Source organism: Colias croceus, chromosome 25 (genome assembly GCF_905220415.1).
Source record: "Colias croceus chromosome 25, ilColCroc2.1".
NCBI lineage: Eukaryota > Metazoa > Arthropoda > Insecta > Lepidoptera > Pieridae > Colias > Colias croceus.
The window spans coordinates 366912-439000 of NC_059561.1; the positions used below are offsets into that span (position 1 = coordinate 366912).

The window sequence follows — 72089 nt, forward strand, 5'->3', positions numbered from 1 at the left end:
TTTTTTACCACGTATTCTAATCTTCTAATACAGGTCATTTTTAATTGTTTTTGTTATGAAATCTTGTTTTAATATTACATTTGATGATTTGAATACTAACCTAATTATACTTTTTAGTTGAAAGTTGAACCATATAATTTAACTGACCCGTCAAGGCATGATTAACTTAAATAAATCCTTCCTGTACAGACAGACAGACGGAAGTTCATTGTGTGTATTGATGTCCTTTATAACATAAGACGAGACGGGTTTAAAAGTTAGTATTTAACCGACTTTGAAAAAGAAGGCCATATGTTTTCGACGGGTACCTAAGTGTGTCGGTAATTAAATAGCAGTTAAGTTGTGTCTATAACAGACGAAAGATTTATGAGTTGCACACAGCTAAACAGCCGTTAAATTAAGAGCCTAGCCTATTTATTAAAAGTCGTCGTTTAGTCGAATGTATGTGGTATTTTTGTATAATTCATCGAGCACGTAAATGATTAGGTTAAATTAATAAAGTTAAATACGTTGAAGGCAAAATGTTATAATTACTATAAAAATTAAACTTAGGTATATTTACGTTTATGTAGAAGGAAAACATTTAACAAAAATCTATTTTTATTTTAGCATACTTACATGTTATAATTTATGACTTATTGTTCCGTTTGTTATTTTATTATTGACTATCTAGATACCTGTATGAATAAGTGTATTATTTGCTTTGACTCAAAGAAAAAAATAAAATCTCTAACAAGAAACTTTAAAAAAAAAGATAATACAAATAATACCTATTTATACTTACCGCCGGTTTCTAAATGGCATTTTGAACCTGTCGTTTTACTTTATCTCATACTAAAAAACTAAAGTATTTTTCAGAGAATTGCACAAACAAACACACGAACTAGATATAGCAGGAATATGTTTGCTTGCTAATAAGATGAACTAATATTGTATGAAAGCCATTATTTAACATAACACAATATGGTGACGGACTCAGAAATCCATGTGGGTGATTCTTGAACTACTTAATTTTTTCAAAATTTAATTCATAAAGGTATTAATGTACTTTTCTAGGGTAATATTCAATGTTTAATCCTAACAATTGATTTGGTTGATTCACAATCGATAAATTAAAACACGATTCTATCAACAATAATAACTTTTTTAATCTCTATATTTAATCATTTGAGGATTGAAAATTGCGAATAGAAATAGCGTCATGAAGGTGTTTAAACTTTTTTATTATTTTTTATTAGTGCTTAAATCTTTAACAACTTACATGATTGAATTGTAAAATTATTTCAAATTTCTTACTTTTCCGCACCCATTAATTATTATGAAAAACTCAATGGAATACATAGGTACCTGAACAAATATTTTGACATCTTTGCATGATAATGAAATATTACAGAATTGTCCACATCCGCAAGGTCGAGGCATTCAGTGATGAGTCTCCGCACAATTAGTGCTGATAACGTGCTGATAACGCGCTGATAACAATCTCTTAGTAGACACGTAACATTTCTCAAAAGTACTAGTGAAAAAAATTGACAATTCTATACAAAAAAATCGAAAAAAGATCAAAAAAAAATCTAAAAAATCGAGCCAAAATTCGACATAAAAACTGTAATATGGAATGCAGATTGTGACGTTGCTAATTTTATTTTAAAAATAAGTGAAAATGGAAGAAAAACTAATAAAGGATATTGAATACGACCAATTAAACCAACTTTATGATGAATGTTTGGAATATCTTAATAAATACAGTGATTGCGACGAAGATCCCGGATACGAAACTGTACAAAATAATTCCAAATTAAATAATGATGAACCAAATATTGATTTTAAAGTTGTTAATGAAAAATCTGATGGAAGTTTAAATTCATTACCGGGAGAAACGAAATCTGAAAGACTGCGTCGATTATCGAAGCAATTGCCTAAAATTATTATTACTCAGAGTAATTCTAGTTTGGAAAAGAGAAACGATGAAGTTAAGGAGAATCATTTTGTGCCGGTTATGCGGAATAAGAAGAAATCTAATGAAGATAGAAGGTATGTTTAATTAAATAAAATTTGATTGCAGATATTAAGTTAAGTATATTCGAATTATTTGTTTAAAATTTTAGAGACAGAGCACTAGATGGCAAATGATTATTAATTTGTGTCTTAAAAAAATTAAAATAAGGAAGAATCCTTAAATATCAAAACAGAACTAAGATTTTTTTTTTATAATATATCCTCTTATTTATGTCATAATTATACAATGAATACATAGGTAATCCTAAAATATCCAAGCAGTTATTATAATTTTTTTAAGTGAATCCTCTTAGTTATATTAAAATATAAAATAGTTTAGTTATAAATCACAAATCATAATCATCGTAAATTTTCTAATCTAACTTTAACGGGAGATACGTGAAGTATAAGATATAGGTATATAATAGAACCGCCATCCTGTTACAAATGACCCGAAATTTTGTGGGTCATTTGTAACAGGATGGCGGTTCTACAGGGGTCTGAGTACGCAATGACAAAAAGAAAAATGATGGTCAGAACGCTGATACCGGATACCTTAAGATACTATAACGTTTTATATTAGAGAATCTTAACATAAAATATTATAGTATCTTCACCGCGTGTGACGCGCTTTAAGAGTCAAGTTGTTTGTAAAATATAAGTTATTAAAAAGTAGTAAGTCTAATTAATTCGAATAAGTCCTGAAATTACCGCGAATTATCAAACAATCTAAATCTAATCGTAAAAAAACTTCAGCATTATATTAATAGTAGGTACAGCTATGATATATAAAAGAGCTAGATACGTTACCCGCTCTCTATTTTGGCAAGAAAAAACTCAGCTAAGTGCCCGAGTTTCACTTAGTCACGCACCATTCAGCGTCGTGGCTGGACGTTCTTTTTGTATTTTAATCGGCAGTTGTTATTACGAAGTACATGAGTGAGACATGTATTATGTCTCGTGCGTGAGAGTGAAAGAGAGAACAACTGTATTGGTGATAATGCGTTAGTAGGTAGGTATGTATTAATTACGCTGTTTTTTAGTGCAATGATGTTGGCGTATGCCGCGTCTACTAGTATAATAGGTCATTGAGGTACAGTATAAATATTAAAAATATGACATAATATTATAAAATAACTAAATTACGAAACGCCATGCTATTTTTGAACACAGAAATAAGTAGTTTCCCTTATCTAGATAGTAGATATTTATTTTATACCCGACTCCCGACAAACACTGTTATCTTGGATTATGCAGTTGATGCTGTGTACAAAACTTGGCAGATGGTGTGAATGTTGTAAACCTTTAAGAATATGTAAATATATGCTGATAGTACTACCTGTAATATTACTGCATTCTGAATTAAACAGAAGGAAAGTTAAAGTAAATATCGGCGTTAAAAAACGTATCTACTACATATTTTATAAAACTCTCCAAATTTATTCCTACATAAATTAATTGTAAATACATATTTATAATTTTTTTGGTAAATTTGTTATTTATTTTTTTATTGCTGTTTTATCTCAATTAAATAATTGAGTTTAAATAAAGAACCGAAAGAATGGAAAATCGACTGATTTATACTATACTAAAGCTGGTCACTCACGCAACCTGCCGCAGGGGCAATATTGGAACAATCCGGCGGTCGGAGCAATTTCAGTTGTTCTCTAAATTGCCCCTGCTTGCATCACATAAATTGCCCTTGCTGCAGGTACGTGAGTACCCGGTTTTAGTCGATAAATATTTTAACTTTAACTCGGTTTCCTTCTTACATATAGTAATATTGTTGTAGGTAGGTACATTTAACAAAACTCCATCTATACATATAATAAACTAGCGGTCCGCCCCGGCTTCGCCCGTGGTACATATTAACGTTTTCTCTACATAAGAACCATCCTCGTACTTCAAGGAATATAATAAAAAAAGAATTACTTATCGAAATCGGTTCAGCCGTTCTCGAGTTATGGAATTACAACGAAAAGTGGCATTGATTTTTATATATTAGATCTGTAGAAGGGTCAATTCTGTACATTGAAAATATTGAAAAAATAAATACCAGGGGGTGTTACTGGATCGATACCAAACCCAAATATGTGATTAAAAAAATTTTTGTCTGTCTGCCTGTCTGTCTGTCTGTCTGTCTGTCTGTCTGTCTGTCTGTCTGTCTGTATGTGAAGGCATCACGTGAAAACTAACGGTTCGATTTCGATGAAACTTGGTATAATTATACCTTATTATCCTGGGCGTAAAATAGGATACTTTTTATCCTGGAAAAATACGTAGAAAAAAATTTATCTTAATTTTTCAGTTTTATCCATAGACGTTGTTCTGTAGAACCGCGAACACATGTTGCGTATTATTATAAGCCTAGCCGTATTTGGGTCCAATAGATATTTATAAGATGTCATTGTCAGAGTTAGGTACTCAAAATGGAGAAATTAACCATCCACGCGAAGACCGACATCCGCGCGGACGGAGTCGCGAGCGGAAGCTAGTGTATAATAAATGTAAATAATTTTTTTTAATGATTATATAAAATTCGATCACGAGGCGGAATTCGAACCCGCGTCCACCGCGTATTTATAATAAGCATTTGAATGCCATAAAACGAAAATATCAAATCCATGTAACGTAATAAGTAATATATTGATTTTCAGAGTACAGCCTCTCAGAAAGCGACACTGCGATTTTCCGAAACGACTCGTATCAAAAACCGGAGTCGAGAATGTAGCTTTGATATCAAATGTTCCTTTTGAGAAGATACGACTGCTCAATGATACTTTTCATACTTTGGTAAGGAATTAAATATTATTGTAATGTAATACTTACGTTTTCGGGTTACCATAATAAAATATATGTGCTTATTCTAACTTTTATTCAGATCTGATTTAGTTTTTTTTTAATTTAACAAACATCCGTTATGTCACAGAATAATAACTAATGTCTTGATAACTCTCTAACGTATGACCGATTGGCTCAGTTGGTACTGACCCTGCCTTCCAAGCCAGAGGTCGTGGGTTCGATTCCCACCCGGGGCAAATATTTGTGTAACGAACACGCGATGGTAGTGGTTTCCATAACACAAGCGAAAGCTTAGTATGGGATCAGATGGGGCCGTGTGTGAAAATTGTCCTGAAGGCTGAAATATTTATTTGTCCTGAAACTTTCACGTTTATAGTATATAAAGGTAAACGTTTTATTCATGTAATTATTTACAGGTGTTTATAATAAATTGTGAACTAGAAAATTTATAAATTTCTACAGATTGAAACTTGTTGCTTTTCTTGAACTATCTCATAGATACGTTCGATAGTTAAATAGATTTTGAAAAATAACATGGTGTCTTAGCTCAGTATTATTTTTATATACTTCGGGAAAAGGCGCTGAACCTATATAGTCTATACTGTCCATTTTCTATACTGCACTGCTGCTTCAAAATTGTGGGTACCATTTTAAAGCAGTATTATTTCTAGTATCCCTGAAATAACATAGCTTTTTCCCCACGTAATTTAATATATATATTTAATATATATTCAGATAAACCTTCGCTGGCGTTGGATAGTAATGGGCACGGTATTCCTCCATTTTGCGATCTGGCTGGTATTCGCTGTCTTCTGGTACATAACTGCGCTCGCGCATTATGACTTCGAGCCGGAGCCGCCGCAGCGCCTCTGTGTGACTGGGGGGAAGGATTTTGTCACTATATTCCTGGCTTCTGTTGAGGCACAGGTAGGTTTTCTTTGTAATAATTATAATTAGTGAAAGAGCACTAAATCAGATTTACGAGTGCCTTAACTATCTGTAGAACACGTAAACGTATTGGTTGTCATATAAGCCGATTAGATCGGTATAAACACGAAAATATCTAAGGTAGTTATTATGTATCGTTTCTTTTAATATATGAGTTAATAATGAAGTATAAGAATATAAGCATTTATGTTTAAATATCAAATTAAATATTAATAAAAGTCTCTTGAAATTTTCAGTGTATTACCTACTTTAATCGCTGCCATAAATAAAGATAATATTGAGATATAATAATATATAATATTTTACATTATAATATTTATTTTCTCACATAATATTTTACCTTTACCATACGGTTGATTAATGAAACCTATTATTTTTCCAAAACTATCATAACTATAATATTTCATTTACCATCTAACTAGATGAGAAGATATAACTCTATCTTCTCATTTGTAATCCAATTCAATCAAAAGTCGGCTCACATCAAAGCTTCAACAAAATTTGAACTTCATAACGACAAAATTAGTCAATCCTGTAATTTACTTGAATTTGTGAATTACCAATAATGCTTTAATAAGGAACTATCTATTTACAGACAACGATTGGTTTCGGCGATAGAGCGATTGACGAAGAATGCCCGGAATCCATCTTTCTTTTTGTGATGCAGGTAATTTAAAAAAATATGTTTAATTTAGCACCTGTTATTATAGTTTATTTTAATTAGATTATGTTTCAGTAATATAAAGTGTGTAAATAGAGTGTGAATCTAAATGTTATATATTATTAAAATATCTGTTAAAGTTTAATTGGTTAGTGATCTGAATAATATAGAGTTATCTGAAATTAACTATTGATTTTTATTACTGAAATAATATTTTCAAAATTAAAACTTGTTTACCCTTATGGTTACAAAATATGCATATTCTTAAATGATTTATTAAACATGATTACACACCATTTTAATAACTACCTGTTATCGTTAAAATATCTCCTAATTTATTTACATATACTTATTTATTTTCAGCTAATCCTGGGCACAGGTTTATCAGGCGTCCTGACATGTGTGGTTTACGCAAAACTAACTCGACCAGAAAAACTGTCAAGAGATGGCGTTGGTTTTAGTAAAAAAGCTGTGGTAAGTAAGTACATACAGTTTGTATGTAATTTTTATCCGTTTGGCTGTCTGTGATCTATGTAAATAATTATGACAACTGATTTCTCTTATTGATTTTCCATTTAATTTTCTTTGTCATAAAGTAACACTCATTAGGTACAAGCAATAATTACTACTAGAAAATGGTGTATAGGTAATAAAATAAGTTATAACATATTTTAATAACAAAGATTTTGTAATCTCTAGCCTTATTTCTTCGTAATTTGCAATTAATAAAGAAACACAATATACCTACCCACTACACTTCCAAACTACCAAAGATATATTGACATTTTTGTTGCTACCCTCAAAATTACCAAAAATAAAAATCAAAAATCATTCCGTTACAGATCAGCATGCGAGACGGACGTCTCTGCCTCATGTTCCGCGCCTGGGACCTCAACTACGACCATATTATATGTTCTGAATTTAAAGCGCATTATATACAAACACGCAAGTAATAAAATATTTATTTATCTTTATTTAACAGTAACATAATTAAATTAGGCTTTTGATTATAGTTAGGTTGATAGGGAGCAGTTAATTTTATAAAACAAACTTTAATTTACAAGAGTGCTATCATAGCTATAATATCGATATCATAGCCATGTGCTGTGCTATGATGTCTCTGATCAGCCTTTTTCCGTCCACTGTTGGATAGGCCTCTCGGCACGCCATAGAGCTCGGTCTTCAGCTTTTCGCCGCCATTGAGTTATGCTTGATATGAGATATCCATTATCCATACTATTACATAATATGCATACTATTATATCTGTACCTATACTTGTGATGTTTTTATGGTTTAAACACAGGACTAGAAATAGTGTAAATGAAAATAGTTAAAGACCAAAAGGCCAATACATAATACTTTTCTTTTATAAAATACGCAAAAAATGGGGGATAAAGATTTTGACGAAGTATTTACTACCTTCTAAAATAGCGAAGCATACCTAGTGAATAATATAATAAAACATATAGTGTCTACAAAACTCTAGGCTAGATAATTCAGATGTTCATTATTATTCACTAGCTGCACCCCGCGGTTTCACCCGCATTGCTCCGCTCCTGTTGGTCTTAGCGTGATGATATAAAGCCTATAGCCATCCTCGATAAATAAGCTATCTAACACCGAAATAATTTTTCAAATCGGACCATTAGTTCCTGAGATTAGCGCGTTCAAACAAACAAACTCTTCAGCTTTATAATATTAAGTATAGACAGTAATTCCTGAGATTAGCGCGTCCAAACAAACAAACTCTTCAGCTTTATAATATAAAGAATAGATTATAGACCAATAAATTCCATTTTTCCAGAACAAAAGAAGGCGAGGTGATCCGCTACTACGCTCACTCGTTGCGCCTGCAGCAACGCCAGTTTCTCTTGTGGCCGGTCACGTTGCTCCACGTGATCGATGCTGACAGTCCCCTGTATCGCTTCACGCCGCAGCACTTGGCTGATAATAGGTGTAGTATATAGAAACAAATGAAGAGTGATTTGACGTAATTATTATCCCGCGGGAAGGTATTAGATGGTACCTACGTTCAGAGTTCACGTTCAGAGACGCGTGGCAAGCAGCCTGGCAAGCAGCCCGTGCGCTTACGATACAAACAAAGAAACACGGACGCATGTACAAACAACATTTTACATGCTTGTGCCCGTGTTAGTGTTCGTTGAATGTCACTTTGAACGCAAGCGTCTGAACCCGCCATTACGTATCCTGTAAAAGTACGTCACATTCAAAAATTATACATTCATTGCAAATATGTATTATTGCATTCATACATTCGTAAAACATCCACATCTCCAAATGAAAAAAATAAATAAAATGTCTGATGAAACTACTTGATGAAAACCAAATCAAACTTAGTTAGTTAATATTATGAAAATTATGAATATTTTGAAGCTCTTGCTAGTTTTAAGTTATTTCTAAATTTAGATGATATAGACAACATATTATACTTACAGTAAAGTGGTACAGAAAAGTCTCAATCTGGTAATATCAATTATAAAAGATTCTTATGAATATCTTCCTCTTCCAGTTACGAAATAACAGTAAGTCTAAAAGGAGCCTCAGCATCGATGGGCACCTTCACACAGAGCCAGACTTCATACCTTCCAAGAGAGGTGGTGTGGGGACACAGGTTCCCTTCTGTTGTGAGGTAAAACTATTATTGTTTTGTATTTTTATTGGACATAATACTAGAAATAACAAAATAGTTTCATTAATAATTTTCAAAACGTTCTTGAGCTTTTGGTATATTAAAAATAGATATGGTATCTGTAAATAAGTTTGTAAATTTTAAAGACTATAAAAATCAATCTAGGCGATGAAAACACTAACAACAATAATTTTGAAGGCAAACATAGAAGCAAATTGCAGTTTCTGTTTAAATTTTAGAAAAACATTTATATATAAATGTTATTCGTATATATATACGAATTTGATAGTGACTTTTGATTTGATAATATTATCTTTTTTAATAAATGAATAATTAATAAAATCTTTATACTTTAAAATATATGATCAAAAAGTTAACTACGTTCAAAAATTTTACGCTTCCATCATTTCTAACATAATATATATTTTATGTCAATAGATACGACACAAACAAACAAAAATACGTGATAGACCACCACAAGCTGGACACCACAGAGCCTGTAGATACTCCATACTGCAGCGCTTATCAATTGGAGAGGTATGTATTTTAAAAATTAATCACATAAAAACCACTCGGCAGATTTTGACGAAAGTATATTTGGTGATATTATATCAATGTAAAATGCAACTAATAATACGCTACATTTTATTTGAAAAAAAATTTTAGCGTGGCTCTTTGGTCACTCAAGTAGCCGTGCGTTAAAAAATAAAGTAAATGTCTATTTATAATCTCTAAATGCGTTTCTTGGTCAAATAGTTGACGAGATCTACGTTTAGTAGTCGTATAAAAAAGAACTCTACCAATGCTAAAATACCTACACGAAGTAAATTACACGCGAATGAAGTAGATAGATACACATGTTTTCACACAATTTATAATCTGTAAGCACACCCTGTATAGTTATACAGGGTGTGCCACTGAGTTGGTATACTAAGCTCAAAGGAGGTTATAGTTTTGCATACGCTGAGTGCGTAAAAAATACTTATAAAATTCCAGACGCAGTTTTTTTTCAAATAGATGAATTCTTAAAACTCTATGTCAAGCAACCCGCCCAGCTTTGCCACCAGCACGTGACCTATCGTTTAAGATTAGGTTTTCATAGACAAAAGGCTCACATTAGCGAAGTGGTATATTATGCCGGCTGCGCGAAACTAGAGAAGAAAACATGGATTTTCAAGAAAAATTTAGCAGTTTACCGTTGGTATTGTTTACGTGATCAGTGTATGCAAAAGTACAAGTCCCTTCGCGCTTAGTATACCAATAGTGGGACACCCTCTATATATGATTGTGTAAACATACTAAAATTAAAAATTTACTTAAATTACTAATAATTATATTATTTTTCAGTGGATCAAAATGTTCAGACAAATCAGATAGGCCCGGCACTCCGGGCAGCTTCAGTGAGAAAGTGTCAACCTTCCATCTTCAGAGGACGTCGTCTTTTAAGAGGAAACATAATAGAATTGATATTGCTAATAACATTAATAAGTAAAAATTTACTTTGTAGTATATACTAGTGAAATTAGCAAAAAAAGTTATATGGTTAAGAATATGGACCAAATTTATACTAATATTATAAAGCTGAAGAGTTTGTTTGTTTGTTTGAACGCGGTAATCTCGGGAACTACTCGTCCGATTTGAAAAATTATTTCGGTGTTAGATAGCCCATTTATCGAGGAAGACTAGGCTATATTATATCATCACGCTAAGACCAACAGGAGCGGAGCAATGCGAGTGAAACCGCGGGACCCAGCTAGTGAATTATATTAGGCATATTTCTGCATCTACTACATGTACTACCTACTAAACATTTTTTATAAAACAGTTTTTTAAGTCAAACTACTAGTGTTATTAAACTATGTCAGTAATATTTTATATTCCTTCGTTTAACTAAAATATATAAACTGGACTAGACAAATAAATAGGTGTGTCGGAAAATAACGTTAAAAGCATTAAAATTATTACGAGAATTATAATAAAGATTTGATATGGCATTTATCTGGTTTTACTTCTTATCATTATTTCGTATTAAAGTTGAACACTGTTACAGATAATAAATGCATAAATATCAAATATAGGTAATAAATATTCAAATATTTCTCTACCATCTTCTTGCGTGAGATAGGTTTTTTCAGTCTACCGTGACCAAGGCCCAAGGGAAATATGGATTCATTTTTAGATATAGAGATAATACGCACTTATCAGTTTCCTTTAAAAAGTTTTAATTGGTTAAAAGCAACTCAAACTCAAACTCAAACATTCATTTATTCAACTAGTAGTTATTTGATATTTATCTGGAACTGATTGTAAACAGTTTCATATTATCAATCACAATTAAAATACTTGATAAACGCCTGCTGAAATGTACAAGTACAAACTACCTATATTATTATCTTTTCAGCTTTAGATAGGGGCAAAGAAATTATGTTCGTTCATATCAACTACATTAGGTACCTATTAGGTAAAATATTTAAATAAAATTTAGTTTTGGAGCTCTAAATTCAAAGCAATTTAAGGCCACAAATAAAATGAAAATGTTAGGATTTAAAATAAATCTAGAAACTTATCTAGAAATATCTATACAGGGTTAGTTTTCAATGACCAGCCAAAATTTAAAATTAAGATCTAGATGTTAAACCAAAGGTACATTTGAAATATTATTGTCGAATAAAAAATATACATATATGTAATAGCATTCATTTGAAAATGTCTTAAAAATTTCCAAAATCGTAAACACCGCCAGAATCAATTACTTGTGTGCGTGCGCGCATCGCCAAATTTATGTGTGTGCTAACTTCTACCTATCTAGGTTGTTGAACTGAATTGTGCTTTTGTAATGTCCACACGTTCGCTTTTTAGTGGCGGACAGGAATGAAATCTAATAAAAAAAAAGTTTTTTTTTTTTCATTAGATCTAAAATGTTATCGATTCTGAACCATTCCAGAAAATTTTACTGGTCATTGAAAACTAACCCTGTATATGTAGCTAACTATTTTATTGAGGTACGTTTTATGTAGCTTATTTGTATTGGCTATAATTAAGTAGGTATTCCCCTGCATTAAGGATGCATGTCTTTTGCATAGCTATAACGGAACTCAATTTCTGAGATTCTGTGTACATACCGATGCGTGCGAATTTCTGTGATCTGTGCTCGACCCTCTTGTAATTGTTAGTAACCTGTTGCTGTTATTATTATAAATCATTGCACTTTTCAAAGGCTTGTGATAAGTAGGAAAAAATAAAACAATACCTAACATTAATATACACCTTGAAGGTCTAATGTAAATTAAATGCCGTAGGCCATACCTAAAAAAAAAGAAGTAGGTACGTAATATTATTTAAGGTTCTATCACAATAACTGATTCGTATCAGTTACGTACCTATATCGACTGCATATCAAAATATTATCTAAACAATGTATCTTTGAAAATAAAAGAACGAGCTACGAGATAACTCTACTTTTTAATAGATACTTTATAAGTATTTCATAATTTCCCTGTTCATAAATTATTTTTTAGTTGTATAATTTTCCGCCATTTCGCGAGCCTTGAAGTTAAACAAATAAATGTGAACGCACGACCTATATTCCGAGCCTGTGTTATTGTTGTAAATATATCTAATACTGATATAGGTATTCCTTATCTCTAAGGTGCGACATATTATCTTGACATGAGATAAAAACCAGTATTCGAAAATATACTGAGAATATATTGTGAAAATTAACGTCGAACTAAAAAGAAGTGATAATAATTTGTAAATAGTTTAATAATAGTAGAATTAGATTAATTTATTGCAAAATAATGTAGTGTTTTAAATGTTTAATTAAATAGTGAAATAAAATGGCAAATAACAACTATGAAAGTGAGAGACGCGGTAGCAGAAACAGGGCGCTAGAAAGATCGCTAAGCTACTCCGAAGCTATAGGTAATGGATCTGGTCGTTCATCCATAGAAATACCAAGAATGGCTCACACAGAAGTTTACACTAATGAAGAAATGAAGAAACAATTCAGAATATCGCAGACATACGTAGAAGGGAAAGAAATAGCTTTTCCTAATGTAACAACTAACGTTGATACAAAAGTACCGATAAATTTTGATGGCGGACACATATATAGTTCTCAGTCTAGCGAGGATGAACATACTGACGATGGTATTATAATGACGATTGATGTTGATACAGAAAGTCCGAAATCGTCTGAAAAGAGGAACATTTCTGATGCATCAACGCAGCCTTTGGTTGGGTCTAATTCACCCAATGATACCTTTGATAGTATAGAACGAGCAGACACGTTTAATGATAGCACCTACAATGAACCGACGACTTTTGGATATGCTACACCGTATACTAGTCGAAAGAAAACGGGAAAGAAACGGAGGTAGGTTATATATTCGACTAATTAAAAAAGGGGCTATAAAATTAACTGTGTCGTTTGTTTTGAACGTCGGTTAATATAAAATTGGAGTGGTTGTAACGAGTTTTTATAAACCGTAATAATTGATAACTGTGTAAAAATACTAGATTATTATTTTTTTTTTGTATGTGTGGTTGTTGAGGCTTGATAATACATATATGAAACGAATTTGAGCCTTAAACTGTTGCTTACTATATTATGTAGAAATTTAAATTATAAAACTAAATGAATTTATTCAACTAATAAAGAAAATATAAACGTAACTAATAACTTAAAGTTAAAACCTTTAAAATTAATTTTGTTATTGTAAATTGAACTTTAAGTCCTATAATATAGTAGTGATTATACAATGACTACTTAATAAACACGTGAGTAACATGTATAGATATCTATTTAATAAATACAAAAAAATCTCACAGAAATTCGATACCCTTCAGATATTGAATCATAATGTTTATCAGCTGATAAGATATCGAATAACGTTTTTTTGCGAAGTAGATGAGGTTTCCAAATGTTTTATGTTTCTTAAAATAATTGATGCGTACAATTTGTTTCCCTAAGAGCCGATTTTTCAATCCTTGGTTAAAATTTATCCGTCCAAAGTATTCCACGAACATTTTGAAATGTCACCTGTAATCTCTCAAATACGGACAATTATAGTCGAGCCAATTTAATAGGCAACATTTGACGTCTATCAATTTTATCTTCGAAGAGATGTAACTTGTATAAAAACATCGATTAAACTGAATTAATCGATACGGATTTGAAACATTTGTCAATCGAATTTATTAATTTATGATGATTTTTATTCACAAGTAATCAATGCATTCGATTCTAGATGTCAGATTTAGATTTTTAGAGTAACATCTCTGGTATTTAAAAAGAAAAAAAGTTTATTGACACAAAATTGTAGCGACGTCAGTTCTTCACTTCAGAAATTGTTTATTATGTTTAGAATGGTTTATCAGTAAAATGAAATCTTAAAATTACTTGTATTGGTCATTATTATTATAAATATGTAATCATAATTTAAAAAAGTTAAGCAAATGTGCAGTTCTAACAAAACGAAATATCATGTTATTCTATGTCGTCGTTACTAGGTTACGTTGTTGAATTTTGTTGAACTGTCAAATGTTGCCTATTAAAATGGCTTTTTTTTTTTTTTTTTTTTTTTTTTTGTTAACGGGGAGGAAATCTTCTAAAGATACTCTCTTTTGGGGAAAAAGAGAGCATGTGGGATTCTTACCCACTAAAACCTCCTCGATGGCCAAACCCAAAGCATGGTAGCGGGGACTCCGGGATCTCTCGTAGAACGCACCAGAGCTCCCGCAGCTATATGCCAGACTATGTGGCTTCCCTGCCTCATTATCAACTACCCAGAGTGGGTAGGACAGTCACAGGACCGGGAAGATGTTATAGGCGGCTCAATACCCCCTTGAACCGCCCTCGGTCCTAAACTACCAGTGTAGTTAAGTGTATAGCGCAAAATCGGAGAAGGAAAGCACCTTTTCCGGTTATTCAATCCAAACTTATCAACGATAGTGGTCGTGATATATCACCTGGAACGGCGTCCAGCATTAGCTCGTTCTCTAGCTCTCTCCGCTGACTCTTTTTGAAGCATAATGCATTCACAAAAATTTTGAACGCTTTGCCATGCAGATCTACTGCTTAGCATAGCATTAATTACTGCTGACAAAGATAGATCAGATCCAATTTCTTGGATTAGTACCATTCTTTGCATATCCCAAGCAGGACATACCTCGAGTGTATGTTGAGCCGAGTCACAGATCGCATCGCAATGATGACAATTTTCCTGCGAAGACCGTCCAATTCTATGTAAATATTCACCAAAACATCCATGTCCTGTGAATATTTGGGTCATCCTAAAAGTAATTGTCCCCCAGCGTCTTTTAATCCATAAATGGAAATTCGGTAAGATTGCCGCCACCACCCGCTGTCTAGCGCTTTTTGGCTGTGTAAGGCGGTAGTGCCAGGTCTCTAACGCATCAGCATGAGCCTGTCTTCGAAGATCCGTTATATCAACAGAAATGTTGGAGTCAGATCTAATCTCACAGAAGATTCTTGCGTCCATTAATGCTAGGATATCCAGTGGAGGATATCGAGCAAGAAGCGTAGATGCATCATAAGAGATTGTACGGTAGCCCCTTACTACTCTTATGGAGATTATGCGCTGTACACTATAGACTTTTCGCCTTATACGTTGTAGCAAAAGTCTGTTCGCCCAAACAGGTGCACCGTAGAGGGCCATTGACCTGATAATACCTGCATAGAGGCGACGAACTTCCTCGCTAGGCCCCCCTAAGTTAGGCAGCAACCTTTGCAAGTAGCCTGCAAATCTTTTTAATTTTGGGACCAGTCTATTAAAATGTTCCCCGAAGTCCCAGCGCCCGTCTAGAGTGAGACCGAGATATTTGACAAATAGGCCTATATTAACGTTGGCATTACCCACTCTAAGACTTGAACTTGGAGGCTCTATTCTTCTCGGTAACTTATGGAACCACAGCGCCTCAGTTTTATGAGGTGCTATTTTAAGGCCAAGATCTTGAATTTTGTTTACAACCCGTGAAATACCAAGTTCTGCAAAATTAGTGGCTTCTCGGTAACTTTCACCATCAGCAATGAGCAAAGTGTCGTCTGCATAACAAATTACAGAGACGCTTCTCGGCAGATCCACTCGTAATACAGCATCATACGCAAAGTTCCACAACATTGGGCCCAGTACCGACCCTTGAGGAACCCCGCAGCTTGTTCTTCTTCTGTGATTCTGTCCGCCTCTCGTCACGTAGCTGATAAACCGGTCCTGAAGATAAGCGTCAACAATTCTACGTAGATAAATGGGCACGTTATGGTGTGCAAGGCCGTCCTTTATCGTATCCCAGGGGAGCGAGTTAAAAGCATTTACAATATCTAGGCTTACAGCCAAAGCAACTCTCCCACTGTTAGTTGCGCGTTCTGCGATGCTGCGTACGTGTAAAATTGCATCTACAGTTGAGCGTCGTCTGCGGAAACCAAATTGTTTATCCGAAATATCAGGGCCAGAGCCGCATAAATGTTCATAGAGACGGGCGGCAATTATTCTTTCAAACAATTTACCTACTTCGTCTAACAAACATATAGGACGGTATGCAGAGGGGGAATCCTCAGGCCTATCAGGTTTTTTAATAAGAACCAATTTAGATTCCTTCCAACTCAATGGAAAAATACCAGCTTTAAGACATTTACTAAAGAAATTCCTTAATCTATGTTTTAGTTCCGGCACCGTTAATGCTAGAGCCCAAGCTCGACCAGGAATTCCATCAGGCCCTGGTACACAATTCCTGGCACTTAGTCGTCTAATCGCCATGTCCATCTCGCTTTCTGTTACATCCAATTCATGTGTCCATGGTACGTCGTTTTGGTCTGGGATAGACATTAAGTTTATTGAATTATGGTTATCTGGAAAAAGAACATCAACTACATTTCTAGTGAACTCAGGACGTAAAGTTTCCGTAAGTGGGGGAACCCAAGGCCTTAGTTTCCCCAGGACCATTTTGTAAGGACGGCCCCATGGATTCTGGTTCAGTCCATCTAGAAGTTCATTCCAAGCTTTTTCCTTAGCTTCTGCAATAGCAGATTGAAGATTCATTGTGGCAGTTCTATAAGAAGCGTACGCTGATGCTAATTCTTCAGCCGTTGCTCGTCTGCGTCTACGTGTCCTTGTATACTGACGCCGGAATCTTAAACAAACTTCGCGCTTCTTCGCTATATCTTCACTCCACCAATACACACTTCGATTGATGATTTTTTTGGCTCTGGGCATTGACATATCACAGATCTTCGTCATAACGTTTTTCCAGTTCATTGCTTCTTCGTCAGGGTTATCATTCTCTTGCCAGTCAGACCAACATATAATATTGGCTGCTGCGACGAGAAGATCACGGTTTAGTCGCTTAAGAGACCAACGTGCTGGAGATTGCTCTCTATGCCTGTGATCAGCCTGTTTGGTGATCTCAATGAAAATGTGTCTGTGGTCAGATAGCGAGACCACTTCCTCAGCCACACGCCATCCCGAAATCAGCGGTGCTGCTGGATAAGAGGCCCACGAGAGATCCACAATTGATTCACCTTGCCATCGCACGCAGGTGCTTACAGATCCTCTGTTAAGCAATTGCAGATTTAGCTCAGCAGCCCACGATTCCACCGCTGCTCCCCTCAGATTGTCAACTGTATCACCCCACGAACGAGAACGAGCGTTAAAATCACCTAAAATCAGAATGGGGCGATTGGGATATCTGCGAATGCTGATAGCAAGTTCACCTAGGTAAACCTCATAATCTGCAAGGCTGCAGTTCGGGGACACATAACATCCTATGATTACAAACGAATCCCATTCAACTGTTATGAAGCCTCGGCCCCTCTCCAAGCATGAGCACACAGAATTGACTGAGGTAGTATTCCAGTATACAGCTACAGTATTAGTTGTATCTCCAAACCACCGAGGGTCGTTTGGAATATTGTATGGCTCTGCTATTATTGCCAACGATATGGACCACTCCGCAACTGACTGTAAAAATAAGTCTTGTGCCCTTCGACAATGGTTCAGATTAGTTTGAAGAATTTTTTCTTTGTAATCCATTGTTAATTCTCCATACAATCAACTCCGTCAATTTTCTCGGCGTCACGCAGATTTAAATTTTCTGGTGCCGTTTCACAGTTAGCTAATCCATTAGTTGGAGGCTTATATACAACCTTCCTGGATTGGTCCTTCCTTGGCGGAGAGCATTTTTTACTCCCCAGTCTATGATTTGCAGGGAGACCAGCGTCAGCGCACACTGGGCACCTTGGTGAATCTGCAGTGCATTGGACTGCCTTATGACCGTCTTCCCCACAATTAAAACAGCACGAGCTTCTGTCTACTAAGTTCGGGCAATTTGGTCGTGCATGACCTCTTTCGAGGCAACGAAAACATTGCAGAGGGCGTGCAGGTAAAACACTTATTCTTGCCGAAATCCATCCAATTTGTAGCCTCTTTGTGGCTGCTATAGCCCTAACTGCCGATAGGGGACATTTAACCCAAACTGTACCAAGCTTTTTTTGGTCTGCTTGAATTCTTCCTACCTTGACGTCTTCAACTTTACAACTGCCAGCTATAGCCACGGCAGCTGCCACATCACGTTGAGATACGGAATCATCAAGATCCATGATCCTTAACTCTCCACATTTAACGGGACGACCTATGTGAACACCTAAATCCCCAACAGCTTCACGCATCTTATTAGCAAGAGTGTCTGCCTTTTGTACATTATCATCTCCAGAGATTTCCAGCACTAAACCTCCAGTTACAGCCTTTCGCTGGCGTAGAGCTGTAATTCCACACTCACTTAATTTAATCTTTTCCTTGGCAGTAGCCATAACTGTTGCATAATTAGCAGTTGAACCTTCAGGAATTGTAATCGTGACTGCCGCTGTTTTTGGCAATTGAGCTACTTTTACCGGTTTTGGTCCTCGTACGGTTTGGCTTTCAGCCTTCTTTCGAGCTTTCCTACCAACCACCGTAGACCACGTCTCATTCCTGGGCTCCTCTACAGCTTGGATAGGAGGTGCAGGAATATGTGTAGAATCAGATACGACCATCGCATTATCACGGTTTTTCTGCCTTTTCTTCTTATTCCCTCTTTTTTCTTGAAATGGAGAGGATACTTCTGCCGCAGCCTTTCCTTTTCCTTCATCCACATTAGCACGGGGTTGGGAAGACGCATCACCCGGCTTCTTTCCTTTCCCCAAAGGCGGCCGACCCAAGATTTTATCAGGGAATATTGAGGCTTTGAAATCATCCAATTTGCTATCTATGAGCGCTGCAATCTTATTCATATCGATGGAATCATGATTGCTAACGTTCCTTCGGCCACCCATATTCTGATTGTTGTTCGATGATGCCTTACTCAGACGGGCAATTTCACCAGTTAGTTCCTTCATGCTATCTTCTAAAGACGCAATCTTTGCGTGAAGGTTGGTGTTCTCACGCTTAAGGCGCTGCACCTCTTTATCTGCCAAGTGTTGCTGTGTCCGTGAGGTCAGTTCAGAAGCTGAGGCTTGCACAATACGCGCTGCTGCTCTAAGCTTCCTTACGAAATCAGCTTTTAAATTCTTCGAGGAATTAGCGACGAATTCAATCTCTTTCACCGCTGATGTGACGCATGCTTCAATGTCAGGAATAGGTTGATTCCGGAATTTATCCATCAAGTCTTCAATATTTGGAAGTGTCTTCTGAGATTTGGACGAGACTGAAGTTGCCGATAAAGACTCATTGTCATCCGATGTTAAATGTTTATCGGCAATATTCAGGTCCGATGGAACAGAACTTTGGATTCGATTAGACTGTCGAGTCATAGGCCGATTACGGCATCCTCTACGTATGCTTGGCATCTTAGGAACATTTGGTCCCTCAGTTGATGCACTATCATCTGAGACGTAGCGGTTTTCAACCCGTCGCTTACGTCTAATCTTGCTTGGAGCGCCGCTAGGCTGCGCTTCATTGTCATTTGTTGTAAGCATATCTATACTCGCATCAGCATTAGGGCCTGATGCCTGACCCGTGTGGTGGCCAGTGCCCCCTCCAGAATACGATGGGGCTGACGGTACTGTCCTGTCGGGACAGTCCCGTGAGGGATTCTCCACACTCGAAGCGAGGTGGTACCCTCCTGGAGTAGTTTCTGTTTTATTGACCTCCATTTTTTGCTTTTTTGTTAACCAGGGGGCGCTCCCCTGAGACATCTCTATCTGCCGGATTCCCACCGACCATTCATCCTCTCGCCGAGTGTCACTAACTTAGGATTGGGGTAATTTTTATAGGGGTTGTCTTCCCCGCAGTCCCGAAGAACTCCCGGCCCTGTCAATTCAAGGTTACGGGTGCAGCCATCGGTAGGCCTAAGCCGAAGCCAATCCGCCGTCTGCAAAAAAGATTTCGCAAACCTTGAAGGTCTGCCATCCTGCGAGCAAAAGCTCCGCTGGCCCCTTTGAGCCACAGACACGCGCCAAAGCGCCATGCGTCTCCTGTCTACTCTTCTAATAAGAGAGGTACTGAGAGCAACCAGCTCGGTCCATATTCGCTTCACTCAAGGTGCTGGCTTGCACCCCAAGCTACTGAGCCCCTCCGCCGCGACAAGGCTTGGACCACGGGGGGGATTAAAATGGCTCTACTATAGAATACATTTATGAAATGGTAGTTAATCGATGAATAAGTTTTAACCAAGTATTGAAAAATCAGCCCTAACTCTTATTATATAAAACTCAAAGGTGACTGATATAGTGATCTATCAACGCACAGGCACAGCCCAAACCACTGGACGTATCGGGCTAAAATTTGGCATGCAGGTAGATGTCCTAACGTAGGCGTCCACTAAGAAAGGATTTTCCGAAATTCTTGCGGGAACGGGGAAAAACGGGGATGCACGTACAAATCGTGGGCGGAAGCTAGTCGGTTTATAAAAGTCCATTAATGTTATTTGAGAAGAACTTACTCTATGACGTAACGGTTTTGTTGTGGTATTGTCATGATGCGACGTTCGAATTTGGAAAGAAATTTCACTTCAAAAATAGGTTTTTAGTCGTTTTAGATTTTACTATGATATTGTTATGTTATTATTTTCAGACGTCAACACGGCATTGGGAGACAGATTCGTTCTAGAAGGGTTGTATACAAGGGTGGGGAGGAAAATGTTCCCATTAGAAGCAATATACCCGCAAAGTCGATGAAATATTTTAGAGATATTGTGAATACAGTCGTAAGTAAATTATTTGTTCATACACTTGTCTTAGCGCCGTAATTCGCGTAATTCGATCCTGTATGAAAATCTATGATAAAATGGCCTTTTGGTATAACATAATTTAGCTGTTCTGATTAATTAAAAAAATATTACGCAATGGTTACACAAATAAAAATCTTATTTATATTTCCATTACTACATGAACCCCTATGTACAAATAAACGTATACGTAGCTTAAATTTCTAATCTATTATAGATAAAACAAAATATATTAAAACTGGCTTACCACCCGCGGCTTCACCCACTTTGTCTAAAACCTAATAAATTATATACTAAAGCCTCTCTCTTGACACTCTATCTATTAAAAAAACCGCATCAAAATCCGTTGCGTAGTTTTAAAAATTTATTTATTTATTTATACAATACAATAATACAATTCATTATAAATATAAGTTAAACTGGCGCAAACATAATCTCTTTAGAGATTTACCGCGCGCCAGCGCCGTCGACATACAAAATAAAGATACGATAATATTGACAAACAATAATACAACATTATTACATACATTCATTCACAGAACTAATAAAGAATTTAAGCATACAAAGGGACATAGGGACAGAGAAAGTGACTTTGTTTTATACACTTTATACTATGTAGTGATAAACAAACCAGAGGTTTCTAAAATGTATGAATCACATAAATTACTACATCATTCTATTCACAACTTTACTATTTAAATCACTTAACAGACATACAATCACACACAATAATACGAAAATCCTTCCAACTCAATTTTAAATACATTTTAGATAAACAGTAAATGGCGATACCTCATACTCCTAATGGTGTGTGCCCACTTCTTATTCTGGATGTTCTTCGCCAGCATTTGGTATGTGGTATCAGCATCATATCAGGAGGATATTGGTGATGGAAAGGAGCACTGTGTGACCGGTACTTCATCCTTTGCGGGTATGCTTATGATGGCTGTAGAGACTCAGGTAATTTTTTCGCGTCTGTAGTAGAATGTTGCCAATTTTTTATTAGAAAAAAAAGTTTTTTTTCTTTAGTTAATTAATACGATTTTTTTATGTCAAATAAATTAAACTCTGTTTTGAACACCAATTTTTAATTTTAAATAAGCAATGGTGTAGAATTTAATACAATGTAGAAACAAAGAGTTTGCATTTTTAAACAGTCCCTAATTTTTGGCGAGTCCTATATCTATTTTAGAATAATTAAATAAATAAAAATTTTCATTTACAAGCCAATATGATTAACATAGCTATTATTTCAAACTACAAAACTTTTATTAATTTTTCTTATAGATGACAATCGGGTATGGAGTTCGGTTTCCCAACGAAGAATGTCCTGAAGCGATCATAGTCATGGTTCTAGAGGTGAGAATTTATTTATTTAATTATAATTTTAAATTATTTATAACATGACAAATAACAGCGAAATAAAGATTAAAAAATTATGACCATAAACGTGAAATTGTCTTTAATAGACCATCAAAAACAAAAGATTTAAAAAAAATTATAGTATTCCACATTCAAATTTGAAATCATCTACACAACTTTTTTCGTTTATAATACCCGTTAGTTTCAAGTTCACATCCATATATTTTGTGAGTGTTAATAATTCAATCTATAGCAGAAATAACATTTTAAAGTAAAAACAACATATATTTTGTAAAAAGGATTTGACGTCCAATCGTGTGTGCGTTAATGTGCCGTTTTTAACATCGAATGTTCTTTTAGTAAAATATCTACACTTGTTACAAGTGTAGATACAAGTGACTTGTAGGATGCTTTTCCACCAATAATGTGCGAGGATTTGTAGGATTTGAGGAATGTGTTTATAAATAACCAATCAAACCGCTTCATTTAGTTTGACGTTTGAACAGCGTTTAGCGCAAAGAGTAGGTATAATGTTTAATAGGGTTTAGCATTTGATGCGATACTATTGCTTAGGTACGTTCAAACACATTCCTTGCTACTCATTCTCGCACATTATCGATGGAAAAGCACCCTTATACTTAAAATATCGTTGTTTCATGCTTGCAAACATGCGTATTTCGTGGATTATAAATATAATTATTATCTATTATATGCAGATTGTGGCAGGAACAGCACTATCCGGAGGATTAACTAGTTTATTGTTTACGAAACTCGTACGGCCAAATAAACATGTGTCTTCTGTTGGGTTTAGTAAGAAGGCTACGGTAAGTTTGTATTTTATATTTATATTATACTAGCGGTCCGCCCCGGCTTCGCCCGTGGTACATATTTCGCAATAAACAGTAGCCTATGCTCTTTCTCTGGTCTAAAGATTGTCTGTCCCAAATTTCATCAACAACGGTTGAGAGGATTAAGCGGGAAAACGTAACAGACAGACAGAGTTACTTTCGCATTTATAATGTTACTAGAAGCGATTATCTGTACATACTTTCGTCTGCCGTCAAATGGAATATTTTTCTCGCTTTTGGAATATTTTTCATAGCTACCCCGCTAGTTTTCGTAGCGGACTATCTAACATCAAAATATATTTTCAAAGATGTTCAATTCAAAATAGTAGTTACTGAGATAAGGTCGTACATCGAAACAAACAAATTTTACTGCTGTATGTTGAAATTATCTAAATACTATCAATAATAATTTTATTGTTTTACATGATATTTGATTTTTTTAACAATTTGTAATGTTCTGACTAACGAAAAAAACTTATTTAATCATCAATAACTTTCTTATATACCAAAATGTTACTAATTTTAATATATTTTATTTGTAGGTTTGTCTTCGAGACGGGAAAATGTGTTTACAGTTTCGTGTCTGGGATCTGATGAATGTGCATTTAATTGGCAGCTCCATCACCGCTTATTTATTGAAACCTATTAGGTGAGAATATATAAGTTATATAATGTATATGTTGAAATAAAGAAACTTTGAATATGTGTCACTAATTAGTAATTACATACCTACGATCAATTAGAGCTAGCGCGCACGAGCAACTTTGTCTCCGCAACTATTTTGTCTCTCGCATCAATTTGTTTGGGGAGTTGCGTCGCTACGTGCGCGAACTTTCATACTAGCCCATGGGTGGGAGAGACAAAATAGTTGCGGAGACAAAATAGTTGCGGAGACAAAATAGTTGGGCTAGTAAGAAAGTGCGCGCACGTAGCGACGCAACTCCCCATAGAGTTGATGGGAGAGACAAAATAGTTGCGGAGACAAAAGTTACTCTTGCGCGCTAGCTCTAAAGTGTTTTTACTGCGTCAGTCTGTCATTTCGCGATAAACTCAGAAATTAGTGCATCGTTGCTGTAGTGCTTTGTTCTATTATATTTTCAGCAATGGAGGGAGTGATTCTCGGAGAAAGATTTTTAGTTTATAAGCATATAAATGACATTTCGTTTCTTTGATTTGTGACTTGTTGGTCGAATGTGATTCATCACGATATATGAAGAACCAATAATGTTATTGTCTAGTATTATTACATTACTAGACTAAAAGAACAGGAGCTTCAATCTTCAGTTAATTCACCTTAAATATTAATATAAATTAATAATATTTATCTCTTATTTCATTTCAGAACACTAGAAGGGGAACTAGTACCAAACTACATTCACCAGTTGAAACTAAAAGAAGCGACGTCCTTCCTCCTCTGGCCAATCGTAGTTGTTCATGAGATAGACCATGAGAGTCCCTTGTATGATCTGTCGGCTCAAGATATGATGGATTATAGGTATATTACTAACTTTTTATCAATGTATTAATGGTAAAACTATTCAAAAATGCAGCTAAACTGTACATTATTGGGCGTGGAATTTGTAATCACGCTAAGCAGGTACTGTGTGTCAGGTTGACATTGTCAAAACGATAAATATATGCGTAACAAAAATTAAAAAATGTGTGCGTGTACACACGTAAGAAGTGAAACTTCTTTATGACCTTATTTTTCAAAAAATAATGATGCAACTTAACAGAAATACGTCGAATCACGCGTGGTAGGGATAAGAAAGAGATGACGCGTAACGGAAAAGTGTCACGCGTAACGAAAAAATGTTACACTAAATTTTTTTCCAACCCCGATAAAGAAGTGTCACTTCAAAAAATTTACGACTCTCAACTCGACAACTTATAAAGTACAGTTTTACCAAAAATGCTTCTAAAAGATGTAGAATTAAATAAATAAATGATGGTAAAACTATGACTACATATTCAAGTGTAGGTACACAATAAGTCCATTAAACCAATAAATATTGGTTTCAATTTCCTATGAGAATTAATAATGTCAAGCTGGACACGTAACCGTAAGCCTGATCAACTTATTCCGTTAAGAAAAGGTTGTTTATCGATTTTTTTTGTTTTTTCGATGACTTTTAGGGCATGATTTTTTTTTTCCTTTATTTTGTCAAAGAATTTATTTCTTTTTCCATGAATTTAATTCTAATAAATATAATATTTGTGTAATAGGTTCGAGATTGTTGTATGTTTGACTGGATCGTCAAAAAGCATGGGAACAGTCACGCAAAGCCGAACGTCGTACTTGTCAAAGGAAATCATTTGGGGATATCGCTTTAAAAATATTTTGAAGTAAGTAAAAATTTAAATAGAAAAAAGAAAATTAGTTAAATCCATCTCACTGTTGATATTATGACAGTTATACAATTAACTATTTTACTCAGTTATGAACCTAATTTAAATTCTACTGTTTTTAGTTTGACATGTTAGGCAGCGCCATCTTGTCTTAAGTTAAGAAAAATATGCACTATAAAAATATGACAACTGATAAACGTTTACATACAATTTTAACTATTTATTCCCTTTAGGACTGATTTTTCAATCCTTGGTTTAAACTTATTCGTCGAATAATGCATAAAACTACCATTTTAAAAACGTATTCTAATCGCCCGTATTACAGTTTACGTGACATTTTAATATTATCGTGTAATACTTTATTGGACGGATAATTAGTTTTATCCAAGCATTGAAAAATCGGCCCTTAGTCGTAGGTAACTCTATTCGTAACTATTTCAACAATTCTCTTTATTCGAATCAAAATCTCGTTAAACAGCCCCAAACTTTTCAGTTATTACATAGTAAAAAAAACAATTTCAGATACTCAAAAAAAGACGAAGCGTACATCATCGACACAGAAAACCTGAACACAGTAGAGCAAGTAGAAACGCCTCTCTGCAGCGCGAGTAGACTAAAAGAATTCGAAGAAGACATGAAGTCAGAACAAATTCTGTCGACTCCAGACCTTTCTGTGTCCCCGACGATAATATCATTGAATAGAGAAGATTCTATTCTGTCAAAAACTGGGGAATCTGTGACGTCAAGCCCTTCGTTAAATAGAACTGGCACACAGAGGAGTTATGGGTGGAATTTTAAACGGTTCTATCCAAAAAGACAGGACAGGAGTGGGGTGGAGTCGTGATTTTTTTTGTATTATTTTATGACAATTATGAAATTTTTAATTATTTATTTAATTTTATTACAGACACAATTTATAAAACAACTTTATTGTCCATTTTAATTGTGACCTTCGCTTTGACAAACGTAAAATATTATATAGTTAAGCTTGTATATTATATACCCACACAAAAAGGCGGTAGTTTATAAAACTTTCGTATTATTTACCATACAAAAGGAATTTAACTATGATCAATTATTTTTTATGGTTCTTGTCTTCTATGATTTTTTATGATCGAATTTATATCTTCTAGTTTTTCTTTTAAATTTTAATACAATTATTATTTCAGTAACTGAAATTATACATATTGTATTTTATTACAATAAAAAGACTACATATTTTTTTGTATTTATATGTATAAATTGTAAATATATTTTATTGATATAATCTGTAGTTCTCTTTTTGACAGATTTCAGTCCCAATTTATTCATGATGTTTTTAAGTCAAAATTATTCTGAACAGGTACATGAAAATTTGAAATCCTACCAGCAGTCTAAAAATATTTACAATCTTATAATATGAGTTTTTCACACATATTCCTGATACAATGTATAACATTGTAGATATTTCTATTTTTTTTTTTTTTAGATTACGTTTAATTCTGGGAAAAGTTTTCTCATAATTCAAAATATAGACCAAAATAGCATGATATAAAGTTCGTTTAATCGACATGTTATTTATACAATAACTTAAAAACACCACAACATGGTGTAGGTATTATTAAAGAGATCAATGATCTTAGCCTAAAATGATTTACATGATCAGTAGGAGACCGAAAACTAGGCCACACATGGAGATTCGTTTAATGTTAATTTAATTATGAAATAGTATTTGCGGTTCTGTATGCATTATTAATTTAATAGTTTTTGTTTGATTATGCGTATCTCGAGAACGATCAAGTAACTACTAGGTTTTTGAAATGATTTAGATTAGTTATTTGAATTCCAAATAATGTTAAATGCAATTTTTTGAAGTTATACTTCTTTTGGCGCGATGGAGAAAAATGATGAGAGTGAATTTTTACGATGCGCGCGCACACCGACACCTAAATTTAACAGCATGAAGTTAGTTCTAGGTGGTATGAAAATTGATAACTATGTTCAAGTTGTATATTCTAGTATTTTTTCCATACGCCAAAGAAGTATAACTTTTAACGCGTGTACATAAGTATCTACACACACTCTTTTTTTATTTTTCCAAATATAATACATCTCACTAGTTTACACATTCAGATGAAATTAACAAACTACGAATGCAGAGTTTTAAAATAGCACAAAAAATAATAATATTATGTGTTCAATTGTTCATGGTGTAATTGTGTTTTATAATCAAAATGTGTCTGATCTACACTAATATTATAAAGAGGAAACTACTAGACCGATTTTGATGAAATTTGGCACCGACAATCTTTAGACGATGAGAAAGAACATAGGCTACCTTTTATTGCGAAATATGTACCACGGGCGAAGCCGGGGCGGACCGCTAGTACATAATACAGGAAATAATATTTATACTGTGATACAGGTAAGATTTAAATCAGCTCTACCCGCGTTCCACTGCGTTTCGCGATGAATCACACATCGACAAATCCGCATTGTAATACGAGAACAACATAATAATATATTTTAAATAATATTTTACTTTAATTAAATCGATAAAAAAGTCCTGAGAAAGGACACTTGTTTCATTCAAAATAAATCGATTGTTTTGTGTGTACGTAAAATAACATGAACAAACAAACAAAATAATTCACGGATCTCCAACAAAGCGCATGTGTTTAACGACTTCCAGCTGGTTTACATTGATAACAATAAAAAGTGAAATTTGTTATTTATAACATGCCGAAAATATATTTTTATTCTTTGCATATTTTTGTTTCTGGCCATTCATACAATTATATCTACTAGGTACTAGCTGTGCCCCGCGGTTTTGCCCGCATTTCTTCGCTCCTATTGGTCCAAGCGTAATGACATTATAGCCATATAGCCATGGCCTTATAGCCATGTGCCTCAGCACATGTGTTATTTTAAAATACATAACTCTACTATAGAGTTTCATCCAAATCCGTCCAGCAGTTTATTCGTGAAAGAGTAACAAACATCCAAATCGTATTTATAATATTAGTCGAAATTCCACACAAGTAAAACCGCAAACAAAAAGCTGTATTACAAACGTAACTATCAACTATGTCTTACAACCGGAATTAACTCAAGCAATTAGATTCAAGACATACTTATTGATAAGATAGGGGTAGAATGGAAAACGAGAGCACTCATCCTGTGATAACTGATAAGGTGTAACCAATTGGTACTTGAATTTTAAATAGATGTAATGTAAACTGTGTTAAACTCAAACAAACTCAAACTGAAACATTTATGTATTCAATTAGACTTCTTCGAGAAGCACTTTTGAAACGTAATAGTTTTAACATTTACCTACCACCGATCCGGAAAGCAGTACCTATCTATGGAGAAAAACCGACAAGAAACTCTATAGTTGCTCTTTTTAATAATGTCAGTATTACAATTTAATTACAAAATATGTAACTGTATATTATCATTATATGCCAAAGAAGGGGTAAAATAGGGTTTATAGTAATAGTACTATATTTATTATCTGACGTTTACAGCTTAAAAAGCGGTCAATGTAACAAAAACAAGAAAAGGTTCGAAGAAACATATAATAATATATACCTTTCAAAACAAGGGAAAGGTTCAAATATGCATACGTATGTATACTTGTTTCTACGTACTTATACAATAAATATTAAATACCATTACCAAGAATACCAAGCTATATATTTACCTAGAGCACTGGTGGCTCAGTGGACAGGACATCCGACTTCAAATCGATAAGTCGATACTAAGTGATTTTTCAATTTATCTGCGCATGTACATCACTACTCCTCAAAAGAAAGCATCGTGAGGAAATTGACATGTCGAATCAAAAGTTCGAATGCGTGACATCTGCCCGCACTTGGCCAGCGTGGTGGATTATGATCTCAGTACCCTCATAGGAGGCCCGTGTCCCAGCAGTGGGAACGTGTATTGGTTGATGATAATATTTACCTAATAGGTAAATAAATAAATAAAAATACTTTATTGTACACGCAGATGAAGTTGACTGAAAGACATAAAAAACAGCACAAGAGTAGGCGGTCTTGTCGCTCATGAGCGATTTCTACCAGACAACTATAATAATACCTTGTAGCATAGGGTGAAATCGTGAAAAGCAGCTAGTTTCATATAAAAGCAGAATTAAAACAAATCAAACTGATCAATTCTAGAGCTACAACGAATTGACTTATCGTTCATTCGATTGAACTCAATTTAAAAGCGGCGTAAACTTTTCCAACTTTATTTGTTTTTTAACCTTTTCCGAAGTGGGTTAACAGAATTTATTATCTACCGTTTAAATGCTATGTCGTTTGATTTTATTATTTCCACGTTTATCTATATGTAGTAGAATAGGTGGTTGGTTAGACCTTCGATTTGTAAGGGCTATGAACAGTCTTCCACTGCACGTATCGCGATGAAACTTATATTCGGCATTGCGTTGTTATAATATGAAAAGAGTATATATCCATAACCATTCATAATGTGCATGCAATGATTGAACAGAACACGCTGATTATTACAAAATAAAATAAAATATTCTTTTTTATTAAAATATTCTGTATTTAACAAGATAATATAAGGTATCTACATACATTACACAAAATATAAAGACGCCAAACTTCTAATATTATAGCTTTCGCTGTGTTTCAGGGTTATTTGCCTTCCCGAGATACTCAAGTACTTACAAAAGTTTATTTGAAAATTGTTACACTTTAATTTTAAAATATATAAAATTCAATAACACCTTGCAAACTAATGATCTTATTCATATGATTACGATTTATTATACCAAAGGGGAAACTCAGTCATATTTTTAACGAAAAAGGTAACTGTGTTGGCTAGTAACAACATCCTTCTCATTACATAAGCTTGATATTAACTGGTTATGCAAGACCATCGGAAACTGATCAACGATCGTCATGAGGAGCAATGACGTTAAATTATACCACAATTATCGACTATTAGCTGTTTCTTTACCTTGTTTACGAATATGTACGCTGTAGCATTATAAAACTAGTTTCGTAATAATCTAAATCTATATATTATTATAAACTGCAAGCAAACCTGAATTAAAGGAAAAGAAAGGAAATATCTTAACTAATCATCACTACATAGTATAAACTATAAAACAAAGTCGCTTTCTCTATCTCTATGTCCCTTTGTATGCTTAAATCTTTTAATAACTCAGCCCCCGGAATCACAGACACAATAGAAAATCTATTGCGTCGTGGTCCGATCGGGCCGCTCGGGGCTCAATGAGGCAACGGATTTTGATGCAGTTTTTTTAATAGATAGAGTGATTCAAGAGGAAGGTTTTAGTATATAATTTATTAAGTTTTAGACAAAGCGCGGGCGGTAAGCTAGTATAAAATAAAGAATAGAAAAAATTCGATCACGGGACTCGAACCCGCATCCTTTCGCGCCATTCCGGGGCGGATGCCTGACCAACTCGGCCACTCGTAACCCGCCAGAGCTCTTTAATCTTTTTTTTAATATTCATTACTTTATGGAAATAACTTTTCTAATTATAGAGCGGCTGCATCGCTTTTTATATCTCTATGGTATAGAAAAGCAGAATAACCGTTGTATTAATATTTTTTCACATGACATGCAGTGGGACACAGATAATTACAGTCGTCAAAATAAAAATGTCTAAATAAACAGAAAAACAGTTTTATTTTCTAAAAACCTTGTACATCTAAAACTAAAATCTAAGGAATCTAACAAGTTCAATATTATAGTAAGCATTATAAAACAATAAACTGATAACAAGTCAACCAGCACGAGAAAAACATTTCCACAGATTAGAAAAGGTGTCAAAACAATAATATATTTTGAAATTAAGGCATCATATAGAGGATTTAAATTTACGATATTCAAACATCAAGTTACAAATGGAATTTGCTTATATTCAACATGGCTGTTTACTTATTAAGAAATGGGTTGATTACACTTTAATCGGATTGCGGAATATCACCATATGAGATTTCTTGTCTCTGGTTGATGATTGAGTAATATAACTACACGCTGCGCTCCGCGGTGTTACCCGCATGGTTACTCCTGTTGGTCTGAGCGTGATGATAATTGATACCTAATATATAGCCTATAGCCTTCCTCGATGAATGGGCTCTAAGACCGAAATAATTTTTCAAATCTGACCATTCTGAGATTAGCGCAAACAAACAAACAAAGAAACTTTATAATATAGCTAGCTATAAGCTACTAGTTATTATTCTGTGGTATAGATTAAAAATGTCACATTTGCAAAAGAGCGTGTTTACTTACTTGGCTTAAAAAATTATCATATATTATCCTTAATTGTTTTTTTTTTCAAGAATATAGCTGATAACAATAATAATTCCACATTTCATATAACTATTTCGAATTCGTTCTTTGAAATTAAACTAAAATTCATATTTTCAATTAGCTATATTGTATTGAGAAATAAGGATTCCCTCTTTTGATGATGTGAGTATTTAGGTATTACTATATATTATTGTCTACACATAGAACTTTCCAAGAGCTATTCTTTAGTAAATAATACTTAGTACTTTCGTACCTGTTTAATATTTATTTTATCAAATAGACACATTTTTTTTCAAAATAATTATTATACCGGATTTATATTGTCATATATACATATTATCTCCTCCAATTGTTGTATTAAAAAATGCATAGTTTTCGATCAATTCGAAATTCGAATTGATTCAATTCATTTTTAAAATATCAAAAAATATGACACAAGTTCTTCGTTTAAAAAAATTCGCTCTACCGATAATATGATTTTTTTTCATGAAAATACATTTTACATTTTTTATAATGGCACAGAGTAAATAATAGTAGTATTGTCTATTATGTTACAGATAATAAATATGTATTGTAATTTGTATGTACATGACAATTATTTTATTCTCTGACATATCAATGTATTCCTTACAGAGAAAGATTCAAATCGTTCCTTTTATTCATTAATATTTATTCATTCATACCGCGTTTGTTCTTGTAAACAATGATCTTATTTAGTTATAGGTTCTCAAGGTAAGGGTTAGTGTCCAGTTAAGACTGTATTATTTTACTTGTAATTCTGAGCGAGTTTTTCGGCCATGACAATTTTCACGAAAACTACAACTTTATCCACACTAATATTATAAATGCGAAAGTAACTCTGTCTGTCTGTTACTCAATCACGCCTTAACACTCAACCAATTTGCATGAAATTTGGTAAAGACATATTTAGATACCCGAGAAAGGGCATAGGATAGGTTTTATCCAGGAAATCCCACGGGAACTGGAACTATGCGGGGTTTTCTTTGACTGCGCGGGCGATGCCACGGGTGGAAAGCTAGTAGAAAATAAGTAGTACCTATATTACGTCCAATGATATGAAAAAAATAATTGAATAAATGCTACGTAAGTTTTTAAGGTAACACTACTAACACAGACTAATAATAATATACTACGTGCTACTAGTAAGTGTATTATAATATTATCTGTGGTTAATCTCAAATCTCATCTCTTGTTAATAAAAATAATTATCAATAATTTTTTCAGCAATTTCTTTAAGAAAAAATTTTATTTCTAGTATTTCTGGAAAGAAAGTAGAAATTATTCTTTATTACAAAGCAAACTTATTCTAAAGGGAAAATAAGAAACAAAAGAGCTATGATAAAATGAGATAACAATAAACAAATAATTTTAAGATAAATCTTAACATGCTTTATGCTGTCAGTGGCCGCAAGCCTTAAACCAGACTGAAGTATTTAATATCGTTGTGTGCTGTCGCGTCTAGAGTCGCGACCAACCGTGGTTACTGAACGCATCGAGCGTGAACATCATTTGGCGGGAAATTACGCGCGCATTGACAAAATGATTTTTTTAATTTTCGAATTTTATGAATGAATCGTGGCTGTGGTCTTATTTTTTTCTTTTTGTTACAACAAAAGTCATTGCCTTGTCAATTAAAAAAAAAAATGATTGGAACGTTTTTGAAATACTTAATTTGAAATATTTTTTTTATGTTCAATTTACAGCGAGGATAATTATTGAATTTTTTAGATAGAAAATAATAAAATATCAGACTATCATGGTGGAAAAGACTATTTATAAACGGCTGCCCTTTTCATAGTGACATTTAAAATGAAGTTTTTGTTGTTTTTAATTTTGGCGCGCTACGCTGTGCGATGTGACGATGAAAGGTAAGGTTAGCTTTTTTATTTAGGAATTAAAGATTTATTAATAAAAGATTAAAGATTATTATTAAGAAATTAAATTTTTATTTTATAAGGTAACTTATGTATAGATTTTTTTTAGTACCTAATTATAAAATGCATTAAGATAAGGTAACTAAGTGCTATTACTATTAGCTTATCTAAGTACTTTAAAATATATTGCCCATCTACATTACCCACGTACCTACGTATAAATAAATATAATACAGAAAAATCACTTAATAGTCTGTAGTGTACTAAGTAGTTTTTTAATAGAAAGAATGCGGTTCTCGAGAAAGGTTTTAGTATATAATTTATTAGGTTTTAGACAAAGCGGGCAAAGCCGTGGGCGGAAAGCTAGTTGTATTATATATAAGAGAGATAAATTTATTAAAAAATTTATTGAAATGGTTTTTCAAGGAAACAGAATGAAAACCGTATTTCAAACAAATATAAATATATTATATTCTGAGAAATCTAAAATAATAAAAACAAAGAAACACCTTATCATACTAATAAAATAAAAACAATTGTTATTCCGAATTCCGATTTATGTTAAAAACAAGAATAAATAAATATTTACGTTTACAACGAATGTATTTTATCGGAATGTAAACAATAATGTTTAGTTTTTAATTAATGTTTGTAGAATTGTAGATGAACGAACTTTTAACATATTTAAGAGATTTTTTATTACTGACCTAAGTACATATATAATAAATATTATTTTTATTAAACATACAAAAATATAAACAGGCATATGAAAAAGATTTTTAATGAAGTTAGGTTTTGAAAGAAAATAATCTAAATCTATAAGAACACATAGATAAATATTATAAAAGTAGAATATGAGTTATATTTTTTCGTGTCAAAAGTTACAAAATTACGAAGAAAGAGTAATTAAATAATTATTAAAAAATAACCCGTAAGATAAACATGAATAATGGAATAACGACTTATTTTTTATGCTAAAACAAGCAGTGCCCCGCGATTACACCCGCATTGCTCCATCATCTAAGCCTGATTATATTATAATATACCTACCTAGCCTATTATAGCCTTCCTCGATAAATGGTCTATCTAACACCGAAAGAATTTTTCAAAACCAGTAGGTCCTTTAGATTAGCGCGTTCAAACAAACAAATGAACTCTTCAGCTTTATAATATTAAGTATATTAATAAGTATAGATGGTAATAATCATCTATGACTATAAATAATGAAATCCGCGTAAGTACAATATTTGTGTTGCAAGCACAATATTTAGGTGAGACGTGTAAATATAGTATATAATTCAATGTCAATCGTTTCTCTTCCGTACTTCCTATTATTTATAAATATTACGTATTTAAACGCACATATTTAATAATTTGATTTGTAAATATACGATTTGGTAAAATAAATGTTAGGGTACACTGTGTACAATGAATAGAGTTGACATACGGATTTTTGTAAATTCATGTTACTAATAGAACATTGTCGTTTAAGGTAAAAGTTACATAAAATTTTAATGTAGGATTGTATGTCTGTCAGTTTTCAATAATGTGTCGATTGGCGATTCTTTCGTTATGAGAACGCAAGAAATAATGAAAATATTATGTAAAGAAAAAATTTGCTAGAGCTACATACTTATAGAGTGAAAGTTTTTACTTTTGACACTAATTATTATATCGCGAATCTCGAAAAAGGTGCATCTTATAAATAAAATACTTAAGAATATTATGTCTAAGAAATGTAACAATCTTTATTCTTTAACTACCTACATTCATACATCGATGAATGAGATTATTTTCTTTATGTATTACTGACTTACATTTTGTCAATTTTAAAACCCTTTGTTGATATCTTCAGTTAGGAAGACACACTCAATTTCACGTAGTTTTTTCCTTAAAATAAAATACCAATAAACATACAAATACAGCACATTTATAATAAAAACTTCCGCTTTCTTTTCGGTAACAAAGAAATGTTATATTTAGTTCTTCCAGGCCTGCCAATATTTCGTTAATTACGGTAAGTGCTTTGCCCTGTGACGTCATCGTTTTGTTTTGGTTTATATGGAATAATACTGATCTAAAAATAGTACCTACTTGAGTATATTGAGATGAGTATTAGTATTACGTAATGGAGTTAAGACCGCTTTTTGTTGTGTTTAGCTAGAGCAATTAATTATGGCCATGTGGACAAAACTCAAAATTTCATCTCTCAATTAATATTAGAATTCATTAAATTCAGAATGAAAAAAATAATTTGGAAATAATACTGGATCCTATTAATCTTGCTCTAAGCTATTAATAATCGTGAGATTATCGTAAATCTCTACTAATATTATAAAGCTGAAGAGTTTGTTTGTTTGAACGCGCTAATCAAGAAAATAGTTCTTCTTTCGGTGTTAGATAGCTCATTTATCGAGGAAGTCTATATATATTATGACGCTAAGACCAACAGGAACGGAGCAATGCGGGTGAAACCGCGCGGTACAGCTAGTAGTTAATATAATTCAATATAATATTTATAGACGATATATACCAAACTCTACAATTTACTAGACTTAAAAAACATAATTAGGTTAGTTAAAATTGTTTATCTATTAACATAATGCAATGTTCTACCTCTCAAAATTCCAAGATCTAAACGATGTTACTAAGGTCAGTATTTTTGGCTGTATATTGATAACACTTGATGATCAGCCAAGACATCCGATTTAAAATGGCTTACATAAAACCCTAGGTTATATAAGTAATGTTTAAATTACAATATGGACATTACAATTAAAAACTAGGCCGCATCTCAGCTTACCATCAGGCGAGATCGTGGCCAAGCGCTCCCCTATTGCAGCATTAAAATAAAAACTACTTAGTTAGTAGGTAGTAGTACCAGTAGTTCCCGAGATCAGCTCGTTCAAACAAATCTAGATAAGCCTTTTCTCCACGCCCTAGGTTTCTATTCGAGACTTCACCTGCGTTGTTAAAAACTTATATTATACCTATACTAAAATCTTGAGAACCACGCCTATCCATTGCTTAAAATAGAATAAAAATCGATTCAGTATTTATTGAGTTTATCACATACATACAGACAGACAGACACGGAGGACTTTGTTTAAATTGTGTAATGAAAGTGACTTATATATATAGCACATATTATAATATGTATAGGTAGTGATCTGTGATAGTTATATTGACGCAAGCAAAACCGCAGGTTAAAGCCAGTAAAACATATGTCCGATCTCCTGCTGACCTTTCAAGTACTCTGAACAAATGACTTATGACTCATTCCTTTGTTTTCTTCCGCGTTATCTCGATGGTTATCTCTGCAGCATCATATTGTTTACTAGTGCAGTTTAGTGACCTTTATTGTGGTTACGTAGGTCAGGAAAATGAGTGAGGTTTGTATTAGAATAGCAGCTATGGGCAGTCAAATCTGTAATTAATGTCAGGAGTATGGACGTGCAGAAAATTACATGACATCTGCAAAAAAAAATTTTTTTTTTTTCAAAAAATTAAACCGTCTTCGAATGGTCAGAACGTGGTCAGAACTAGTAAATTAAATGGGACCAACTGGAAGGCATAAGCTTTTAAATAAAAGAAGAATTATCAAAAGCAGTTCACCCAGTCAAAAGTTCTGAGGTAACAAACCCAAAAAACAATTGAAATTTGAACCTCATCTTTTTTAAGCACGGTTGACATTATAAAATACGGTTGAATGAAATATCGCGAAACTTAAGCATTAGGTAAGTATTCAAAAACAAAAAAAATACATTTGCCAAACTGTTCCTAGCCAGCGCTGTGGATTCCTGTAGTAAAGATGAGCTTAAAATGACCCAAATGACGATTTTTATGTCAATAAATTATTTATTTATTTTTTCCAAAACCAGTAACTAGCACAACATTTTTAATAGGCCCAGTTTTCAAGTAGGTAAATTTTATATCGTTAACGATTGTTAAACATACTTATTACCGGTTTAAATAGAACATAGAGGTTTTAGCATGTTGAGATTAGCAAGGGATAAAAACAATAGACCTGACCTTCACAAACCTGCACTGAAACCTTATGCCTTTACTATCATATATACAAAGACATATAATATACATTTACTGAGACAATTAACATCCGTGTATGTAATATGTAGTTAGATATACAGGGCCTTAGTACGTGGGAAGCGAGGTTGTACCGATCGTGCGCAATCTGGGTATATTATAGACCCACAATATTAAAAACTAGCTATGCCCCGCGGTTTTATCCACATTGCTCCGCTCCTGTTGGTCTTAACGTCATGATAATATATTATAGCCTATGCCCTATAGTTTTTCTCGATAAATGGGCTATCTAACACCGACAGAATTTTTCAAATCGGACCAGTAGTTCCTGAGATTAGCCCGTTCAAACAAACAAACTCTTCAGCTTTATAATATTAGTATAGATTAGTTCCTCACTGGTTTTGTCCCGGATAAAAATCAATATGTCTGAAAAATGTAGTTTCCTATTGGTGAACGAATGTAGAAATTGGGTTGTAATCTAGAACTTTCTTTCTCTTCTATATTAAACAACTTTATAAACTTATTACTCTATTTTTTTACTTTGAAGGAATAGACATATAATACATATTATTGAAAATAGATTATTATTTAGAAATGAATATACATTCTCTATTTGAACCTCTATCTGGGTTAAACCGGGTTAATCCAATGTATGCTTACTATAAGTAGTACTATAATCTACGAATACAAACTGCGTAGAGCCATAGTATAAAATGGTAAAGCCGGTAGCCCAATGGGGCTTTAGATATATCTATACTAATATTATAAAGCTGAAAAGTTTGTTTGTTTGAACGCGCTAATCTCAGGAACTACTGGTCCGATTTCAAAAATTATTTCGGTGCTAGATAGCCCATTTATCGAGGAAGGCTATAGGCTCTATTATATCATCACGCTAAGACCAACAGGAGCAGAGCAATGTGGGTGAAACAGCGGGGAACAGCTAGTAAAGAATATATCTGGAGCCAGATAAAACTGGGTTTGATTGCTGGTTAGCGAATAAAGAGGTCACTTGATTCATTCAAATCTCAATGAGTGTAAAAGATAATTTATATTGACGTTAAGGAATTTCTGTATGACTGTATTAATGCTTTTAGCAGTGTAATACAATAGTTATAAATATTTTTCATTTCGCTTTTTGCTCTTGAGTTATTTCGCAATGCAGATTATATTTTATGCGAATGCTGAATTTAAAAGCGGTTCATCCGTTTAGGAGGTAAGACGTTATATTTTGAGAAAGACTGGAGCTTTTAAACTATTATATTGATAGATATAATATTAAATGTTTTACAGTAGGTACTAGTTATAAAAGTTTTTAAGTAGCTCGGTTAATATTTTTATCAATGTTTTGTTTAGGTAAATAAGTAAACAAAACAATATCAACGTAAACAAATACGCATAAAAATCATAAGCTTTCACGCTCAAAATTAAGCTCTAAGTACATAGCGATTGAGTTAAAAATGTACAAAGTATACGCAAATACGTAACAGGTGACTGAACTATACAATGTCAAGGTAATGAGCAATGTATGTAGGCCTAGACACAAATGTTGATAGGGCTGCCAACTTGGAGAAAAATAGGGCTGCTAATAGTAAAAAAATGTTTTTTTTTTTAATAAGTATAGGACAGATAGTATCACAGAACATATAAAACCTCTTTTATATGTTCTGCGGGTAGTATGGATTTCACATGTTTCTCTAATAATTATGTTTCTTATTAGGTTTTTGAATTAAACTAGGACGATGTATTTTTATGTTTATTTCATTTTGTACATGCGTACAAAACCTAGTATCTACTTGTATTGTAAGTGTATTTTTCCCTATGTAGGTATAATAAGTTAGTTTAAATCCTAATCGTAATTTAGAACTGAAAAATGTAGTATTTAATACCTGCACACAATCTATACTAATATTATAGAGCTGAAGTTTGTTTGTTTGTTTGAACGCGCTAATCTCAGGAACTGAGTCTGATTTGAAAAATTCTTTCGGTGTTAGATAGTCCATTTATCGAGGAAGGCTTATAGTCTATAACTCTATATAATTATATCATCTCGCTAGGACCAACAGGAGGGAAACCACGCGGGTGAAACCGCGCGGCGCGGCTAGTAGTACAATAATATCCGTAACACTTATATTATAACTAAGGGCATTTATTCTGAAATAACAAAGCCCCTTCAAACAATAAAGAATTCAAACCTCTCCAATCACGTAACACAACAAAAATGCAGCATAACCAGTACGTTTGACTTGTTCCAGCAATTATTACGTCATCGAGATGCCAGAGGACGTCCCGCGAGACAAAAAGCCCTTCCGAGTCTACTGGAACGTGCCGACAATGCAGTGCAAATCCAAGAAAATACCATTCGACAATCTACATGACAAATACGGAATAATTCAAAATAAAGATGACAGTTTTCTAGGCGAAAAGATCGCCATCTTGTACGATCCGGGGCTCTTTCCCGCGCTTTTTAAGAATGAAAGCAGCGGGAAATTTAAGTTTAGAAATGGCGGCGTGCCGCAAGAGGGAGCCCTCGAACTTCATTTGGATGCGTTCAAGAATGCTGTGTCGCAGAGTATACCTGACCCAGATTTTAACGGTAATTTTTAATCTGCACTTGACATATTTTTCATGTCGAGTGGCGATTTTCTTTTTTCTTTATATATTGGCCTATTTTAAGTCACCTATTCCCTTGTATGGAGTAGATATTTGTCATGTTTAAATGATTAAGTTTAGATTTTGTTGACTAATTCTTTATAGAATCGAACCCAGGATCTCTTGTTCGTAACACCGATATAGCAAAAAAGACTATGAGTATGGCAATTGCACATTTTTATTTCAGAAAAATTTATGTTATTAACATCTAAATGGTTTACTACCCATTAAATAAAACATAATATGAAACTTGTCAACCTATTAACCATTAAAACGCAAGCAAAGCCACATAACTCAGCTAGTATATATCAATCAAAACAACCAAGACAAACAAACACATAGAACAATTATAAAGCGTTAATTGATCGCGTAAACAATTCCTATTACATAACTGACCCATATACCTATATATCTGCTTCCTGTATGTGATAAAAATATAACGGATTTAAATGCTTTGTCATAATTTACGGGTTTAAATCCCGATTTAATTTCATATATTTTTATAGTTTTTAGTTACTTACTTTGTTAAGTTTTCGTAAGTAGGTTTTGATTATTTTTGTACCTAAGTATTTTTGAATTGTGCATACAATAATAATAATTATGATTTTGATTATTTTAAAATTCATCAAACAGAGTTTGTTTGTTTAGTAATTATAATTTTATTTTTATAAAATTGTATATCTTACACCACATATTATTATGTCAATTTTGTGTAAAAAGAACCTTTAATTATTCAGGTATTTTACCGTTATATCGTTACCGTGAAATGATTAACAATAATAAATTAATATTAAATAAATTATAATTTTATGTGAAACCAGCGGTCCACCCGGCTTCGCCTGTGATATATATTTACATTTTCTCTCCATAAGAACCATCCTCGTACTTCAAGGAATATTATAAAAAAATAATAACGAAATCGGTTCAGCTGTTCTCGAGATTTGCGCTTAGCAACATTTGACGATTTTTCTAATATATAAAATTCTCGTGTCACAGTTTTCGTTGCCATACTCCTCCGAAACGGCTGGACCGATTCTCATGAAATTTTCTGTGCATATATCGGGTAAGTCTGAGAATCGGCCAACATCGATTTTTCATATGTACCACGGGCGAAGCTGGGGCGGACCACTAGTATTATATAGAGATTTCCAGAACCAGGGCTAAATAAACGACTACAGACATTCGATACTAAAAAAACAGCCTATAAGCTCACGCATAGAAACTATAAAATGGTCTATAACCATAAATCTGAGACAATTAGAACAGGCGTGCCAAGGTTATAGCTTCGCTTCCTGCAATCATCATTTATTATCATTAGTTATTACATTAGCTTCGCGAATTATTAGTCAATTGAGGTTTTTGTTTACTTTGAGATGAGTGTACCTCAAACTCAAATTCGAACTCAAAGTATATACCAAAGTAAAACTCAATCCCATACTCAAATATATCTTTAAACTAGACTTCCTCTATAAGTTTTTGAATTGAAATTGGTTACCGCTGGCTCGGAAAGTTTCTACAGAGAAGAACTGGCAAGAAATTCTGAAGTTGCTTTTATGAAATCAAATAAACTTTTTAATAGATTAAAGACATCTTGAGCTAGCGCACAAGAGCAACTTTAGTATCCGCAACTATTTTGTCTCTCCCATAAACTCTATTGACTAGTAAGAAAGTGCGCGCACGTAGCGACGCAACTCCCCATAGAGTTGATGGGAGAGACAAAATAGTTGCGGAGACAAAAGTTGTTCTTGCGCGATAGCTCTGAATTAAATTTATCTTGTTTGTTAGTAAAAAAACGTAAATTGGATTGTAATTATTAATGAAATTATCCACATGATAGATTATTATAGCCGTTATTACCACATAGGCACCTTTGTCTTTGCATACCATACTAGATAAGTTTACTAGAGATTAATAATATAATATACGATTAATAAAGAATATGATTTGTAATAATCTAAATAAACTGTTATAATAAGTTGTAATAATACCTATTCAATGAGGCAGGCAAAAAGATACGCTGTTTTGATAAATTCACCGCATCTTCCCGGGTGAACAAAATAAAATCGTTTTAAAAATCAAACTTTATAAATATAAATCATGTTTTTGTTTTAACTCAGCCCCCGGAATCACAGACACAATAGAAAATCTATTGTGTCGTGGCCCGATCGGGCCGCTCGGGCCTCAATGGGTTATGGTAATTGGCATTTGTATGTTGGTTCGCACCATAATGTATGTGAGATATTCCGCGGCGACTAGTTTCCGAGACTTGCAGGATACTTGAATCGCCTGTGCGTATCGTAATGGGAGAATGGCCTAAGAAATATATTAATTAAATAATTATTAGGATTCAAAAACTACACACATAGTTTTATATGTTTTTTTAAGTCAATATATAAACACAAAACATTCATGTTCTTATAAATACCATACCACCAATAACGCCAGAATTTCGACACTTCACAAAATTTTTTTTTGTTCACATAGCGCAATAACAATTATGTTTTACCAATAGAAAAAATTCTGTAAATTTCAGGAGTAGCAATAATAGACTTCGAGTCATGGCGGCCGGTGTTCCGACAAAACTTCGGAGTCCTTGTTCCGTATAAAGATGTATCTTATGAAATCGAGAAAAAAGTGCATTGGTGGTGGCCGAAATCTTGGATTACTGCTGAGGTATACTTTATTTTATTTGTTTTTTAAAAGTGAAACTTCTTCATCGGGGTTGGAAAAAAATTAGTGTAACATTTTTTCGTTACACGTGACATTTTTCCGTTACGCGCCATTTTTTTCTTATCTCTAATTCTCTAACACGCGATTCGACGTATTTCTGTAAAGTTGCATATCATAAATATTTTTTAAATATTAGTTCATAAAGAAGTTTCACTTCTTACGTGTGTACACTAGTACACGCACACATTTTTTTTTATTTCGTATGTTTTTTTTTTACTGACTGGTTGTCTCGGTTGTTAGTGACCCTGCCTTTCAAGCCAGAGGTCGTGGGTTCGATTCCCATCCGGGGCAAATATTTGTATGATGAACATAGATGTTTGCTCTGTGTCTGGGTGTTACGCACTCATCTCAGGAACAATTACTCGTACCAATAGAAAAATTATGTTCCTATTGTATACTTTACTTGTCTAGGAATGTTAATTTATATTATCACTAGCTTTCTGCCCGCGGCTTCGCCCGCGTTTTCAAAGAAAAACCCGCATAGTTCCCGTTCCCGAGGGATTTCCGGGATAAAAACTATCCTATCTCTCAAGTTGGATCGAACTGCACATGGTGTGCGAATTTTATTATAATCGGTTAAGTGGTTTAGGAGTCCATTGAGGACAAACATTGTGACACGAGATTTTTATATATTAAGATTTACTAAAATTCCGGGTATAAATTGAAAAATTCCTTATTGTGTTACAATTATCACCATATAGTTACTCCAATTAACACTAACTGCTAATAATAATCCCACTTATAAACAAATTCCTCAATCTAAAGCGACAATTATAGCCCAATCTTGATAAATATGATTGCAACATGGCGTGCTCAAGCGACCTACATTAACAAATGGGACATGGAATGTGTTACATATTGTATTTTGTAATATACTGTGTTATTAATTGATATAATATTATATCACGAGTGAGGTTCAATTACTTTAAATTGAAGATTAACTACTGCCAAATCTAGGCAGTAGGCGTTAGTAGTAAGGATAGGGACTTACCATCTTCACTATCACTACGTAGCGTAGTATAAAAAAAAATCGATTTCTCTGTCCCTATGTCCCTTTGTATGCTTAAATCTTCAAAACTACGCATCGGATTTCGATGCGGTTTTTTTTAATAGATAGAGTGATTCAAGAGGAAGGTTTTAGTATATAAATTATTAGGTTTTAGAAGCGGGCGAAGCCGCGGGCGGAAAGCTGTAATAATATAAAGCTGATGAGTTTGTTTGTTTGCTTGAACGCGCTATAGGAATCACGGGTCCGATTTGATAAATATTTAATTATTGTAATATATCGGTATCAATTTATCGACGAAGGCATTATCATTATACAAAATAGTTGCGGAGACAAAATTTGCTCTTGTGTGCTATCTCTAACGATTTCTAACAGCTTCCAAAAGAACTCTTGTGTTGAAAAAGATGGCAATTAAAAACAACTTCCAAAATAAATACAATTTAATAAAAATATAATATAGTTTAAACATTCATTTCCAGGCAAAACAGCGTTTCGAAGAAGCAGGCCGTCGTTTCATGCAGAATACTATTTCTACCGCCAAACAACTGAGACCCAAAGCGATTTGGGGCTACTACGGGTTTCCATATTGTTTTAACAAAGCCAGCACTGGGATAGACAGCTGCCCTACTCAAGTGGTCAATGAAAATGATGAGTAAGTTCTTTTTAGTTTAAAAAATTAGTATTAAGTTAAAAAAAACGATAAAAACATTGTACTTAGAGAAAAATAGTTTTTTTTTTTTAATTCGATAAAAATAGGCTGTTTCATAGATTATTCATAGATAACATAGATTCTTAAGCTTAACAGACAGTCGACAGACAAATAGACAGGCATAGATATTTGTTTTGGAGGATTTATACCTATGAAAAATGTTACAATACATAAAAAAAAACATTCCAGGACGGCTCTGGATGGAAAGCACAGCTTTATACCCATCAGTATACAGCTCGCAGAATCTCTCATCATCAGAGCTGGCTGCCCTCATCCAGGGTCGAATGAGGGAAGCTAGCTTAACACTAACTTTCATACTTCTGGGGTTACCTGTGTTTGAATGTTAAAAAGTACCGAGCATACGTGCCAGAAGTGAAACTTCTTTGACGAGACTTAAACATACCAAAATCTTCGCCTTCCTCCATGAAGAATGACGAAGGATTGCAATTTTACTCTCAACGCGCCCAAAGAAGTTTCACTTAAAAAATTATAACAAACACTTGGTTAATTCCAGGACCTACTGGCTCTGGGCGGAAAGCACAGCTCTATACCCGTCGGTATACAGCTCACAGGACCTCTCATCATCAGAGCTGGCTGCCCTCATCCAGGGTCGGATGAAGGAAGCCTCTCGTCTGAAGAGACGAGGGACTCCAATTTTACCATATTTCTGGTATAGGTACCAGGATGGAGGGTTTTTGAGGGAGGTATGTATGGAAAAGAAGAAAGAAGAAAGATTTTTTTGGTTTACATTAAAAATATCTGTTTTTTGAATCTGTAGAGCCAAAAACTAATATTACCTAATTACAATTACTAAAATCTTGTTTCAACCTCTTTTGTTATTTGACTATTGTAAATCAATATTGTTTCATTTCACTTTAACTATAATATTAAATATTAACCTTTAAACTTACAGGTGGATCTATCAATAGCTCTCCAATCTCTATACAAATCAAACGCATCAGGCGTAATAATATGGGGTAGTTCCCACGACGTCAACACTATTGAAAAGTGTAACAAACTAAAACGTTACGTAGAAACCACACTCGGTCCACACATAGCCAAATACACCAAAGACACACACAAAATAAAAGACGAATACATACCAGAACCTACAGACATTTGGGACTTAAAACCTAATATAGATAAAACTAAAAACACAACACAAACACAAACAGATCCAGAATATAATTGGATTCCACCAGAAAATTATACTCATGAAATAATAAAGAATGTAGAACAAGAATTAATGAAAAAAGGCTACGAAGAACTTAATAAAACAAAAGTCAATGAAAGTCTTATTTTTGATATGCTTTCAAATATACGAACGACTGATGAAATTGAGAAAGAAATAGCTAAAAATGATAAGAACAATATCAAAATGGAAGTCATAAGTCAAGTTGTTGATACAACAACTGAATTAGTTAGTACTTTAGATAATTATACAACATCAACAACACAGCAAACAACAGAATCTGTAAAGACAACACAACAAACAACAGAGTCTATAGAAACAACACAATATACAACAGAACCTATAAAATCGACAACAAATTATTCACAAGTACAGTTTAGTACAACAGAAACACTTCAAATTGATTCTACAACGAGTCAAGAATTTAATAACTATGAACAATTTGAGAATGACAAAATTGATGATGAAATATTTGAAAATCACAAAACTAATGATGAACAATTTGAGAATCACAGAATAATTAACAAAGAACAATTTGATAGTGATAAAAAAGATGCTGAGCAATCTGAGATTGACAAAACAGAAAATAAACGATTTGACGATCACAAAATAAATGATGAACAATTTGAAAGTCAGATAGCAAATGATGAACTGTTTGAGAATCACAAACTAAATGATGAACAAATTTATAATCACAAAATAAATGATGAACAATTTGAAAATGACAAAATAAATGATGAATTTTTCGTTCTATCTACAAATATATCACAAATAGATATCACAACTGAAGACAGTATTAGCAGTAAAAAGCCTAGAAGTGTTAATTTAGAAATTAAAACAGAAACTACGACTGAATATTTTGAAGAATTTGTAGATAATTCAACATTTCATCTCCTAACTCCAGATGCGTCAGATGAGGTTGTTATTTATATTTATAATCCGTGATTTTTTGTTAACAATAAAGTTTTTTTGTTTTTGATGCACTAATTTTTTTTTTGCTTGTGTAACAATTGTTTTTTGTTGTTTTTCAACTGATGATATTTTTCTTTGTCTTTTAACGCTTGTTTATTACCTGTTTTATTTTCCGTTATTCTGATGTTTTTTTTTCCTTGCATTGTTTTTTTTAATTTATTTTGTTTTCATAAACAATTAACATTTTAAACGAGGATTGTTCGAACATTTTTGCTTTATGTTTTTTAATATGCATGTTATAGTTATTTTATGTTTGCTTATTGCAGTATTTTTTAAAGTCTTTTCGCTATTAATATATTTCGGAACTATATGTGCGAAGTAATTAATCGTTTCTAATTTCTCAATATACATAAATTTTGCTCTGAGTAATATTATATTGATTTATGTATATACATTTCAGTGCGAAAAGGCTTTTTCTTTATCTTTTTTGTTCGAGAGCTTTTCAAATATAATATGTATTTGTTGATACTTTAGCTTATTACATCTTTACCTGTGTGTGTATGTGATTAACATTTTAATTTTTATTTATGTATAAAATTATTTGTTTTTAATTAATTTTTTATATTATCTAAATACGTATCTTTGTTTTATGTTTTCATTTATCTGAATTATATAAAACTTTATTTAAAACTAGACTAGATGGCGTTGCTTTCAATAGTTATAGAAGCATAAAAAAAATGACTAAATAAATATAAAAAAATTAACAGCTCAATCGATTTGATTTTGATATAAAGTCCTTTTATTTTTAAGCTGAAATAATATTACAGGATATTTTAATATTATGATATTTTATTTTATTGAATACTAGCTTTTTACCCGCGGCATCGCCCGCGCAGTAGAAAGAAAAACCCGTATAGTTCCCGTTCCCGTGGGATTTCCGGGATAAAACCTATATCCTTTCTCGGGTATCAAAATATCTCTATACCAAATTTCATGCAAATTGGTTTAGTAGTTAAGGCGTGATTGAGTAACAGACAGACAGACAGAGTTACTTTTGCATTTATAATATTAGTATGGATTATTTTCGAATTTATTTCTTTTATATAATTATTTATAGGGTTTATTCCTTATTCGTACTTATTTATGCCTTGTCTACATTCCAAAGCTTTACTTTCTGTCGAAGTATACGACGTACTATTTTTATTATTTATATGTATTATTAGTATATATATTATATTCTGTACATATTATAAATGTAATTAACAATGGGAATTTCATTTTATCTGTTTAGGACGGTGACTTCTCAAAAGCGGCGATTTCTTCAAACAACTTCGTTTATACATTTACTATCTGTGTTATATCTATGTATGTTTAACAGTTGATACAAAACAACTGAATCATAAAGTATGCAGTTTTGTGTGTTGTGTAGAAAGAGCTGTTAATGTAGAGATAAAGTAATAAAATATTTTTCGATGTTTTATAAATATGTATACTTAAAAAATACATTTAGAAGTTTCACTTCTGACACGTGTGCTACACACGCTCTTTTTTATCCTATACTTATTATACCTTTATAAAACTGTGACTAACAACTTGACTGTATGTTTTCATGTTTACATAAGTTAATAATTTTAAGTTTTATTTTAAGCAATTCACTAAGTTTATAATGTTTAACTTATCTGTGATATTTAATTAATTATTGTAAATATTAACACAATAATAAGTACAATTTGTGAAATAAACGATATTTGAAACAAGATTGTTTTATTTTTATTGTGTTTCTGTTTTATGAAATCCTATCAAAAAAGGTCAATCGCTTTTTATATAAGGCCTCTACATATTTTGAAATATTATATCTTTTAGTGTGATCGAGATAATTTCAAACCAAATAATTAATACTGTATTTATTAAATTATGACATTTTCTATATTCCATAGTAAGAAAAGCGATTTTCTTGTTCAAATAATATCTGTCTGATTAATATGAAGAGAATCTATGTACTTACTTACTTACTACATAATATAAAAGTCCCTTTCTCTGTCCCATGCCCCCATGTCCCTATGTAGGTATGCTTAAATCTTTAAAACTACGCAACGGATTTTGATGCAATTTTTTAATAGATAGTGATTCAAAAAGAAGGTTTTACTATAATAATTTATTAGATACCTATGCTTGTTTGATATAAAATGTCATACATTAAATTTTAACTAAGCCTAGACATATTTCTGTGCCTCCAGTGAATAAGGGAGTAAGACGAGTTATTCCCTTTGGTTTTTATTGCACCATTGGATTCAGCTCGTCAAAATACACAACATATCAAAAGGACATATCTCTAGCTGCATCCTAACCCATTTTTTCGAATGACCCAAACGGTATAAGTAGGGTGTGATTAACGGTATAAGTTACCTTATCCATCATTTTAGGCAATCGCAAAGGAACTATTCGTCTCGAGTCAAAATAACCCACGAACACAAGGACGTATGTGTAGTTATACTTTTTGAATAAAGACATAACTCATTTTGTTCCATCCGTGCTAACACTATTTTAGTATATAAACGCATTTGTGTCATTTTTCTAACATGAGCATAAAGGAACAACTCTTAGTGTCATTGGTTCAAGTGACGAAATGAGACAGTTTCGCATTAATGCCGTGTTGCTATTGGTCTATTTGAATACTGCAGGAAACAACAGACACTATTTCTTTTTGCTTTATAATATTTTTCAATCGTTTTTTCAATAAATATGCAACAATAAATCTTTATATTATTTTAAAAAAAAAGGTATTTATCAGTCAACTTGGGATACTAATAATATTTCTATGGAAATTAACTATTTTTTGCAATAGTTAAAAATACAGTTTTAATTAACACATTAAGTGCATTTAATGATATTATACTCTTTGTTTATATAAATACAAAACGATAATTGAATTATCTAAAAAAGCCAACAAAAATGTTAAACTTTTCTTCTTATAATTGGGTAAGTTTTATAAAAAATAACTACTTAGTTTTTTTTTAATTTAATCTAACCAATAATACTATAATTATAGACGCATAGAAAAAAAAATTATAACCAGTCTTGACAATTATGAATATTGTGTTCTCTCTCATATAGCGTTTTAGCCACTGTAATTTGCCTTCTTTATAGGAAAAAATCCGCAATATCGATACTATTTTGGTCCTGCATAATCGTTAACATATTATGGATACTCTGGTACCACATATTTTGAAAAAATTGGGATATTGTCACGTAGAGTCTCTTCAAGTCGTATTTGCATCCAAGGCACCTTCAAATCTGAGCTTAATTTTTTCATAAAATCTCTGCGGCTCATTGTTTTTTCTTTATTTATCTATATTTATTTTGATATTATAAGATATAGAAATTGTTAAAATTTCATATCATGCTGTAAAATATCGCCACAGACCACCTATACCTTTCCCTGTAAGGTAACTGAACATACAGGAATATGGTTTTCGAGCTTCTCTTATCTCTTTATAGTGCTTGTATTCTCAATGTATAACCACCATGACATATTCGTTTATAACCACCAGACAACATCTCAGCCACCCAATCCTCTTTCTTGGAGTCCAAATCCAGCGGAGGACAACAGTCATTTACTAAAATTGAAGGTTTTTCGTCCTAGTGGTAAAGTTTTCTTGATCCTATTTTATACCCAATATATAGTATATATAATATCATGTAAAACGTGACTTGGAAAAAAAATATTCAAATAAATCACAAAATATTTTTTTTAAACAATCGTAAAAGTTACGAAAAGCCCAATTATACGTCAAAATGACGTACAACATCCTCTTTACTACAAAATGGCGGAATTTACCGGGAAGAGCCAACTATGTACTGCTAGGTCTCGACGGCTAATGAGTTGTTTCTGGATTTCGAAGTGATTCGATGGTAAATATAGAAAAGACAAAGATATTTCGCCGCGGTGTACATCAAATTTACGTAGATTGGACTTCTAAGGTTAAATGCATAAACACCTAAATGTTGTTTTGTTTTTATTATATCTAATAACGATAAAAAATCCGTTGATTTCATTCGTTTTTCAAGCTACATGCATGGTTGTTCCACTAAAAGGCCTCAATTGAGTCATAAAGTACACAAATTTCAAGCATGATAAGTCGCATTATTTCTATAAAACCAAAACTGGCAATAATATAAGTCGTGTTATGCGACTATGAACATAGTGCATTAGGGCATAAGTCGTTATATTGCAAAGAGCAAAAAAAAAATTATGTGAATACATTGAGTTATTCCATGAAGTACTCGTTCATAAGGCCACAACTACAAAAAAACACGAAAAAAGTATATTTATGGGGTTGTTACAATATCTGTTTATATGTAAAACTAAAGTCTAACATCATATCTTACCCATACAAGCTTAAAAATTTGAAGTTACAAAGATTTAGTGTTGATATATAGTTTTTTGTCTCTCCTGAAAAGTGCTGTTTTTGAGTTATTCCCTTATTCACTGGAGGCACAGATTTATTTAATAAAATACGTATGCAGATTGCAGGTAGGTATATATAAATAAAAAACAACAATTTACTTATTCCATTTATTATAAAAATCAAAAAACATACAATCTTTATGAACTGTCAATAAATATTATAACATACATAAATTCAAATTAAACTAAGTTGGCAGACAGCAAATTTAAACAACTACAAAAAAACTCAAAGAAACGTAACAACCATCATTTATTATAGAAACTCCTAAAAGACTTACTTTAAAATTAAAAATTCAAACACCACACACAACAGAAAAACAGTAATTCTTAAACAGCAACGGTGTTTCGTCGTCTGTTATAAAGTTCCTATCCGGTCTTATACTGGCAAAATTATTATATTTAGGCTCAGTTAGGACGTCAAAAGAATATTTTTGGACCCTAGATAAATCTCTATTTAATTCATCCAATGTAAACGCAGTGATTAGCAATGGAGTTTTTAGTTTAGCAACACATTTGAGAGTAGCTGGCCAAGGATCTTTTCCGTTGTAGATTGACGATCTTTCAATACTTGGGTTGAAAGCACACACTGAAAACATATAAAAACAATAAAAATAATATGTTTCCAACTTTCCAATTGAATGTACGTCCTTAGGTTAAAATATTTGATGAAATTAGAAGTTCTAATTTAGAACTGATAGTATCAACTATTTTCTAACGTAAATAGGCTTTATTCCATCATCCTACTAGTCCTTCCCACTAATATTATAATATGCGAACGTTTGTGAGGATGTGTGTGTGTGTGTGTGTGTGTGTGTGTTTGTCACTCTTTCACGCAATGACTACTGAACCGATTACAATGAAATTTAGCACACATATAGAGGGTAACTTGGATTAACACATAGGATTAGTTTTATCCCGGAAACCCACAACGGGAACTATGCGGGTTTTCCTTTGAAAACGCGGGCGAAGCCGCGGGCGGAAAGCTAGTTGATAATAATCTACTTCATATTATAATTTTGTCGATTTATGAAAATAGTAATAACTATTTTAAAATCCGTTCAAACTAAAAATGCATATTATTATCACATTCAAATATTATTATGATATAAAAACTGCAAATTCATATCTACTTTTAAAATCTTATGGTCTAAAAATAAGGCTCTAACTTTAAATACCTTCTTAGAAAGAAAACTTCTACTTGAAGTTAAATAAAAAATCTTACCAATATCAGGATGAATAAAATCTTCACTAGTGTAATAATCTAAATACGTTTTCTTATCTTCAAAACCGAATAGCAGTCGACGATTATTGGATCGGCACTGTTCACATAACCTGAAATTACCATACATCTCTATAATATAAAAATGAATCGCAAAATGTGTTGGTAAGCGCATAACTCGAGAACAACTGAACCGATTTCGTTAATTCTTTTTTTATTACATTTCTTGAAGTACGAGGATGGTTCTCATGGAGAGAAAACGTAAAAATGTACCACGGGCGAAGCCGGGGCGGACCGCTAGTTATTAATAAATTTCTAATTAAGTTAGGGAAATCCTATAATAAAAGAAACATTACTTCCTATTCTTGTGATTTACAAAGTTTTGGATATATTATTTCCTGTTGAATATTCATAAGGTAAAATAATATCCTCTTGTTAATATGATCGATCGCTATTAAAGCTTAGTTTTAGACAAAACTAGCAATCAGGTGAACTCCGTTTCGCCACCAGCCTTTTCTTTGTTAGAAACCTCACGGAGCCCGAGACCTTTCCAACGAATGCAAAACCGTGGAAATCGGTTGGTGCGTTCTGGAGTCATAGCGTCAGGAAGGAAAACCCGACTTATTTTTATATAATATGTAGTAGATTAGTGCACATTTAATTATATTCTTACAATTTTTACCTTCTACATTAGATTAGAAATTATTGGCAAATTTCGCTCATTATTTGAACTAAATGTATCACTATCGTTTATCACTAGGCCCTAGTTATTATATCCTTACTTGACGTTCCTCAAAAGGTCCAGTGGCAAATTAGAAGGGTTGAGATTAGGGCTAATCAGAACTATTCGTAAATCTTTTATATCAGGTCGCAAATGTAGAAAGAATCTCTCCCATTTGTTTAAGACATCGGCTTCGAACTGCAATTCTGCTCCAACTATGTGTATTGAAAATGTGCTCCTCTGAAATAGATAAATTTATGAGTCTGTATGTGGGTAGCTCTGGAACTGCTACATGCATTTTGATAACGTTTTCCTCTGTGGATAGATAAGAAGTCTTAATTGAAACAATACTACGACACTTTTAAAAAATACAAGCTGTGCCGCGCGGTTCCACCTGCGAGTAAAATCAAGTCAATCAATCAATCAATCTATAGCTCTTGTGTTATTCTGCTTTACTGTAAAGTTTCATCCAAATAGACCCTGTAGTTCATGAAAGAGTTACAAACATACATACATCCATCCCCACAAACTTTCGCATTTATATTATTAGTAGGATAATACATAAAGTACCTATTCCTCATAATACCAAACTAAAAAGAACCATTCTCTAGAAAAATTCGTAAATAACATTTTTATACGAAAAACAAACCTTATTCAGTCCATTTGCATTTTTCCTACACATTTGATAGCCATACGCAGTAGTCAGAGGTGCTGAAGCTATCTGGGTAAGCGTCGCGTATTGTATGTCATCCATTTCTGAAATAGTATCTGCATTAATATTGGATGCCGTCCAAGAGATATAGGTTAATAAAACTTGGATGTACCTACGAATGTATGTATGTTTTACATGGCATTGAGGTATTCGTAGTTAATATGTAACGAAGTTTGGTGAATGTTATAGAGATATTTGGTCATGGTTAGGTCATTTTATGGTTAAATTAAACACTTCGGATTTATTGCCAATAAGATCAAAGTAAAAATATATGAATTTGTGAATAAAAATGTGATAATGAATGATTGTAACGACCAAAAAGAAATTGTCTTTGATAAAATAAAACTGTAGAGACCAAATATTATAACACATTTAAATAGATTTATTATGATCGACTGAAGATACCTAGTCATTATTCAATTTCACAGCATAAAAGCAGTTCCATTGAAAATGTCTCCTATAAAATATCATTACAAACTATAAAATCTACCAAATTTACCTTACACATCTACATTCCAAACTCACCAATTTTCTCTTCATACAAAGAAGCCAGAACCTCGTTAATCTTCTCCGGGATAACATAACTTTCCGTCATTACCTTACTGGGTAAGCAGGGCTCCAATCTTCCCTTGGTCTGTTGGTACCTCACAAGTTTCTGGTACAAGGCATAGGACTTACACCACCGTTGATGGGATACGGGTAAATGTTCTGGGTGGTCTGTACAGAATGCCACCTGAAATATCAAGTATGTTTTTGTGAAGTTTTAACAATTGTTGGGTTGTCTAAACAAACAGCAAACGTGTTGACGAAATAGGTTTGTGATTATTTAGTTTTTTTATTTACGCTAGAAATAAAAATCTGAATGAAAAGGTACAAAGTAACACAGATCTAGAAAAGTATTTATTAAAATTTACAACAATTAAAGCTTTACAGGGGAACAATATTAAACGACAATCGATAACATAAATAATTTAATAGTAAAAACGACGTAGAATCTTTTTAAAAGCAAGAAAGTTTCAATAAATGTAGACTAAGATATTAATTTATTGCATTCCGTTGGGTATACTGCGATTTAGCATATTCAACACAACAAAATGTGTTATGGAAACAACTGCACTATAGTATCATCGCGATACATGAGCAGAAAATACCGCATTATTATTATTGCATAAATAGGTACCTGTCCACATCCTCTGCAATCAGTCAAGTATCCCTGCCTCCATTCCCTACAGGCAGTGTTAGAACAAATTCTAGGGTAAAGCAAAGCTTCTTGCTCCCAGGGAAGCAGCTTTCGCTTGAGCATCTTCTCACAGGACATAATCACTTGCATTCTGAGCAATCTGTAGTCTTGGCCGGTTATGTTTTTCGCAGCCCCGTAGATGAATTTTTGCTCTGAGAAAAGAGAAAAAAGTTTTAAACGATATCAGAGTTGAACATCCGTGTTATTAAAAAAGAGCGTGTGTGTCGAACACACGTGTCAGAAGTGAAACTTATTTGGCACGATTCAAATATACCAAAATCGTCGGCTTAATCCATGACGTGACGGCCAAGACGCGACCTTGAAATTCTACTCTCAACGCGCCTAAAGAAGTTTCACTTCAAAATTAATCATAAGTACAATACAAACCTTTCAAGTGAGCTATAGTACAAATTGCGAAACACAGAGATTGGTGTTTAGGCCAATCCTCATCCTTATGTTTTTGGTTACAATAGAATAGTAGGTTACAAAACTTGCAGGGCACTCTCGTTATCAAATCTTTGTTGCAAACATGACAGATGTTTGGCAGAAATACTGTCCGAAAGCTGTATTTGTAAACAAAATCGTCGTTTTCATTTATTTTATATGTATTTGAATTTTGTTTTGACTTATTCTGCGTTTGTGATTCTTTCGATCGCTTCTTTGTTTTTTCGACATCAACTGAATCTTTTATTTTAACTTTAGCTTGCATGCTATTCGGCGGTTTATCTTTTTCTTTTTTGTAGTCGTCCTTATTCGATGATGCAGGAATGTTTGGTTGGCCTAATAAGTTTTTTGGCTGCGATACAGGATGTTCTTTTGCATTTTTTTCTTGCCTATCTTCTTCAGGTTCTGTTATACTTATTTCAGGATTTGGTAATGTTGGTTTCTTTGTTTCTACGTTTTCGTACACTTCTTTGGCGATCATTTCAAATGTTTTGTTAATGTCTTCGTTGCTTGATGTTAAAGCGTCTTCAAAATTTTCAATGGGCTCGTAATAAACTTCAAATGCTGAAGAGGAATCTGGTTGAACCTCAGTTTCATCCGTGTTTCCTGTAGATTGCTGTTTCTCTTTTTTCTGTGTGTTTTCGGATTTAGTATCTTTATCTTTCGAAGATGTATCTTGAGTATCTTTCTTTGCCTCAGTAGCACTGTTACTTGAAGAAGCAGTTGTTGTACTAGACGCTTGTTCGGTCGCACCTTTTTTGCCTTTTTTCTTCGATTTCCCTTTCTTATCTTTTCTCGCAGGACATACTGGAGGCGAGCAAGGGCTTTCTGGAACTTCTTCATTCAGTATATCAACATTCTTTGAACCGACATTGGCCGATGTAATATTTTCTAATGCGGTATCGATAGGAGCGGTAGCTGGATTATGTAAACTTTCTTGTTTAACATCCACTGATTTATTTTCAACTTCTATTTCAGCCTTTTCAATAGCTGTTAACTCAGCTAATGATTTTTCGATAGATAATTTTAACTCTTCCATTACTAGCGTTTCGTCAACTTTTTCAGCTGGGATAGGTATATTTTTGTCTTCAGTCTTTAAATCACTAATCTTTAATTCAGTTACTTCTACATCTAAAGGATCCATTTGCGACCTCACTTCAGGAGATTCGCCTGAACCTTCAACAACTGGCACTGACATAAAAATTGGAATTCCAAGTCTTACTTCATCGGGAGAATGGATTTCTTGAATTACAGTATTGTTGTTACTATCAAACTGTTGTTGACTACTCGAGCGAGGATAATGGATGAAATCGGGTGTAATATTTGTATCTTCTAGTTGTTCAGTTTTTGGTTCATTTTGTGAAGAGACATTTATAGTAACGCTGGGAGTCTTTTCACCATCGCTGTGTTCTGAAATTGATTTTGCAGATCTTTTTTTCTTTCTCGATGGTCGAACCTCTGTAAATGAAGTATTTTCAGACTCTTTCATTTGTTCCTGTTCTGTCTGTGGCGCTGTTTGTGGAGATTCAAAGACTTTTTCTATATTTACAGTTTTGTCACATTTTTCTTTTTCAGTATCAGCAGGCCCAATAATCACGTTTTGTAATGATGGTTCAGTCTGTTTAATGTTATTAGTTGTTTCTAAACTCTCACTTTTAGTTTGTATTAGTACATTATCATCTTTCTTTACACTTTCCAACCCAGGAAGAGAACTCTGATCGATTTGAGCATCTCCAGGTGTTGAATTATTATCAATATTTGTTGATGTTTTTATATTCTTGTTCTTATGTTTTTTATCAACAGGCTTAGCAATTTTTGCTTTTGGCTTAGGGCTTGCTTCCTTAGACACTTCACTTGTTTCAGTTGTAGGTTTTACTTCACACATTTCCTGCAAAAATTCAACAGTTTCTCCTTGTGGCTTTTTATTATCTTCATCATGTTCTATTACTGCGGGTGAATGTTTTCTGTGTTTTTTATTTTTCTTCTTATTTTTTGCTTGCTGAATTTCTTCTACTTTCTCCTCGCATTTTTCTATCACAACTTCTGGTAAACTATCATTATTTTGTGATTCAGGTCTCACTGTTTCCTCTTGTGAATCACCTGGTTCCAATAATTGTTGGAAAGCAGAAATACATGTGACGTCTTCAGTTTTAGCGGAATCAGCCGGATGCTTCTTTTTCTTATGTTTCTTTTTCGGTGTACTCTCTGGAGTCTGTGGAATTGAATCGCTTTTAGTAGATATTTCAATATTTACTTCGCTTTCTGTTTTCACTGGTTCAGTGATTTCTTCTGTAATACATTTTTCAGTTTGTTTCTTCTTTTTCTTTTTGCGCTTCGCTGTTTCAGGTTTCATTTGATTTTCCACATCACTACTTGCTTCCATTGATGGCTCAGTAACATTTAAAGTATTATCTGTAGACTTTTCTTGGTTGTCAGGTATTTTTTGTTCGTCAAATAATTCATCTTGCTTTTTCTTTTTACGCTTCTTTCTTTTAGGCTTCACAGGAGTTTCGCTAGGTGCGCCTGTGGTAACATTTTCTTCCGTTGCTGGTACATTTTCACATGGAATAGCTTCAACACTCGTTTGTTCACTTTGTTTATCTTCACATTTTACTTGTTCTTCTTTAGTCACTTCAATTTTATCACTTATTTCACTAGTTACATTTTGCGTTGGCAAAACATTCGCATTTTTGGCACGGTTCTTATTTTTACTTTTCTTTGTGTTCATTTTTATATTTCGTACACGAGTACAGACAGTTAAATATTCTAACTGTACGCAGAAAAACGTCCGAACATTTCTAAAATCGAATTACGTCTAATCGAATTGTGTGTCATTCGTTATTCTTGTCTTGAATTTCGCATGTATGTACTAGAAAATGTCACGGCATGGGCTGTGGTGCAATTTGAACTTATTGTTATCGTGTTAGGGTTTATTTCTGTATGTGGGTCAGTAAATTTAAGATGTGTCAAGGAAGCATAGCTTGCCAAAAGTGCATTCTAGGGTTAGTTACGGGTTTATAAATAGAGTGCATCTACCTACTGAAGCACTGGGTTCAATACTTTGTATATAAGATACTTAAGAATATACATCATATAGCTATGACATAATGAGATGAATTGATTAGTTTCGAAGCAGGATTAAATTTGCAACACGAAAGAAAGAAATAATAATAATTACAAGTATAGTTAAATAAATCGTGATGCAGAACTGAGTGTAGCTAATTATATAATACTAGCGGTCCGCCCCGGCTTCGCCCGTGGTACATATTTCGCAATAAAAAGTAGCCTATGTTCTTTCTCAGGGTCTAAAGATTATCTGTGCCAAATTTCATCAAAATCGGTCCAGTAGTTTATGCGTGAAAACCATACATACATACAAACCTTTACTCTTTATTATATTAGTATAGATTTTAATATAAGTCGATTATAACAAATAAAAATAATTAATTTTTCATGAGTAAAAATAACATAACAACACTTAAACAAAATTGTTTTTCCCCGTCTTCTTGTTTCTCTGCTAAAACCTTCTGAACTAAGTATTAACGGATAAAAAAATATTTTTCATCCACATTTAGACATGAGATTGATCAATAAATATTTGGTGTTAAAGTATCATAAGAATTTAGTTTTATTCGTTAAGAGTAAATTGATACAATTTTTAATGAGATAGATATATATGTCGTGGTCATATCGTAGATTTGATCATTTCATGATATGAGTGGCCATTTCACGAAATGGTCGCATATCGTGAAATGGCCAACATAGTTTGATCAGATCGTTAAATCGTCAACGTTTCACGATTTGGTCATCCACATTTGGCCAGATCGTATAAAATATAAAGAGTCCATAAAATATTAAAAAATTTCAGAATAACTAATATTCTAAAAACTTGTTTAATGTTATTTAAGTTAGTGCCGCCGCAGCGGCCGGCGAATGCCAGAAGCGGATCGCTTTTTAAAAAACAAACAATTATATCTAATAAGTAATATAGTAGTAGTTTCTTAAATTATTTTATTTAAGTCGCATTTATTCTTAAATACATATAAGATATCCACATTTTCCATAGTACTCGTACCTCTTCGTCGTAAATTCTTTGCTATGACTTTCTTCATAATATTGTTATTAAACGAATTATGAAGTTTTTAACTGCGAATAATTTAATTTTCACCAGCGGCCGCCATCTTATCACATAAACACAGAGCTTGCAGCGCCTCTACCAACGATTAATGTAACTATTTTACGATATGATCAAATAATTTTGATCATTTCATGAAAAAACCGTGCGTTAATTGGCCATATCGTGAAACGATTTCTTATCATTGATCTGCCCAAACCACATCATGATGTGGCCAAACTAAATTGGCCATTTCACGATATGCGACCATTTCGTGAAATGGCCACTCATATCATGAAATGATCAAATCTACGATATGACCACGACATATAAATTACCAAAATATTATTTAATAATAATACAACAATATTGACGCGTGTTTAATAAACGTGTTTCAAATAAAAATAACATATTGCACATTATTAAATCTCCCCATTCAGTGAATTAAACATAAACCAGATTATAATACCGAAAATTATTACAATAATCCAACACAAAAGTATATAAATCTGATTTTTTTTTTCACTTTTTGACAGGCGCACTTAACTTTGACAAAAGAATAAAATATTACAATAAAATCTGACACAATCTTTGACCCCCTTACTTGCCGGTCAAGCGTGATCTGATAAGAGAATTTTGCCAAGGAATTGTCAGTTTTATGTGAAGATAAAAAGAGCTATATTAGAATAGCAGAGCTTGTAATTTGATCGAGTGGCCCCCGTTTTAAAATGCTAATGAAGAAGGGTTGGAACACCCTTGAAAGAGTCAAAGAGATGATGCAAAATATTATATTTTTAAACAACTATTGTTGTTGTATTTTTGTGATCAAATCTTTTCTATTTTGAATAAGATCGTTTATCTGAATTCTGACTCGAATTCTCGAATATTCTATATAATTTAATTTATAACATAGTTTTCATCAAAATCCGTCAATAATTGATAATAATTAGATACTGTTTTTTAATATTCACTAACATTAGCTTATAAATAGTTTACTCTAACATTAATTGATCTATGTCATCTTATTGTTTAAATAAATAAATAATAAAAAAAATAGGAAACGTTTCCTTTGAGCGTATGCAAATCTACAAATTGCAATAACACAGACACAGCAACACGAGATATAATTCTAATTTCTAGTGACTATAACTGTTAAGAATTATTGAATTCAAAACGATTATTTCTACATTCATATAATACGTGTATCTATAACTTTATTTTCTTTACTACGACTGAATATTTTATTTCTTTCTGTACATGTATGTACGTTTATATTTTTTCATGCGTTTAAAATAGGGAACTTTTCTTCCTACTTTTTATTCTAATTGATTATTATCAATAAGTAATTTCTAGCTCTTAGGCTAACACGTAACATGTCCCCAACTGTAGGGAGATAAAAGACACTGGGTAAACTAATTATAACTGCGCAAAGCGGAACAAAATGGCTGTGTAGGTATGGAAAAAGAACCTTCTGTGCATCTTTTTTGTAATTTTTTTATTTTAAAAATAAATTTGAATCCAAAATAACTTTACTATATAAAGGAAATTATAGTTCGATTTTATTCAAATTTAATCTTTACACTAATACTTACTACTTTAAATGCAATTCCTTATGTATTTATAATATGTTCATGCTTATAAATAAACAAAATGACCGATTTTTATAAGTTACAAGCGCGAGCGGTCGGTTTGTAACCACAATTCTGACAATAAATGTTTCAATTCATTTTCACCTCGCTGCACCCGTGGTACATATTTACTTTTTCTCTACATAAGAACCATCCTCGTACTTCAAGGAATATTAAAAAAAATGTGTACGTGTACTAGTGTACTCACGTAAGAAATGAAACATAAAGAAGTTTAAGACCTTATTTTTCAAAAAATAATTTACTATATGCAACTTTACAGAAATACGTCGTCGAATCACGCGTGGTAGGGATAAGAAAAAGATGGCGCGTAACGGAAAAATGTCACGCGTAACGAAAAAATGTTACACTAATTTTTTTTTTTTTTTTTTTTTTTTTTTTTTCATAGTAAACCTAGCAATAGGGCAGGCGACTCACTTGGTGGTAGGTGATAGACGCCGCCCATGACTATCACAGCGTTGGGATCACTGCAATCGTATTGCCGGCTTTAAGGTGGAAGTTGGTTTTTCAGGAAGGTGTAGGCTCTTTGTTTGAAGGTTCCCATGTCGTATTGGTTGGGGAACACGGAAGGTGGTAAATTGTTCCACAAGAGTGTAGCACGGGGTAGGAAATGACGTGCAAAACGCACGGTTGTCGAGCGCCATGCATCCAGGTGGTGTGGATGATATTTTTGCTTGTATCGGGCTGTGCGGTGGTGGAATTGTGCAGGTGGAATTAAGGCAAATAATTCCTCAGAACACTCCCCGTTGTATATGCGGTAAAATACGCACAGAGACGCAACATCGCGCCTCAAAGCCAGGGGATCCAGCCGATCGGTGAGCTCAGGTAGATCGACAATGCGGCAGGCACGACGCTGAAGGCGGTCAAAAGGAAGTAACTGATACTGGGGTGCTCCAGCCCATAGGTGAGAGCAGTACTCCATGTGTGGCCGAACTTGTGCCTTGTAGAGTAGTAGGCGATGAGCTGGCGTGAAGTACTGTCTCGCTCTAGCAAGCACCCCAAGTTTCTTTGAGGCTAATTTAGCCTTGTCTTCCAGATGACCGCGGAACTGTACGTCACTCGCAATGTCGATACCGAGAATTCCGATACAAGGCGTGGCTTTGAGAGGAGTGCTCTGGAATGTAGGTGACACTGCAAAAGACCTCTTTTTAGCTGAGAATACGCAAACTTGCGTCTTTGAGGGGTTAAACTGGACAAGATTGTTTTGACCCCATATTGAGACTTCTTCAAGAGATTTCTCAATTTTAGACACAAGTTGCTTCCGATGCTCTTCCACTTGGTCCTGAGAGAGATTTGCAAGACCGGTATATGCGGCGTCGCCCGTGCTATCATCGGCATAACAATGTATATCACGTACTTGCAACATATCATTGATATGCAAAAGGAATAGCGTCGGCGACAGCACGCACCCCTGTGGAACACCAGCGTTCACAGGCAAGGATTCTGAGCATGTTCCGTCGACAACGACCTTAATGCTTCGTGCCTTGAGAAAGCTGGCTATCCATTTGCATAATCTCTCAGGTAGTCCGTATGAAGGCAGCTTGGAGAGGAGCCCCTTATGCCACACCCGATCGAACGCTTTGGCCACATCTAGACTAACTGCCATGGCTTCCCCCTTACTCTCAATTGCAGATGCCCATCGATGGGTCAGATAAACTAAAAGATCACCAGCCGAGCGATTTCGACGGAAACCGTACTGGTGGTCGCTTAACAGCTGGTGATCCTCTAGATACTGTAACACCTGGGAATTAATGATGGATTCCATCACTTTTGAGAATAAGGAGGTAACCGCGATCGGCCTGTAGTTTTTCGGGTCGGAGCGAGTGCCTTTCTTCGGCACAGGGTGTATCAGGGCGGTCTTCCAAGTGCTTGGGACTATACTGGAAGTGTAAGAGCATCGAAACAGACGCGTAAGGATTGGAGCTAATTCGGGAGCACAAGATTTAAGAACTATTGCAGGGATTCCGTCTGGCCCATTCGATTTATTGATATCGAGTGAAAGAAGAGTTCTACGTACGGCGCGTTGTGTGAATTTTACGTCAGCCATTTTGCTGTTGCAGTATGGGATGGTGGGTGGAACTCTTCCTTCATCATTCAGGGTCGAATTCGACGCAAAGAGTGTGGCCAACGTATCGGCTTTCTCGTTTGCAGTGTGGGCCAGAGTATCGTCATCCCTACGTAAAGGAGGAAAGGATGACTTGCAAAAGTTCCCCTGAACGGCTTTGGCAAGTGACCAAAAGGCACGTGTACCTGAGGGGTAGCGCGCAAGTCTTTCGCCGATTCTCCTGACGAACTCTGCTTTGGCTTTTTGGATGTTCTTCTTGTACTGTCGGGAGGCAGCATTAAACCTTTTTTTGAGATCCTTAGCATTAGAGTCCTTTCTTGCTATGGCTTTAACCCAGGCCTGAAAACATTCCTGTTTAAATTTTTTTTCCAACCCCGATAAAGAAGTTTCACTTCAATAAAAAATTAGTTAATGAAATCGGTTCAGCCGTTCTCGAGTTATGCGCTTACCAACACATTTTGCCATTCATTTTTATATGATAGATTTTTTTGCATATCGGTAGTTCTGAGAATAGTTTTTCAACAATTTTTAACACCTCTAAGTAATAAGGATGCCAGCTCTATTATTCACATGATGTGCTCTACATAATATAATTTATTAATTCATTACTAGCTATTTTACCCACATCTTCTTAAGAGTTTTCAATCTAAGAAACCTAAATCACTTTCTAATCACCTTACATACATCAAAAAGATCAATTTACATGTTGAATTTGATATTTTTTTTAGGTATTCAAATCCATACTAATATTATAAATGCGAAAGTAACTCTGTCTGTCTGTCTGTTACTCAATCACGACCAATTTGCATGAAATTTGGTATAGAGATATTTTGATACCCGAGAAAAGACATAGGATAGGTTTTATCCCGGAAATCCCACGGGAACCGGAACTATGCGGGTTTAACTTTGACTGCCCGGGCGATGCCGCGGGTAGAAAGCTAGTGCTTTATAAAAAGAATAGAAAAAAAAAGAATTGCCGCCTCGTTGTCGATTTTTTCTATCTATATATTTTTTTTAAATCTTTATTAAAAAGAGCCGTTTCCACTGTTAACTACAGTAGCATATGTCAGGCGCGTGCCGCCCTACAATACGAGCAGAACAATGTTGTTGCGCATTTCGGTGTCATTGCGTGACAAACATACAAAAAATGTATCGAATTGCAATCTCGCTCGTAATATTGTGTTATCGCGAAAATGGTAGGAGCCATATGTTTGGGTTTAGTGAGCCGTGAGTCTGTTGTTATGGTCTATGTTAGGTATTACATGTTTTGAAAAGCTATACTAGTTAGTAATTAGTATAGCTTTTTAGATGATGTTTGAAAGTGTTTATAAAAAAGTTGTTATAAAAAACCGGTCGAATAGTTGACAGTTCCTTCGTATTTCACTTTTATTCTTCTTTTTATTTCATTGCATTGACTGCGGGGGAAATTTGAAATTTCTTACGTTAAGTCACTGATATTCAATTAACTAGTTTTCCGCCCGCGGCTTCGCCCGCTAGTTCAAATAAAAACTCGAATAGTTAGTTACTGTGGGTTTTCCGGGATAAAACCTAAAACTTGTGACAAATTTCATGAAAATCGGTACAGCACTTTTTACGTGAATGAGTAACAAATCAAAAAACATACAAACTTTCGCATTTATATTATTAGTAGGATAAGATATGCTTCACAATTTATTATCAATTCCAAATCGAACTCTAGGTACTCTATCTGAGGCAAGGGCCTGATATTAAATATTATGTACCTATGTAAATGTACATAATAGATTTTAAAATATTAATTCTTATGCATCCACTAATTAAAAACACGTTGAAATTTTATAGGCCAGTAGACTAATAATCGGTGCTCTTTATCTATTTAATACAAGCAAAACCGCGAGACAAAGCTAGTGAAACAGTAATAATACTACAGAGTGCATATAAACAGAATTCGCTTGAGGGAAAACCTCATAATGGGGTTCAGACAGTACAAGATTCGAATCCCTATTTGCACAGATGCCAAATTAAAAAAGAAATTGGTATCATAGAGTTTATCTTATGCCAAAGATAATAATATTATAGTCTATTGCAAATTTACTTTAAATTGAAATTAAAAATTACAGATCAGTGAATGGATGGTAGGTATTTGGATTAATTGTAAAAAGATGAAGTTTTTTTTAAATTGCTTTCTATACTTTCTCTTTGATCTAAAACATAAAATTATAAATGAACGGAATGAAATATTGTCCATTTTCTTTTCGGTAAATTCATGTGAAAAACATAATGCGTTTTCCTTGTTAATTTTAAAACATTATAGTCCCTGCACTAATATAAATACAAAGTACGTGATCATGATTATTTAGTAGTGGGCTTGGCCCCTGGGGTATGGGACAAACGATTTTCACATCTGTTTCTATCTTTATTTTTTAAGAAAGATAAGTAAATAGGTATATACTATCCTTAATTGAATCTAGGACTTCTTAATAGAAACGTGCTAACTACTCCAATAAGTAAGTCTTAAAATTCAACTTTTTGCTCATTGCATTGTGAAAAAAAAACATATGATCGAAACCCTGGGCAAATATTTGCCAAAGGAAATAAAACCCTGTGCAACGAATATAAAGTTGATATTAGAAAATCAAATCCCACTGTTATGTGTAATTCTATTACCATTCCTTAGTTATTTGAAAATGCACCCAAGTCAACGGTTTTAAGGAATATTTTCGCTTGATACATTTTTTGGTTTAAATTATACATTTTGGTGTATTGCAAAATTGAGACATATTGCGTGTAAATAGAGTCGTATTTTGCAGGAAAACTTGTTTATTAGGGTTGTTATAGCTTTTTCAGTGCCCGCGAGGGTTGTTTGTTTCCGTTGCGTTTTAATGAATAAATCATAAGACCTTAGGTTTAGTGGTTCTAGTACAATACGACGGTTCTAGATTTTATTCCCAGTGATTCAAATAGTACAGCTCCTGAAATATTTATTACAAGGATGAGATTGGATTTTTGTATATCTGTCATGAATAACATGGAAATTTACTCAATCTATTTTACAATTCTCTTAGTACCAGGTCCAGAGGAGAGCTGCTAAAATGTAATATTGGTACCTACTTATTTTATCACCGTTAAATATATGCTGTAAATAAAGGTACCTACGTTTCAAATCTCTACATATTAATAATTATAAATTTTAATATTATTTTGAATTAAAAACATATATATTAAGCCGAATGTATGGAAAATTATGAAAACTCTGCAGTAAATTTACTTTAAAATTTGCATCTATATTTGTGATGCTCTACTCTGTGACCTTTACTGAAAATTATTATGCCTCGTATTTTAAATAAATATTTGCTTGCTGAAAATAACTTGTAAAGTCAACTCTGCAAAGTTAGGTTTCTAATTGCTTATTTTTATCTGAATTTTTCACAGATTTCTATCTAGTTGACGTCAATTTTTACTCCAAAACTTAAATGAATGAATTAAATTAAAACTTTGCATAGTAATTGATTGCAAGACTATTGTCAATTAAATACCTAATTTAAAATGAGAAATCCTTAATTCAGCGGGAAACTTTTATCTACACTAATATTATAAAGAGGAAAACTTTGTTAGTTTGTTTGTTCGATTGTAATGAATAGGCTCATAAACTACTGGACCGCTTTTAAAAATTATTTCATCATTGGAAAGCCAATCCATGAGTAATATAGGCTATATATTATTATCACACTATAAGACCAACAAGAGCGGAGCCACGCGGGTGAAACCGCGCGGCACAGCTAGTCATTTATATAATGTAGTAAGAGGTATCAAAACTTGATTTCTTAACATTTTTTTTTACGTTATTTTTACACTGATATAAAAAAATACTATTCATAAAGACTTGTAAAAGTTTACATATTGCTAAAAAAACCTTGACTTAAGAAGAGGTTTTTCAAGCGTGAGCTATTTTTTTTTTTACATTTTTGTGTATATTACCGTATCGTATGACAGCGGAAACGAACCCCAATATAATCAGGATAGCAGCCACCCTCTCCCTCCGGTCGTCGACCCCGGGTCCGAATCTATCAATATCATCCAAATAGATTTACATCAAACTAGGTGTATCCGTCATAGCGGTTCATATGTCTAGAATTCAATTTTAAATATACTTTTTTTTGCATTTTAAAGTTCGTACAAAGTAGGGTTACGTGTTAAGTATTTAGTAAACTGTGTCAAAGTTATTAAAAGAAGATAACTATAATTTACCCTTTTTTATGTAAATTTGTCTATTCGTACGACGTAAAAAAATTTACGGGTGAATTTGTGTCATTTTTCATACAAAGCAGTTAGGTACCTAAATGTTCGGATCAATATATGGCTACATTTATTAGCATACACACACATATTATATAATATGCCCGCGGCTTCGCCCGCTTTGTCTAAAACCTAATAAATTATATACTTAAACCTTCCTCTCGAATCACTCTATCTATTAAAAAAAATCCGCATCAAAATCCGTTGCTTAGTTTTTAAGATTTAAGCATACAAAGGGACATAGAGACAGAGAAAGCGACTTTGTTTTATACTATGTAGTGATGATGAACACATCGACACCAGGAAAATTATTTTTTTTTTCAGCTAATTTATTACAAAAAATTAAAACCGAAACCTTAAAATCGAATCCATCATCGAAATTCCCTTAAAATACATACCTATAAATAATTGTAGTTTGTCTATACACCTGTAGTACCTGCTCCGTGGGGTGCGAGGGGACCCACCCCTAACAAAGGGGCTATTACAACCCCTAACTAATATTTAGTTACTAGAAATAGGTTCTGATTATTACTATCTATTTTAGGGTTCATGTTTGTCTATGTTTTGAAATGAGAGGGTGTTATTAATGAAAATTTAAGTATCTCTATATTATATTAAAACATGTTACAAATAAGATAATACAGCTATTTCCCGTAGCTTTGTTCGTTTTATAAAAGTACCTATTACTTTGAGTATTTTTAAGATTTTAGAAATTATTTTTTTTTAGATCAGATAAATTATGAGTTGTCAACTAATCTCCGATACTTAGATATATTTGTATATATCTAAGTATCGGAGATTATGAAATTATTTTTTTTAGATCAGATAAATTATGAGTTGTCAACTAACATGATGACATGATAGATTTGGCTGATTTTGACAGAAATCTGATATGAAAGAGAATTATTATCGGCCTTTAAGCGCAATTTCTAGTGAGGAATTATCATTAAAAGATTAAACAAGATTAATAGGCTAATAAAGGCCTTTGTACAGGAAAAAATAATAAAAAGATCTTTCCTGTCAAAATACACGGAATAATGAAAACTGTAGCAGTAGAGGTAGAGCCGTTTTGTTATTAGCATTCAAATTGTTTCAGCCTCTTAGGGCTGTCAAAACTTACTTTAATGCAAAATATAAATTAAAATTATTAAAAGCATCTCATGATACGTATCTACGTCTTGTTATAGCACACATAGAATAATTTGAATGTTTAATAAATATTTAACTAAAGTATAATAGTATAGTATATTTATAGAACGTTAAGAGGATTTTTCTTAAACAAATCGCTCAAAATTATTATCTACAGAGATTTTTCACAAGTAGATGAACCAAAAATAACTATTTTAAAAATAATTACTACGCAGATCATTGCACTCATATTCAACGGCGTTTGATGAATCTCCCATATTATCTACTTAATCATTTATTCATACACTTTTTTAATCTTTAACTTACTATGGCCCTATTACTCCGTATTTTGTAAAATTGGAAACGAAATAAACTTTTTTTATGTAAAATTGATGTTCATAAAAATTCTTATTACTTATTCATGAAAAAATAAATGAATAAATACCAAAAGTGTCAACCCTACTGATTCTGAAGCACTATTGAGCAATTTAACTTGCAAATAGCGAGCCCTATATAGCCTACCTCTTATTCAACATTGTAAGTAGAGCGGGCTTATTGCTATCGAGCCATTTTTAACTTTTTTATTAAACTTTTTCATTAAAGACTCTTTTCAGTTTTTTCAAGTCAAATAAATTGATTAAAATGAGTTTTGAGTTTTTTCAAGTCTAATAAATAATTTAAATAATTGTACTAGCCTATATTGCCTTGTTGAAAAGTAGACAACCTATCTCTGTGCCAAATTCCATCTAAATCGGATCATTCGTTTTTGTGTGAAAGAGTAACAATCATCCATCATAGAGGAAAATTGCGTATTATCTTAAGTATAATTTTACGTACTTACTGTAATAATTAATATTATAATCATTCGTAATCGAACTCGCCTTCACGTAGTAGTGCAAGAATTAGTATCCGACAATTTAAATTAGTTTGAGTGGTATACAGTCTATATAAGTGCTTAAAATCTGTGTGTTCTCGTTACTGGCACATCAGTGAATAAATTCAGTGTATAAACATTCACCGTAAGTCTTTATAAACATTAAAAAAACATTAATTCTTTCAAAACTATCTACAAACAGTGCAGTTTACGTAGTGTGTTATTAAAACGCGTAAGTGACGCTCATTGCACGGCGCTTACGACATTCTTCTCGGACACTTTTACACTGCGATACATCGTGAACAATAATAAAATAATATTACCCGCTTGTGTATTTTTCTATGCACCCAACTATAATCAAACAAACTAACAAAGGAATCAGCTGGCGTGTTACTACATAGTTTTTATTCATAATAGTCAACTTTATTAATGGACATGGATTGCTGCAAATTATGCTCGAAGATTGTTTCTGATAAGGAAGGCATTAAATGTACGTCATGCAATTTGGTTTTGCATTTCTATTGCGTGGACATGACCGAATCAGATTTTAAAAAAATTTTGCCTATGAATAAATTGAAATGGAAGTGTCCTACGTGCAAAGCTAAGAAGCATACAGCTGCTCCAGTTTCGTCTTCACCTAAAGCGACTTTAGCGCCAGCATCGATATTGAATGTAGACACCGATGCGCTAACTCGCTATATGGACACAAAACTCGATAGTTTACGGCAGCAATGGCGCGAAGATTTAAACTCTGCCATCTTAGAAGTCTCCAAAAAATTTGAAAACGATATTAACAACCTAGTGAAACGTATGAACTGTTGGGAGGAGCGGTTAACGCAATTAGAGAAGGGCTACGGGAATCATTTGCAATCTGTGTCAGACAATACGTTGTTACACGAAAATAATGCACTCCGCGCGGACTTGCAAACGCTAAGCTCTAAGTTTGAAGACCTCGAACAAGCTTCCCGAAGTTGCAACGTCGAAATACAAAATATACCCGAACGCAAGGGGGAAAATTTAATACATCTTAGCTTGGAGATTTGCAAACTGGTGGGCGTCAATTTGAAAGACAGCGATATCAGGAATGTACACCGTGTTGCACCAGGCATCCCCTCAGACCGCCCAAAAAATATTATATTGCAACTCACAACTCGGCGGCAACGCGACGACCTGATCGCCGGCGCACGCGCGCGGCGCTCCCTAACCACTGCTCAACTTTTTGGTGCGCCTACAAACGCCGCGGATGCAGCAAAAAACACGCGCTTCTTTATAAACGAACACCTTACACTTAAAAATAAAATTCTTTTTAGTAAATCTCGTATTCTAGCCAAAGAAAAAAATTATAAATACACTTGGGTGAAAAATAGCTGTATTTTGTTGCGTAAAACAGATGATTCCAAGGTCATTCATGTGCGATGTGCTGATGATTTGAATAAAATCATATGACTAGCTCTTAACTTTACACTTATAAAAAACTTTTTTATAAAGCATGTAAAATTGTCGTCGTTTAAACACGTTTATTCCTTATTTCATTATATTATTAACTATTCATTGTCTTATTTTAATTTTGTATTTGATGCGGAGAGGAACACGAACACTATTTACTCTACAGTAGTTATATTTTTTAAAAGAATAATTATATTTTATTTCTATCTTACCTATACTTATTTACAATGAATTCTAAAACTTTTAATATATTTTATCAGAACTGTGGAGGCATAAAAACTAAACTAACTGAACTAAAATTAAATATTCTTTCAAGTAATTACGATTTAATAATATTGGTAGAAACCTGGTTGACATCATCTATTCTGGACGCGGAGCTTCTAACAGATGGGTATGTTATTTTTCGCCGCGATAGAAATCTCACAATTTCAGGTAAGAAAGGGGGAGGGGGAGTCTTAG

The 72089-nt window shown here is 33.4% G+C and overlaps 4 protein-coding genes across 5 annotated transcripts; 3 read left to right on the forward strand and 1 right to left on the reverse strand.

Moving 5' to 3' along the window:
* Positions 1–1583: 1583 nt before the first annotated feature.
* LOC123703312 (G protein-activated inward rectifier potassium channel 3-like) lies at positions 1584–10585 on the forward strand. Its single transcript, XM_045651269.1, has 10 exons — positions 1584–2034; positions 4656–4791; positions 5536–5727; positions 6344–6415; positions 6773–6883; positions 7252–7358; positions 8215–8364; positions 8941–9060; positions 9499–9597; positions 10408–10585. The coding sequence occupies exons 1-10, from the start codon at positions 1664–1666 to the stop codon at positions 10550–10552; spliced, it is 1503 nt and encodes a 500-aa protein (XP_045507225.1). The 5' UTR covers positions 1584–1663; the 3' UTR covers positions 10553–10585.
* A 2233-nt stretch (positions 10586–12818) lies between these two features.
* On the forward strand, positions 12819–26988 carry LOC123703309 (G protein-activated inward rectifier potassium channel 3-like). The gene is made up of 9 exons (XM_045651263.1): positions 12819–13438; positions 21126–21258; positions 22051–22239; positions 22567–22638; positions 23358–23465; positions 24032–24138; positions 24832–24984; positions 25716–25835; positions 26361–26988. The coding sequence occupies exons 1-9, from the start codon at positions 12900–12902 to the stop codon at positions 26680–26682; spliced, it is 1743 nt and encodes a 580-aa protein (XP_045507219.1). The 5' UTR covers positions 12819–12899; the 3' UTR covers positions 26683–26988.
* Positions 26989–33612: 6624 nt separating this feature from the next.
* LOC123703306 lies at positions 33613–49032 on the forward strand. Of its 2 annotated transcripts, XM_045651259.1 has the most exons (8): positions 33613–34030; positions 40333–40673; positions 43263–43402; positions 44945–45117; positions 45689–45878; positions 46088–46822; positions 46868–47284; positions 48570–49032. In XM_045651259.1, the coding sequence occupies exons 1-8, from the start codon at positions 33972–33974 to the stop codon at positions 48651–48653; spliced, it is 2139 nt and encodes a 712-aa protein (XP_045507215.1). In that variant the 5' UTR covers positions 33613–33971; the 3' UTR covers positions 48654–49032. The 2 variants fall into 2 exon arrangements, with proteins under 2 accessions (XP_045507215.1, XP_045507214.1); XM_045651258.1 differs by having other exon boundaries at positions 46088–47284.
* Positions 49033–51840: 2808 nt separating this feature from the next.
* LOC123703302 (ankyrin repeat domain-containing protein 12) lies at positions 51841–58910 on the reverse strand. Its single transcript, XM_045651252.1, has 7 exons — positions 56026–58910; positions 55579–55790; positions 54924–55131; positions 54336–54442; positions 53748–53926; positions 52969–53078; positions 51841–52332 (listed from the first exon to the last, which is right to left on the reverse strand). Exons 1-7 carry the CDS (start codon positions 58808–58810, stop codon positions 52040–52042), a joined length of 3894 nt encoding a protein of 1297 aa, XP_045507208.1. The 5' UTR covers positions 58811–58910; the 3' UTR covers positions 51841–52039.
* Positions 58911–72089: the final 13179 nt, after the last annotated feature.

Coding starts and splice junctions, on each gene's coding strand:
- LOC123703306 (XM_045651258.1), top strand. CDS start 33,972: ATGAAGTTTTTGTTGTTTTTAATTTTGGCGCGCTACGCTGTGCGATGT. Junction 45,118..45,688: donor GTGGTCAATGAAAATGATGA/GTAAGTTCTTTT, acceptor GGTTAATTCCAG/GACCTACTGGCTCTGGGCGG. Junction 47,285..48,569: donor CTCCAGATGCGTCAGATGAG/GTTGTTATTTAT, acceptor TTATCTGTTTAG/GACGGTGACTTCTCAAAAGC.
- LOC123703302 (XM_045651252.1), bottom strand. CDS start 58,810: ATGAACACAAAGAAAAGTAAAAATAAGAACCGTGCCAAAAATGCGAAT. Junction 55,132..55,578: donor ATTGCAGAGGATGTGGACAG/GTACCTATTTAT, acceptor TTGATATTTCAG/GTGGCATTCTGTACAGACCA. Junction 53,079..53,747: donor GACCTTTTGAGGAACGTCAA/GTAAGGATATAA, acceptor TGGTAATTTCAG/GTTATGTGAACAGTGCCGAT.
- LOC123703312 (XM_045651269.1), top strand. CDS start 1,664: ATGGAAGAAAAACTAATAAAGGATATTGAATACGACCAATTAAACCAA. Junction 5,728..6,343: donor TGGCTTCTGTTGAGGCACAG/GTAGGTTTTCTT, acceptor ATCTATTTACAG/ACAACGATTGGTTTCGGCGA. Junction 8,365..8,940: donor CAGCACTTGGCTGATAATAG/GTGTAGTATATA, acceptor TTCCTCTTCCAG/TTACGAAATAACAGTAAGTC.
- LOC123703309 (XM_045651263.1), top strand. CDS start 12,900: ATGGCAAATAACAACTATGAAAGTGAGAGACGCGGTAGCAGAAACAGG. Junction 21,259..22,050: donor GAGATATTGTGAATACAGTC/GTAAGTAAATTA, acceptor AATACATTTTAG/ATAAACAGTAAATGGCGATA. Junction 22,639..23,357: donor TCATAGTCATGGTTCTAGAG/GTGAGAATTTAT, acceptor TATTATATGCAG/ATTGTGGCAGGAACAGCACT.